Below are 72089 nucleotides of genomic sequence, written 5' to 3'. Positions count from 1 at the left end.
AGCAAAGATGAAAGAACAGTGAAATGAGATAAAGTCTGGGTAGTAGGCAGAGGTATTAGGGCTTCAGCTTAGAGCTGCTGAGGCTCCTTGTCAAATCTTAGAGGCTTTCAACTCCTGCTAAAGTGTTGGTTTGCAGAAAAATCTCAGAATAGGGAAGAGACTACAAAAGACATAGGAAAGGAAGGTCTTCACCTTAGTCTGTGTATTCACAGCATACGAAGTTCATACAAAAAGAGCTCAACCAAAATCTGAGGACCAAAACTGAAGGGAACAGCTGCCTCCATCAGCCTCCCAGCAGAACTTGTACCACATACACTGCTATGTTATCACAAATTTCTGTTCCCTGAGAGAGATATCTTCATTGAAGATTGTTTTTGTTAAGACATCTTCAACATATTCAATAAGTGACTGAATTTGCAACAAATTCCAATCGAAGTGCTACAATATTCAGGCAATTCAGGCATGCACTTGGCAATACATTTCATTAAGATTGATGCAACAGGTTCGAGAAACAGCAGAACCTCAGCTGCCAAGTGTCACTGTGGTAAACTTAAAGGAAGAAAAAGAATTAAGTTATGGTAAGCATATATACTTACCCCCTTCTGCGGCCAAACACTAAAACTAACTTTTCTGGAGGTAGATGGGCAAAACGTTAAAAGCAGAAGTTGAAAAACTCATGGATTTATAAACATAGAAGTGCTTGAAATACATTTGACTTTATTTATAAATTAGTATCTGTATGTATGCCCTTCATAATCTGCATTAATTCTGTTGTTCAAACTACAGTCAGGACTTGGCTCAGGAAAATCTACAACACCATCTATAGTGCCTGAATCTTACTGTATGTACTGATCTTGGGCTTGTATAATGGACCAGCTACTTTAATAGCTTCCGAACAAACTTGTGAATTTTAAAGTGGTAGAGTTTCAGGCACTCAGATGTACTGATGTCTTTGGCTTTCTACAAACAAAATGTTTCCTGGAAGCTCAGATATTTATTCCTTGAAAAGGGAGAATATCTACAACTTAATTATTCTATATGCACTGTACCAGTCCTTGTAACAATTAAAAGCAGCCCTGTTATTGCCAGGGGTTTATAACACAATCATTGGTATCATATTAGAGTAGAGAGTACAGAAAGATGGAAGTCCAAGTCACAAGTCCAGTCTTGAGAGTACTGCCATCCATGGGCATTTGATGTCAAAGGAAATCCTGTATGTAAGTACAATACATGTCAAAGGGACAAAATCAGGCAGTATAGGCCTCTTTTGTTATGCAGAATTTACATTGTTTTAACTAGTAAATCAGATAAATTAGCTGTGGTGAAGTTTCATTCTGGAACGATACCAACTTCTCTAAAAGTTTCAATAAGGCAGGTGCAGAAAAGAGCATGAGCACTCAGATGTTTCAAGACTAGACTAAATTTAGTTCACTTGGGATAATATTTAAAAGGTTCTGCAGAACACACACCTTACTCTGCTACTGCAAAAAACAGTTCTTACTCTCCAACTGAAATAATGATTGACAGGACAAAAGGGAGTGGTAAAATATTATAGAAGAGCACTGAGAATCAATGTACCTGTTGCCAAATCAGCAGAGCTTCTTCCCCAGAGATGGGCACTATCTAGTTTTGCCTTGATCCATTGCAAATTGTTGCCTGGTAACTTAGGCTGCTTCCCTTTTGGGTCAGTTTTTATTAGATGAAAACATTTTAATTACAAGTTTGACTGCTACAATATTTTTGTTGTACAAAAATACAACCCCAAATGCTTACATGAACAGTGTGTAACTCCAGACATTGCTTTCCCACTACTACCTCTGCATCTATTTGCTGTCAGAATTTCCCCTATCTCAGTAGTTCAATCTATTTGTTAGGCTAAAGTAGCAGCTTTGAAACAAATACCCAAATATTCTTGCTTTTCTCTGAGAAGTTTTTCTGACTATCTCCCTGTTCATGGGGTGCTTTCTGTTCTGTGCCAGTCAGGCTTCCACCCTTTGCATTGAATGCATTCTGGAAATTGCCTGGAGAAGACTTCCCTGGGAACAGACTGCAGACAGGACATTCTGGGTTAAAGACTCACCACTGTACATTATTTACTGCCATAAATATAAATGTTGTTTGTTTTTCCTGAAAGTTTTTCTTATATTTCTAGTAATGTTAAAAGGTCAGAAAACTCAACCTACACAAATTAAGAGCTCTGATTACGTCTTTCTGAACAAGCTTTAGTTCAATATTCAAACATGCCATGCTTTTCACACAGTGAAACTCATCCTGTGTTTGAACAGAGCATGGAAAGAGGCTTCCTGCTAGGAAAGGAGATGTGTGTGCCCTACTGAGTCTTGCAATAATCAGGGGAGATTTCCTGATTCCCTAGTGAGGTCAAGTTATTACCACAACAGAGCTTTCCACGAGCACGAGGCAGCTGCTCCTCCACTCCATGTGGCACCGGAAGAGTAAATGTCACGCTACCATATGTGAGCCTGTATATTTCCAAGAGCTTTCTGAACTGGTGCAGCTTGCAGCACAGAGGAAATATATTTTTTTTACTGCACATTAAATATATTAGGACCCAAGGATTGTTTGTGTTGACTTGATGAAGCCCCAGCTGTGTGCCACCGGGTGTTGATGCATAAGCTATCACATCTATCAGTCTACCAGCATATGAGAGTACTGATTCAGGTGATTAATGTTCACAGCATGACAGTGATATAAAATAGCATTCTCTTACCAGCACTGCCATATTTACTTTGCAATCAGTCTGCTTTTCTGGTAGAGCATTAGAAGAGCCAAACATGGAGCAATTTACTACATGAGTTACATTGCAGGCCCACATGTGGAAAGTCTTTATTCTTTTTCCTTTGATCATTATCCAGCTTCAGTCACAGCAAACATGAGTCAATATGTAAAAAACCCGCCTCTAATAGGACTTATAACATACTACAGATTATACAACCAAATTCAGCTCAAATAGTTTAGAAGTTGCCTAGCTACAGGATTGGAAAGGTTGAGGAACTCCCTGCTAAAGTAACAGGAAATTAAAGTGACGAGCACTTGAGGACTGAAGCTTCAAGCTCCACCTAGTGACAAAATTTGACCATTGTCTTTCTAGGTAATCCCAGGGAAAGCATAGGACGTCATGAAATTTTTCTAAAACTCTGCAGCAGTAGTGACAGGGAATGAGAATCCGAGCCAAAAGAAGTGAATTGCTTTAAAATAATAAAAATACAACTAAAAAAACCCACAAACAAACAAACAAAACCCAAAACAAACAACACAAGTGTCACTAACTGGCAATGAACTGCTCAATAAATGTAACCCTCCCACTAATGAAAATTATGTCTCAGGCTAGTGCTACATAGGAGAACAATGTGGCCACAATGATAATAATTAGTGAAATTACTCCCCACCGTGACGTGCAGATTTTTGCATGAATAAAGACAAGAGACAGAGTTCCAGTTTTTATTTTTCTCCATAACAGGAATATCTTGTACTTTACACCACCAGCTGCCTGGTGGGATAGCAGTGAGATTTTGTTCACCAGCTACAACATGAAGTCCAATACTGTTCAACAAAATATTCTTGTAAAATGCTTATTTTATGCATACTCATTTTATCTTCTGAACGTGCCAATATAGGTGTTCCCTCATAGCAAACAAAATAAGATTTTGAAGGTTTATGAACTGCCCAATCTTACATAAGACTGTGTAGGGCAAGCATGATTTGTCAGAAAATTTACTAGTAGCTTTAGAAAAGGAAGTTACATTTTGGTGTATTCTTTATATTTATTTTACCTGCATAAGATGACACTTCAGGCTGTCTTGATGATCTGAAAATGAAAATTATACTAGATTACCTTGATAGTTTTAATTGTACTCTATATTATATCAGTATCAATGCTCTAATGCTTCCTCAGTTAATTTAGTTATATAAAAATAACAAATATGGAAACAAATATGGATTTATTTTTTTTCCCCTAAGAATAAGATTTAGTAAGCATCTAGTATTTTGATCTTTATCTTCTGTTGAATATCTGAATATTTGTGGTCTTTAAAAGTAGGCAAAAAATTTTCTTGAAGAAGAAAACCTCATGATCAAGGGGAGTCTGAGGATGTGGATTGAATTGCTTTTCACAGACCCCTATGTCATCTTAGGTCCAATGGCAAGAATAGTAATACTTTGATGTATCAAAAAGTTAATAAGGATTATTTGATTCAAAACGTGCTTTGACATGGAGACAGTTCTCTGGAATATATTATTTTTTTCTGGAAGTTCCATTTCTGGTTTTGATTGCAATCAGAAAATCTAGTGTAAAAGGAAACACTTAAGTTAATAAGGCTTCTCCAAAGCAGAACCTGTTTGGATTTAGATGTGGAAAGGAATTAATCATTTTTTATTCTGACTAACCTCACCAGAGTTTTGCAGTAGTAGATTACAATAAACTGACATGGTGGAGCTTGAGACACACTGATATTAGAAAAAACAATATTAAACTGTGTTTGGAAAACATGTAATTCAAAAGAAATGCTGACAAAATTTCCTGTATATGTTATATCTTGAAGCGATTGTATACAGTGAATATTGTCACATTCCTGTGTCCCGATTAAGGAAAAGGCTGTATGAGCGATGTATTTACATGACAGAATAGAAGCACTTACTGGAATAGTGTTTACTGTTAAATTCTGCCAAAGATTCTTTTAATTTGCGGTATTTAAATTCTATTTAGGGTGGCGCCTGCTAGTGGAATCTGGCACTGAGCTGCTGTACTTATGCTGTTCATTAAGGAACATGCTGTGTTAAGGATTGTGATGTAAAGTATGGATAATTGGGAACTGATCTGTTACCATGCTGGAAAAATATGCTGTACTGTTTTCAGCAACAGACTTGTACTGATACGCTAGCCTAAACTGTTTACTAGCCTGATTCTATATATAGAAAAGGTTATATTATGTTAGAAGCCTTAGTGGCACTTAGGCTACTCTCTAAGTTGCCTGTATCTGTGTGGATGAAGCTACTGCAATAATTCCTCTTTGTGCAGATATAGTTTATTTCAACAAAATATGATATTTGCAGATTTGTATTGCCAAGCAGGGTGAAACGAGTTATGATGATGGCAAAAAAACACATTAGTGTTGTACAACCGTAATTACACTAGGAATTTTTCTTGAATAAAAGTCTTGCCAAGAAATCACAAATGAATCGGCACTGCTAGAACACACCGAAAAATTTTAGTTATACAAATACTGATCAGATCTAGCTTTAGGGTAAATAGCCAGGCTATGTACTTAGGCAGAAACAGGTTAAATTAAACAGAACGTCTATTCATTCAGATCACAACAGGAAGAGAAAAGGGCTAACACAGGGGGATCTGCCAAATGTCCCCAGTGCATCACACGTCAGCTCTGCCTCCTCCACAGCCAAGCTGCAGAGGGATGTGCTGAATCCTAATGGATTCTCCCTGGACCCGCTTTAACACCCATACAGTCCTCTTGCAGAGCTGTGTTTCCTCTCCTGGAAGTCCACTATTATCTCAGAGGCCAAAGAGGCTCACACAGTGCTGGGTCTTTTATGTTCAGGAGGATTTTTTCTTTTAGTTTTTGCAAAACCCAAACACAGAGCCCAGGTTCTGCAGCACAGTGCTGTAAACTGCAGAGCCCTGACTTTTAATGTACATTTTTCTTTTTACCACCTTGTTTGTTGTGTTCCTAGAGCAGTAATCATATGATTTGGGCTCAGCATACAACCTGTCTCAGAGAGAAGTGTGTGCCTAAGTGTTTTGCTGGATCAAAGCCAGAAATAGCATCTCATGACAGTGTTAGGTCAATACACATACACGTCAGTGATGCACTGGTGCCGGCAGGGAATCTTGCAAACTGGAGTGAGCCCAAGGGCAAGCAGGAGGACTCTAAATTAATAACGTTTTTTTCACTGAAGATACAAGAAAAAGGTTAAAGGACCTATTACTAATTCACTAATACAATTGCTGGATGGTCAAGGGGCTGTAGCGGGGCCTTCCCTGGTGCCCCCAAGGAAGGTGTGTCCTGGTCAGTTTGCTGAGATGCAGAACTTTCCTCGGCATGGCCTGGCCTCAGGTGGAACTGTAGCATCACCACATGACGGGAACTTGCGGTGTCCTTGTGCCAGCAGGGCAGGCACTGTGGGTCAAAGGCTGGCCCAAAATCTTTCATCAGAGGCATTTCCTGACAGTGGATGTCATGTGGTGATGTTTAGTAGAACTGCAACTTCTTTAATTGCTGGAAATTTTCTATATGAAAAACTAAACTGAAAAAGAAAGGCAACACTCTTTACATACCAAGGCTAATACATACATGGGAGGAGGTTAAAATCTGAACAGTTAGTAAGAGCACTTCCTTTTTTCAAAATATTAGTTTAGAGTAATATCAAGGCATAAAATATATAAAAAAATATGAACTATGAACTCTTCATAATATATGGAAATTGTATATTCATTTGAAGGGTAAACAAACTTGTAAAAGCCCTCATATACATAGGATTCATTAGCAGCACTGAAGATTAACTTTATAATCTAATGGTTGATGATGAATTTCAGTGATATAACACTGCTTATCCACAAATCTCACAGCACTTTGATAAATACGATTATTTTCATTTCACAGAGGTAGTTTAAGAAGGGAGAGTCTTTGTGACTTATCTAGAAAAATACAGAAGCTCATTTCCTGTTGCCAGGGGCAAGTGTACTAAGAAAAAAATGAAGAAATGCCTTTGGATAGTAGACACATTTATTTTGTACAAACCAGCTGAGTCTGGTCAAGGTTTGTCATGTCAGGTGTGACGCCAGGCTGATGCAGCTGACCCCTAGCTAGGCTGGGCTACTTTGTGCCTTGTATTTCTAGTTTCTTGTGCTGATGACATGAACTCACTCAAGTCTGGCTGTACCTTGCAAAATACACCCGGATCTGACTTCCGTTCCTGACAGAGGTGGCTTTCACTTGTTCACGTGCAAAATGAATCAGCAGAATTACAGAGAATGGCCAAGTATGGGACTCACCCACTTCGACTCAAGGACCCATTGCAGTCACTGTAACTTTGTACAGACTCCAAGCATTGTGGTTCATTTTTAATTTAGGGTTTAAACAAACTCAACATTCAAAGTGAAACACGGCAAAAAACGCTGAATGTCACATGGTTTCATGTGGTTTCAATTAAACTCTCTAAACGGAACCAGGCTCACTCAAAACTTACACTAGGATTTCCTTTAAGGGTTTGCTAACAGCAGCTGACTTTTGTATTTCTGACTAATCTGAGACCAGCCTAGTTTCCAGGTGCTTAGAGTCTGTGAAGAAATTTTCTTACACTGTACTTCCCATAATCGTTAATTTATTATGAGAGAAGTTACAAGGACAAAAATGGTAATGGTGAAGTGCTGGTAAAGTATCAATACAGAGAAGAGGTTTTGCAGAATGTGCTGTTGGTTCAAAGCATCAAAAGTGCATTCTCAGTCCGATTTTTCAACTTCGCATGTGTTTTCTTTCTCTCCTGTCCTGACTGTCCCTACACAGAAGTATTCAGACACCGATCCGTTGTCTCTACATGCTGAGCTGGACAGATCTGGTTTGCGTTTGGGCAGCCATAGGTGGAGATAGTGCTTTAGCTAATAAGCCAGCTTTCTCATGAGACCAACAGCGAGTTCACTGCTGATCTGCTCTGAGCTCAGGTCAGTCTGTACCAAGATGTGCAAGTGTAGTTTTAGGCTTTGTCTCTGTCTCTGCTTGTCTGTTTCTGTCTGTCTCTCTTGTCTCTCTCATTTAAATGGCAAGTGTAAGACTAATCTGGACATCTAGTAAAAATCTGGTTTTCAAACCCCCAGCGTTGGAGTATGATTTAGACTTGAGATGTTAATTTCATCCATTACAGAGCAATTATGTTTAGCAGTGAGCTGTAGTTAGTTTACTGTTTTAGTAAGGAAGGGCAGAGGACAGTTCAGGACAGACTACAGAGAGAGGCAATTAGAGGCCTAAAGGGATTACTTTTCACTCCTACCTTGAGGAACGAATGATGATAGGAGCTGTAAGTGCCTTGTTTGGTAGTACTGTTTTGTTTTAGTCTTTCAGTTATAGCTATTCCCCTTCCCTCCCTTTCTCCTTCCCCCTTGCAAACCTACTACAAACTGCCCATCAAGGAATTAACATCTGTAGAAAGCTTTTCTTTCACAGGAGTCAGCCAATATCCTGCTAGGGACATGCATTGTTAGGTACATTCCCTCCAGCCCCCTAAGGAGTCATCCTATGCTGCTTGACACTGGGCTCTTTGTGCAAACAGAAGTGAAGGTGAGCTTGCAGGCATCATCATCATCAGAAGTGACTTGTCTGCCAGAGAGCCACTGTAGAAGCCCATGTCTGCCATTAAGCTGTTCTTAAAATAGAGATTTTATTGTTGTTCCTTACTAGTTTTGCTTTAATCATGACTGGATGCTATGAGCATCATGTTATCTCTTGCCCTAAGCTTATATTTCAAAATACTAAATCGACAAAACAACTTTTTTTACTGCTGCTTGCTCCTGCTTTGGGAAAAAAAAAATGTTACTGCCTGACGGAGAACAAGAACCCTGAACGTTTTTCACAGAGGATTTAAAGCTGCTTAAATAAGAAGCAAAGCCAGTTTTAATTTCTTTTTGAGTTTTCTTACGCTATATCTGATTTTCCCTAAATTTCTCAAGAACATAATGATCTTACTGGAATACTTTTAACTTTTTGAGCTTGAATAGTTTAAACAGTTTGAAACTGTTTTTACTGTTTACCATTTATAGCATGAACACATAAATTTTTTTTAAAGTTATAAGATAGATTTATTAGGCAGCCACATTTTGTGGATTGCTTTCCATTTAGAAAACTTTATCACATTTTGGGAAAGGATTACAGATTTGGAAGAAAATTGAAATAATAACAAAACATTTTTTCGTACATATGCCGTGTGTTTAATTCTGACCTATGAGTGTAAGTCAGGAATATATGGCTTTTCCTGATTTTTTCCAGTCGTTTGCTAACACTGGGATTTGGATGTTGCTGGCAGGCATACCTGAAGAGTGTATTTTATTCTCAGTGCCACTGGTGAGCATGGAAATATGGGAGGAACACTAAACCCAGCGTTGCCCAGCACGGAGACTCGAAGATTTGTTCCCTAAAAGAGCAGTTAAAAGTCACAGATCACTGAAAAATCAAGACAGAGATTCACAGACAGCTTGAGATTAACCTAATTATTATGACACTCAGAAGCAGATAAATAAAAAAATGCCAGATTTTTCTCATTTAGCTTCTATGGTTATTTGGTTTTGAAGTTTTCTTCATAGCCTTGCAGGCTCAGAACTCCTTGTTGTCTAAAGGAAAGAGAGATTCTCGCTTACCAGATTTAAATCCAGAAGGTATAGTTTTAGTATAAATATCAGATATTATGTAACTTTACAGTAAAGTGATGAATCAGTGATATAATTCACATGTGTTTTAAAAACAGAAACCAAAGCATAGAAAATGAGCTACTGAAGGCTATAATCACTTAGTAGTAAATCACAGTGAAAAATTCTTGCCATCTTCTTATGGTTTTGAAAGTCCATATTTTTTACACCTTGTGCTCCTTTAACTTACTACAGCAAGAAAAACAGTATTTGATATATCTTTGTAGGGATTGCAAGACTGGGCAGCGATTATATCTCCTTACGGTTAGTAGGCAGGATAAGTGAAGAGGTGAACTACACTTTGGGTGCGTGTAGAACTGTAACTGAAATATTTTTCAATTCTGATGATGCAAGTAGCCAAAGCAGGCTTCTAAAATACTGTAGGCCACAAATCATGTCAAGTAGCTACTTTGGAAGTGCATTTAACTGCCCTCATTATAAAACTACTATTTTCCTTCAGTGCTTCTGCCATTTTCAGTTAATCTAGAAATCTTTTTTGCTTGATAAAGCAGCATTGTGATAGGTTTTGTGGTAAGCAGAATGATGGACATGAGATGACTGAGAATTTACATAATTTTCTGTTGAAAATTCAAGTGTTTATGGTACTCCTGCTTACATGGAAGGAAGTAGATTTGAGATAAGAATTCAAAAAAGGAAAATGGGACATTTAAAGTAAGGTAGAAGATCTCTTTGCAGAAGTGGTTAGAAGGCAATCACTATGAGTTTCACAATACGCTGGGATGAGCAGGAAGCTTATGTAGGAGACAGGATAAATTACCTCATGTGGGCAGGAATGCCTGAGGAGAACCAATAAAAACTGACCAAGTTTACTATCCTTCAGGTTTGAATTACTATGTCATTTTAATCTACTGAAAGTGGTTAAGAGCTACACTCCTTTCAGTTATTTAAGTAAGTAGCTCTTATTTAGCTATTCATATGTTGTGGAAAGTATGTTCTGAAATCAAACTTGAATTTGTTCTTAAGAAATATCCAAAGCCTCACCACTTTGACAGAAGGGACTGCACTGACACCTTCTAAATCCATGTTTGCTGGCAAGCTTTGTTTGTTTAGAATCATAGAATAATTTCAGTTGGAAGAGGCCCTGAGGAGCACTGAGTCCAATCATAACCTAACTCCAGCACTAAACTGTGTCCTTAAGAACCTCATCTAAACACTTTTTAAATATCTCCAGGGATGGTGACTCCACCACTACCCTGGGCAGCCTGTTCCATTGCCTGACAACCCTTTCTGTGAAGAAATTTTTTCCTAATGTCCTATCTAAACCTCTCCTGGCGCAACTTGAGGCCATTTCCTCTTGTCTTATCACTTGTTACTTGGGAGAAGAGACCAACACCCTCCATGCTGCAACCTCCTTTCAGGTAGTTGTAGACAGCAATAAGGTCTCCCCTCAGCCTCCTTTTCTCAAGGCTAAACAGCCCCTGTTCCCTCAACCGCTCCTTGTAAGACTTGTGCTCCAGGCCCCTCACCAGCCTCATCGCCTTCCTCTGAACTCTCTCTAGTACCTCCATGTCTTTCTTACGATGAAGAGCCCAAAACTGAACACAGTATTCAAGGTGCATCCTCAGCAGTGTCGAGTATAGTGGCACAATCACTTCTCTAGCCCTGCTGGCCACACTATTCCTGATACAAGCCAGGATGGTGTTGGCCTTTTTGGCCACCTGGGCACACTGATGCCTTATATTCAGACAACTGTCGATCAACACCCCCAGATCCCTCTTTGCCAGGCAGCTTTTCAGCCACTCTTCCCTGAGCCTGTAGCGCTGTCTGGGGTTGTTGTGACTCAAGTGCAGGACCCAGCACTTGGCCTTATTGAACCTCATACAATTGGCCTCAGCCCAATGATCCAGCTGGTCCAGATCTCTCTGTATGGCCTTCCTACCCTCTAGCAGATCAACATTCCCAGCCAACTTGGTGCCATCTGAAAACTCACTGGGGTTGCACTCAACCCCCTCATCCAGATCAATGATAAAGAGATTAAACAGAACTGGCCCCAACACTGAGCCCTGGAGAACACCACTCATGAACGACAGCCAACTGCATTTGGCTCCGTTCACCACAACTCTTTGAGCCCAGCCACCTACTCAGTTCTTTATCCATCGCAGAATACACCCATCCAGGCCATGAGCTGCCAGATTCTCCAGGAGAATGCTGTAGGATATGGTGTCAGATGCTTTACTGAAGTCTAAGTACACAACATCCATAGCCTTTCCCTCATCTACTAGGTGGATCACCTTGTACAGATGGCCCATAGTGAACTTTTCAAAACCACTTATATATCAAAGATTAATGCTGCAACCAGGGCACTTTTCTCCAAAGAGGGAATGTAAGTACAAAATATTGAATAGTTCTCAATTAAGTACTCCACACAGTACTCAATTAAGTCCCCAGGAGCCTGCAGTCTTCACTAAGATGCAATGGCCTAGTTGTAAGCTGATAATACAAAATAAAAAAAATAAATAAATCTTTTAAGGCAAATGTTAACCAGAGCCTCTGTAAGCGGGCAGGAAGTCCAGGACTCAGGTTTCACTCCAGCCTTGTCACTCAGAGTTTCATTACTTATTTTCTGCCTAGAATCCTCCAAACCAAATGGCAGTTCACTGCTGACAGGATACTGAGAAAATACCAGTGGAAAGAAACCACAAAAAGGTTGCATCCTAAAAATAAAGCATTGGTAAACAGAGCTTAAGAACTGTAGAGGGTTAGTGGTTGGTGACACCACGTGAATCTTTTCAGAATGCAAAGTTCATATTACACTGAGTATTTTCATCCTGAATGTTTTGAATAACAGGTCAGTGGGATTTTAGAAGGGGAAAAAAAAAACCCAACAAACTATGAATGGGGATCTTTCTCATTCCTTACTAATCTGAGCGTTTTACTATTTTGTTAGCGGTCAAGACCTGTTAGGTGAGGTTTTCTGAGCAAAGTGGATGCTACATGGCCCTGGAAGCAGAGGAATACTTTATTCAGTCCCCTTCCTCATTCAGTCCTTACCTGGGACTTACATATCCTATATATGTGGCAACTTAAAAGGAGTGCTGATTGACAGAGAAAGGGAAATAGAGCATGACCAACCTTTGGTTCCTTTTCCTCTCATCTCTAGAATAGTAAAACCACATGAGTAATGCTGAGGATCTCCAATGGCGACAGAAAGAGCCAAAGCAGAAGTAGAGCTGGGTGCAGAGTAGATTCAGCATGAGGACAATGGCATAGGGCAGTGTACAAATTGAGTGCTGGGGCTAAGTCCATTAATAACATCAGCAGTATTGACCTCTAATGTGATGTGGCATAACGCATTTTCAGCATCACAGAACAGAATGTTTTATGGGTATGCAATCCATCCCTGTGCTTGGCCCAAGGGTGGCTATTGCAGTTGTATAGGGACCCATCAGTAGCCAAACACTGCACTACAGTGGGTGAGTATACTTAAACTGGGTGAAAACTCAAGGAGCTTTATGTTCATGGTGCCATTCAGGACCAGATAGCAACTCAGAAATCCAGCCTGGTAAGTGTTCTAGCTTTCTGAAATCAAAACCTTTATAACCAAAAATGTAAATACAGTTATAAAGCATATTTTGAAAGGCTTTTGTCCAGTACTGACATAAGCTTTGCATTTATCAAATTGAACACATGGTTCAGAGGCCCAAAATAATAGAGCCTTTGATTAACAGGCTTGCCTTACTCTCTTAGTCATCATGTTAATTCTTCCATCAGTAGTTGTTTTTATTCTTGAAAACACTGATTTACAGTTGCTGCTATCCATTTTGCATTTGTTATTATTTGCCTTTTAAAGTATACAGTGTGAAAATGGAACCTCAGCTAACACCAAAATTCATGTTCATCTGCATGCTCCAGAAAAGATGATAAATGCAGAACTCTGTAAAGTCAGAAATTCTGTCATAATGAGTTAAAAGTATGAATAAGAGACATTCATAATTATCAGTTTAGGACTCTACAACAGGAATAAAGAACATCACATTTAAAAATATTGTTTAAAAATAAAAATAATTATTCTTAAAAACATATTTTCATCTGCCTTTATTAACTTGCATCCTTAGAGCCGTGGGCCATGTGTATATAGAAACTCTGCAGTAATTTTTCTCATACATAAATGTATGCACTTCCTCAAAAAATGGAGAAACGACTACAGGACAAAATCAGCCAAACTTTAAAATGAAGAAATATTTTCAGGTCCAGAGCTAGCTTATGGTCATATGGTTAATAAATGAGAATCCTGCATTTTCTTTAAACTGTTGGCATTAGCAGGTGCAGAGGCAGTGAAAAGAAATGGTAATTTTTTTAGAATCAGGGACAATCTAGAAAATAAATACTATTTGAAATGTTCTAATCCAGTCATATTGTTTTAATTCTGCAACATGGCATTGTGATAACAGATGGCAACTCCATTTGAACAGATTCAGCCAGACTGATCGCATTCTGCCCCTGCTTCTCTGAATAAAAAGCTATGTGCTTCCAGTTTATATTGCAATAGCTTCATTCAGATTTCACACTTGGACAGACACTGTGCCATTATGAAAGCAAATACCATTTAAGGCTCTGTGCACCAGTGTATGGAGATTTCATGGTAGTTTCCATTACTAAAGTGTCAAATTAGTTGGAGCTGTAATAGCTGAGCTGCTTCAGAGTTAAGACATGACTGCTGGTAGCTGTCTACACCACCCTCAGCCAAAGGTTACTGTTCCTGGATCAAAGCTAGCAGAAATAACATGCCTGTATCTAAACTACTCCATCTAGATGGTGCCAGCTGACATCTATGTTCCACAGTGGTTTATCCAAGAATATCGGGCTTTTTCAGCCCAAGTGCTACACATGTTCCCCTCCACTGACTCTGTGGTTACAGCTGGCAGAGGAATGGGATGGACAGCTGGAGGCAGAAACATCTTTAATTTCAGAAGAAAGTTTCCCAGAATTTGCTTCTCAAAATTCTAAATGTTGATAGCTTCCTTCTACAGAGATAAAAGCCGTTTCTAAGACAGTGGATAGCTATGTAACATTGACACTTTGGAGAGGGAAACATGTTTCTGGGGCATTTGGCAAAACATAGAGGAACATTGGCTACTATATTCTTCATAACCCTCTTTGTATCTGTGTACTTCATAAAACAGCAAAGTTTGGGAGGGGTGGAACACAAGTTGGTCATATTAACCTACCCCAAGGGCTACACACTCCCTGGGATACAAGGCTCAGACATTTGCTTCCTCCTAACAGTAATGATTCGGGAGAGGGGGAACTAAAAACAACCTGCCCAAAAAATAAGAAACATCCCCCCCCCCCCCCCCAACAAACAAACAAACAAATACACACAGCCCCTCCTCCCATCAAACCAACCCCCCAACCAACAACAACAAAAAAAATCACAACAAACCACACAAAAACAGATTGTGAACAAACTCTGGCTGCCTCCTGTGCTCTGTGTGCTTTCTCACTCCCTTACTGACCCTCTCAAGAACAATTGTAATCCAGCTGAAGTTTTTCCTGGCTCTTGCCCGATTTAACAGATGTTTAATAATGATTCTGGATCACTACTTACATGCTGAACAGCATTCTGTTAATCTTGAAATTTTCTAGAGAGAAAAGACTATGTAGGGGATTGGTGAGGGAAAACAAACAAGCAAACAACAACCAAGCAAAACCCCTGAAATGCTAAAAATATTTTAGTTCTTGGGGTGTAGATATCTTGTCAGCAACAATTTAGCTGCTTCCGGAGTGACTTTCTTAATGTCTCAGTACTTGAAATGCTCCTGTAGTACACTTGGCAGGCATCGCTGTGCAGAAGACCATGATGTACAAAACCACATAATTCCAAACAGCAGGCTTTATCTATCTCAGCTGGCCCTTATATGGCCCTCCACACTATAGCAGCTAAGCTCCTAACAGTCTTTTGTGTATTTGTGCTTTAGTGAAGTATAGAAGTGCTATACTTCGCACTGTTCTATCAGAATGGTCTCAAGCACAGCTATGAACGAGGCACTCTGCCTTTACTCATGTCTTCATAGCTGTCTTGTAAGGCTATGAAGCTTCAGGTAGCTGTAGACATACTGCCTGACCATAACAAGCCACAGAATTAAAGCAGTGACGTGACACACTGTGTACTTTAATGGCAACTGTCCAGATGTTCCAGGGGTCACACTTTCAGACTTGCTGCCCAAAGCTTCTCATCCAGCTAAAGGTTCCTATAAAGAAGACTGAGGTTCCTTACTAGCCAATAGAGAGTAACAGACAATTTTAGGGCATGAATCATCTGCTTAAAGAACAGATGAATCACTCTCTCCAATGCCTATTTCTCTTAATTGAGTGTAGAAAGTCTAGACATGTATTTAGATAGAGAACTCCACATCTGTCGTACAATCTCATGCCCTGGTCTGGTTATGAAAACTGCTATCAAAAGACAGTATAGGCATACCTGTAAAAGCAAGATCCACAGAGGCTGTCAGTCAGCTGAAACAAACTACGGTCAGTAGGTACTCCTTGGTATCTGAAGATATCTGTGTCAAAGTTATTTGTTTGAGGTCTCACACAGTACAGACACAAAGTCTACATCTCACAAGACTCAGGTCAAAATGTTGTCTATTATCTGTCTTCCCTACCAGTCTGGTGGAAATTAATAAACATAATTGCCACAAATTCAGAAGCTGAATGTGGAGGTCTTTTTGTTAAATAAAACAATGGCCTAATCATTAGTTACTGGAAGGAAGCGAAATCATACAAACCTGTGCCCTATGAAACAAACAAGAGGGTTTGAAGCTATTTTGTTGAAAACATCTTTAAAGCTTTATTAAACATTACTCTCATGATGAGAGGAGGCTGTATGTAGTCTACTGGACACAAAAATGTAGATTTTATTCTGCTTCTCATTTTGTAGATATTACACTGTGTTTGAAATTGGGATTTTATTGGGTTGCTATGTGACTTCCCAGCTGTCTTCCCAATTCAACACAGAGTCTTTCCACTTGGAGCTGCTAAACTACATTGCCTCCCTTTTTACTTGCAAAGGTCTAAAGAAAGGCACACGCCTGAGAAACAAAGGACAAAATATTTGTATGAGACTAGGAAAAAACTCCACTGTTTTAACTGTTATTTAGACACTCAGCTTTCACTTAGAGAAGAAAAGAACCCTCCAAAATTTATATACTTAATGGAGATAATGAAAATATGAAGGGAGTATAACAGATGCAGAAATGTCTGAGTTTGCTTAAAGCCTGGAACTACAGCTCTAAGAGATTAACTGTCCCATTAGCTGTCACTTCATACTGAAGATAATGATTTTTAAAGGATAACACATTGTTATTTCACCATGTATCAAAGTAACAAACGGAAGGGAATAATTTATTATTGTGGTGACTTGTCAGAAATATTCCTGGACAACAAGGATGAGAAAGAGGAAGAGGTGGAACAGAGAGCAAAGAAAGATTTCCAGAAGTGGATATGTGAATGTTCCTAGTTAGGAGAGACTAATGTATTGCTGATTAAAATGCCACCAAAGAATCAAAAGAAAACCAGTTTAGTCCTATTTCATAATCTGTAATTTGTGTTCAGCTGTCATAATTTTCAGTTGTGTTCCACTACACAGATTTTCCACCACCTCGTCTCACAAGATAAGTCTTCCTCTGGGCTTTTTGGCACTTGCAGTTTTGGCACGGCCTTTGGCACAAGCAGGGAGGGCCAGGTAGGTGCAGTTGGGTATGAATTCTTAGGCACCACTGTATATGTTATATGGAAGTGGCAACCGGTCTGTTCTCAATCAGCTCTAACAGCCCAGCCAAGTTAAAACAAACAAATAAAAAAAGCCAGTACCAAAACATGCCGGTGTTGGGAAGATAACTTTTTCATCCTTCATAAAAGATGGGCTCTAAAAACTTAGATATCGCAGCTACCAGCTTGTAGAGAACAGATAAATGTTTGACTTGCATTAAGCATGAGAAGTAGCCATACCCAAATACTTGAAGCCATCTCAAGTCCCACAGATGGGAGCCTGGCGTTTAGAATACCAGGTGCCATGAGCACACATTTTGTGTTTGGACTGTTCCTAGAAGATGTCATTTTTGTAATGGGAAAAAGGAAATGCACTTTCCTACATACCACATCCAGTTGTAGTTCATATCAATTATGTTTGTAGGAAAAAGATGCTAACTTTTCCTCCTTTCATTGACAAGGTAGATATATAATAAAATGCAGATACTTTGTAAGCAGTTGTTGGCATTGTTATTCAGTTGGTAAAATTTCCCTTAGACGAAACAAGACTATCTTGTCTTTCTGTGCTGGTTAGTAGAAAATGAAATATTAATGAATTTTACCTGAGATCTATGCCAGTGAAAGCAGAATCGAGGCACCTAATACCCAATGAGATCACATAAAACTGACTGGAAACTAATTTTATGTTGTTTTAATTCCACTGACTGGAGAAGATATTTATGCAGGTAGAAGAGAACCGAATTTGTCTCCTACTCAAAATGTGAGAATATAACAGTGCTTGAATTATAGTTTACACTATTTGGAATTAACCATAAACAATTATATATTTTTCTAAAAGATTTGAGAAAGTTTAGCTTCTCTGTTGTAAAAAATGACATTCAGTTCATTTTCTATCCTCCTCTTTTGACAGAAAATATTAAAGGTCTATGGAAAAAATGAAGAGGCATTTGGCAATATTTGACTTCTGACAAACTGACAGCAGTTATGCATTACTGAAACACTTTCATAAATGCTGGCTGCTTCTTCCTTGGAGGAAGGACAGTAAAGTACTCACCCTGGTGTCTCCCTTTCCAGAAACATCAATTCCACATGCTTAGGTCTTGCTGACATACGTCAAAATTCATACTAAAGTAGGCATTTTGTGCCATCCGGACTAACTCCAAATCAAGGCAAATTAAGGATCACCTCAGTCCGTCACAGATGTATCTGTGGCTTGAGATATCAGACAGGTATATTCTGATTGTCAGCTATGTTTACAGGACACATAAAAAAGGGTAGAGCAGTAAAAACTAGCATATCCCTGATGCCTATCATCTGAGGAGATCAGAAGATGTTTATAATCAGAAAAAACAACCTCTGTTCCTTAACCTGTTACTTTTATTTCAGTGCATTCATATTATTCCAATAATATTCTTATGTAAATGAGAGCAAATCTAAAGCTTTTAGTAAAGACAGGCACTAATGTGAATTTCCATAAGTCTTATTCTAACCTTCTTTAATACTAAAATGTATCAGTAAACACAGACAGCTGTTGATACATATAGACTCATTCCACCCACGCTCTGAGCGAGTCAGATGTTTAGCAGCTCCCATTTGGGAATTCAAGCTAATAGGCACAATGCCAAAGTTAACAGACTTTCCTTCCCCTTCTGGCATATGTGCACTCCCAGCCACCACATTCTGAGGCACACACGCCCTCGCCCTGAGGTGTGCAAACAGGACAAGCAGGAGACTATGCAGTATAAGATCTTCATGAGGATTTGCAGCCTTACCAAAGATTCTTTCTGCTGGACAGGATGATCGTTAATGTTATTGTTATTTTGGTATGTGTTTGTTTCTTTATTAGTTATTAGTAGTGACATCTGTTCAGTGGACTCATTAAGAATCATGGCTATGATGGCATACGCACTGTGGTTGCACAAAGCTCTGACACAGTAATACTTGGGCTTCATCTTCTAAAGTAACCAGGGTATGTGTACTAGAATTCTTAGGATGCATTGACATCTAGTGGACAAGAAAAAATATAACACGAGCACCTGCTGACGCTATACATTATGGCAATACACAGTATTTGAGGACATACATAAGCTAAGTTCAAACTACCTAGCTTGATGCTGAGAAGATTGTACTCAGAGTAGCATGGGTGGATATTTGAATATTTATCTAGTTCGTTTGGATACTTTTGCTGCCTGCAATGATTTGTGTGCTGTTGCAGCTAGACTTCTATTGGTCCCTGAGATACTGTGGGTAAACTAAGTTGGACACTACTATACAAGATGGTTCCAGCATGGACAGCAATCCACAGGTGCTCAGTGTGTAGGAGCCTAAAAAATGCACAGTTGTGACTTCTTCATGATAGAACAGGCAGCTGAGGCAAAGACCTCAGTTCATTCATTGTGGAAGGGCAGACTAGTATTGTTCTTTGCAAAAAAAGTCATTTTACTTACAGAAAATAGTTTGTTTCCTCATCACTATTATTTCCTTCCTCTCATGCATTCATTCCTCCACTCTTTGTGGAAGGTATCTCCAGGAAATAAAAGAGAACAGAACAAAGAAGATTCCAGTTGCTCCAGACTGGCTCTATTTTCAGGCCTTCACTTTAAACAACCACTTTTAAAGGGCTCTTTTGCACCAGCATGACTTATCTAATCTCACAACAAACAAACCAGCCTTGAGCTACCATATGGAGACAGTGGAGCTTCCGGATCTTCTGCCATGACAGAACATAGAGTAAGATTTACTTTTTTTTTTGCAAAATGAGTGTTTGACAAGCTATGGCCCTGGGAGACACTGATCAGCAGCCTGCTGGCTTTTAGATTTTGTTTCTCATTGCATCTCTATATTAACAGAATCTTAAATTAAGTTAATTAAGTTTAATACTTTTGAAACAAAACCTGTCTATGGGATCAATTGCTGGAGATGTGATAAAGAATTGGTGGGAAAAGTAGGTTGCTAACTCTCCAGAGAATCACAGCAGAAACAATTTTATCATAAGGTGGACACCGAGATTGGATGTACTGAATGGTTTGTATGATGAGCAATAGGAAAACCCACGTCTTGCATACTGCTTTCATTGGCAAAAAAAAATCTATCAGAAAGCATTTTTATCCACAGCATTTTATCAGGGTTATTACTGAGGCCATCCTTGTTTTACAGATATCAAGACTAAACGTGGAGACATGGTGATCATACAAAACACTACTGTCAAAGAGAAGTAGAATCCATAGCACCTCATTTCTCTAAAGTGCTCTTTTATGCTCACCGTACTCCCTTTCAATGCCGTGTCTTGCACAGAAAGCAGATATTCCTTCTTTTGGCGCCCCACTGGATGCTTCACAACCATCGCACCTGTATCTCACATATTTGCAGTGTGTCTCGATGTTAGTCTGAGTTGTCATAGGCCAAGCACAAATAACCAGCAGATCCATGATTCTGAGTAGGAGAGTGGTATGGCACGTGGGGAACATACTAAATGGTGTTTCCTAGCAACTCAGTTAAGCTTTCACTTATTATATGACATGAAATTCCAGAACCATATGTATTCAAGATGATAACCTCCCCTCTGTCCAGTGACCTGATGCTGTCACACCTTACAGTCAAGATGCCACTATCACAATGAGCTTGTGTTCAGGCACTTTCTGAACTGTTTATGTTGTTGGAAACTTGCATGACTTGTGCTGAGAAACCATTTTTAGTGCTGTTCTCTTTGAGCTACTGAGTTCAATCAGACACTAAAATCAAAGGAAAGCTTGAAAGCACAGTACAGTGTGGAAGTCAAGTTTCAAAGGATGGCTCAGTCATGCAAGCTACACAGTTTTCCTTCAAATCAAAATTTCAGAATTTCCAACTCTGTAGTAGAAAACCTGGGGGGAAAGGAAACTAAAAGAAACTAAACCCCAAACAAACTAGCTTTTTAGAGTTCAAAGTAGAAATCATGTTTCTCAGTCACTGCTAGTTACCATCACTGTGTCCTTACAATCCAAATCAACTGAAATACTTTAATAAAAGAGGTTGCAGTTAATATTGTGCCCAGAAAGAGGAATTAGAAAATATTAGGGTTGCTTTATTGTTAAGTTTATTATTAATATTATTAAGGCTAATTAATCTAGGTATAATACTAAACTGATAAACTTAAATTACTTTCAGGACCTGAAATTATATCTTCATGGTGCTATACTGTACCAGATGGCCACAGCAGATTCCCACTGGGATGTTCTCTATTGTGTGGAACTGACACATTTTAGAGATATAATAGTAACTAGCTGGTATCTGAGTAGTTTCCACACAAAACCAGTTATCAGCTTGCTAAAATTCTGAGTTTACTCCTGGAATATGGCACTGCCTCGGCCACATATTTTTGATTTGTAAAGGCTTTTAAGTTTTTTATTCATGGTAGTTTGGATTTGAAATTTTTGGCAGGAGAGTTCAATGTTGGTAAAACACCTGTAATGCCAATTTGCAAATGCTTTGGGAGAGTAAAATCAGTTGTTTTATGTATTTTTAATTTAAACAAATATATTTATTGAAACCACCTCATTTAGTTTCTGTTTCATTGTCTTTTGCATCTTTCACCGTTTTTTTTTTTCTTTTGACTCTTCTTTTGGTGGAAAAGTTTAACAGCTGGCAATATCAACATTTTCCTTGGTGTGTGGTAGTTGTCCTGGGAAAAATAGCTAAGGTAGGACAAATGTCTTTTAGTAATGATAGCATAAGAGGACAGTTGGTCACCTTAAAAACACTGTCTGATGTTCACACCTAGTGGGACTGGGTCAGCACCCTCCATGACTATGACTGCACCCAAAGCTGTTAGTGTTGGTAAGTAGCTTAGCATTCTGAAGATGTGACAGCACACTGCATCTGTCTGCAAGGTTTCCTTCTTTTCCCAGCAACTTTGTAAAGGCGTAATGACACAAGTCAAAATAAATAGAACAGTAAGGAGAGACCTAAAACTGTGCTCCCATTGAAAGAAAGGCAGACAGACAGGCAGAATTCAGCCCACTGTAGTCATTTGCAGCGGCAATAGCTAAACATCTACACACTTACAGAGAGCGTTGAATCAACCTTGAGATGTGGACATCAGAGTCTGTCAGAAGGAACTGTAAGAGCTGGGGAGGGGACAAAGAATTGCCATGGAAAGTGGAAGGAGCTGAGATGGGGATGGTTTGTATATGGGTGCTACAGATGGAAAGGAAGCTTCTTTAGCTCCTCTAATCACTGAAAAACTCCCTGGTTTTGCTCCTGGACCATATAAATGGTGTGAAGTTTTGTGGTGTGTGCTAGTGCAGGAGGTCAGAGTTCATGATGGTTCTCTCTGCTGTTAAAAAGCCTAGGAATTGTGGCTGTTTGGTCTTTTGCAGTTGCATGGAAGATGTAAGGAAGCAAAACAAGGTGATTTTCGACTAATCTTTGCTCTTACTTCTACAGCAGTGAGGGATGTTAGGTCAGAGCAAGCGTTTTAGTGTTATTGCTTTTTTGGTTGCTCTAGAAGTTCTCACTAGTGTACCTTAGTGACAACGTTCTTTGTAAAGACAAGGCTAACATCATGACGTTAGCCTTGCTAGGGATGACAGGCATGCCAGTTAGCAGCATATGTGATTTTGTGAGGAAGGCAGCTATTATCACTGGGAAGTGTACTGAGATTACTAAACTCTCCACCAAACAGCCATCAGCCAGTAAAGACTACTGGCAGTCAAGCTCAGGTGGACAATTCAGTCTTTATTTGATATAGCAAGACAGATATAATAAGGAATAATTAATCCTTAATTTCAAGTACCATACAGACTACTTTTTCTCACTTTCAAATTTCCAGCTTTTTGTCTCACAAGCAATAATGATAACGATTAAAAAATGAAGTGATATTTTAAACAAAACTTCCCAGAACTATTAGCTGGTAGGCAATCTCAGGCACTGTTAATGGCTGCAAGACTGCCTATGTCCAGTCTGTGTCAAATGTAAATAGTTTCTCAGCTGATCCAAGCTGCAAATGTGAACATACAGACTCTGACATCAAAGGACAAATATATAGAAACTCAGTGTCTAGGAGTCAAGGATCATGCTTCTATACCTTTTAGAAAGCCCGTGCCATGGGTAGTTGGATGTAGCTTCTCTGTCCACTACCTTGCCATGTATCTGCAAATAGGAGATCCCCAAAAGGTAACTCAGCTGTTCAGCAAATAAGTAAGATTATAACCCCGCATCGTGTTTTGTAATGCAGGAAGTTTAGGCTGGGAAAGTTCATTGTCTCCCTAAATTTCTGGGCCGGCCTCAAGTCTCTGGAAGGAAAACTGGGCTGCTATTGGGGAAAAATGCAAACCAGTTCAGAATTAGGGTTTATTCCTGGAATTAACACAAACTCTGTGTCTAACAAATCAGGTATTTGTTTCTTTGTGCCTTCAATTCCCTGACTATGGAAATGAAGCTAATAACTCCTCACCCATTCTTGAAGTACTTAGAGAATTAATTTACACCTAAAGGGCTTTGAGCTCCTATGACGGGAATCATTACAGAAATATGAAATATTCTTGTTATATTTTCCAGGGAAATAAAATTATCCAGTCACTCAGCCAACTGGCGAGGCACTTCAGACACTTTTGACTGTGGATATCTCTGTTTTCCAGGCTTCAGAAAGGCACGTCCAGCACCTGATAGCTAGGTTTGGTTTCCCTTCTCTAAAATGAATGATAGCTGTGTTTTCAGACAGAGATAAGGGGAAAGGGGACACTGAAGGATAATGGCAGCAGTTTGGGGTGTCTCTTTTGGCTTGGCCTCAGCCCTCTTATCTCACCTAATGGCAGAGTGAGTGCCAATGTTTATTTGGCCATTCTCATTCACCAGCTGCTCCTGTACCATGCTGTTTTTCTTCCCAGATGGCAGCACGATGTTCCATGATAAAACTGACACAAAAAACAATGCAAAATTTGTCTAAGAGAGGTTCAGCAAGCATGAGAAAAACAGCTGATATCTTTCAGAGCTAGCCAAGTTGCCTGACCTTGATGCCAGAGTAATTATGGTCTGATTCGAATGGAGGGTAACAAAAGAAAAGCCACTGCCAGATTTATCAGGTATGTTTCTGGAAGAGGGAAAAAAAACCCTCCTCTCCACTTTTTGGCTCTGTGACAAAATCAATTGCTGCAATCTGAAAAAGCTCCCAGAAGTCCCATATATTAGCAGGTCTTGTGAACTATTACATGCTGGCTAATTAATGCCCTTCTAGATACATATTTTATTCAATTAAAGCATGATCTCATTCAAAGGAACACTGGGATGTTATGAACAGCTGTATTTTCCTGATTTTCATCTTTCGTTTCCAAGCTTTAGAAAAATTGAAGAGATTTAATACTTATATAATATTTTAAAAAATAAATATTCTCTCCAAACTCCTAGTTAAATTATTACAGAAGAGATGCAATTAAATTGTTTTATTGATCTAATCTCTCTGAAAGCAAGATATTTTTCCCTACCAGACAGTACACACATGTATACAATGCTTCGTCCTGCCGTAAGATCTAATGATTTTGAAATCTAATTACTTTAGAATTATACCTTTTTAATGATCCTTAAAAAATAAACAACAAAACTAGTTCACTTAAACGATGAACACTTCCAAAAACCTCCCTTTTACATCCATCAATGACAATACGCTCAAATAGATATATATATATATTTTTTTTTCTGCTGTATTTCCAGTTTTTTTGTGTCCTATGTTCTGATCATAAAGCTGAGTTAAAAAAAAATAATGACAAATTCTGAACATCTATTGAAATACACGTGAGGATCCAGCTGCAAGACTGGGATCTTGGATTATAGGTTCTTTGGGTAAGAGACAGCTTCTTCAGCCTGGATGCTGAGCCCTGTTGCCCACTCCTCAGATCTCCTACTCACTGGTTAGTCAGATTGATGCTCACTAGCAAACAGAAGTGTGCACTCACTTGTCCATCTGACAGGCACCCCACACTGGTGGGTCATCCCAAATGCCAGAACTGATACCCCTGCCCAAACCTTGGGCCCTCTACTCACCCAGTAGTCCTCTGTCAAATCTGCAAATTTTACAAATGCTTCTACCTGCCCTGATGGCAAAAGGCACACAGGCTGTGATTCCAGTCACCAGTGCGGGGTCCCTGCCCCTACTCATTTCACTCATATTGGTCCCCCCAGAAGCTGGCACTTGGGACACGTTGTTCCCATCCTGCTATCTGGCACTGAGGTCCCCACTTTCTCCAGTTGCTGGCATCACAGGCAAGGGTCACCTACACCCCTGGTCTCACTTACAGCACCAAATCTGCTGTAAGCAACTTCCACGAGTAGCTGCCACTTCGCCCTGACAGTATTAACATGCACATGGGGTACAGAGTGAGATTACACAGAGGCATAGTTAAGAAAATATTTAATAATAAGAGAAGGCAGACAACAGTGATCAGGTGCAGGGCTCAGTCAGACAAGAAACGAGTTAAATGTGGCAGGACCCTTTTGGTCTGTTCCACACTTTGTTCCTCTGCAGTCTCCTTCCTCTAAATGTTCTTGTATGAATTTTGCATAGTCCAACAGGACCTCCTCTAATATCCAAAATCCTCATGTTCTTCTTGTTTCCTCCTCCTCACTTACAAAGTCTACTTTGGTATCTTCAAATGTGGTGCCCGGTAGGTTCTTCATGGTCCATTGATTAGTGACTGGAGACTTCTGGTCTTTGGTGTTGCCTTGTTATCCCTTGTTTACAAAGCCCATGTCTCCATAAGTTCTTGTTATACCTTTTCCACTGAAAGGTCCTTGACTGAATAACCTTAATGAAGCAGATGTTGTCACCTTCCAAATACTCTTACAACCGCGACTCACTTTTTTAAAAAGACAGATAGAGTTTACCTCATGCTGCTTTTAATCTTCTTGAAACGGAGCCACGAATAGCTGCTCTGCTTTGTTTGTAAGGAAACAGTGAGAATCAAATAAATCGGAAGTACTAAATCTGAAAAGTAAAATTAATGTTTCTCTTAAAATACTGTGCAATAAAAGTCAATTATTCTAATGATAATTCAAAGATCCCCACCCAATTTTTTGCATTTTATATTTTAATCCAAACCCCTAAAATTCATACTGTGAACCTCTTCCACTTCATCTACGAGTTGATACCAAGGAATGCTGAAGAGGTCTGAAGAATCAGGGAGCATGCAGGAGGAGACCGAGCCCGTGCTCTGCCAGTCGCTCTGTGGGAGCTTGTCAGACAGCAGTGGAACAGTTCAGTGTTTCAGTTTCTGCTCATGACAGATGGTGGTTTGATGGCTACAGACACCACAGCTAAATGTCACAGTGTTCATGTTTGGTTCACATGTGGTGCCTGAGCTAGGCATCTCTGAATGAGAAAAAAAAAAAACAACATGACTTTTTTTCATTTGAGTTATAGACCCAGAATATTTTGTTGTGGAAATGATAGCAGTTACACAACTTTACACGTAGTCTAGCCTTTATGAGCATGACAGAGAAACTTGGGAACAACGGGTGCATGTTTCTCTTCTAGCTCCATCTCTGCCAGACAAAGAAATGGCAGTTCCCACCTGGTTATCACCACCCTCCCCTGATTACCCCCGTCTTCCTCAGATCAGCCAACTGAGCACACCTATATTAGAGCACTTCCCATTCCCCTTAGAACAAGTGAACTGATGGAGTCCTCACTCCAGTAATTTAAGCAATAGATCTGAGGGACAGGTAACATGCAATAAAAGATAATAATGAAGAGACTATAGAAATAATGCTCTTTGGCTGATGCTGGGAAAAGATTTATTGTGTCAGTGTAGATTACAGGAAGAGTTCATTTACCGTGATGGCAAAGAAGATGACGTTATCTCAGTTGTGCTAAGGCTTTCAGCATTTTATTGCCCAGAGCTAGGTAGTGAAGGTATTGAAGCATTAGCATAAGTTTCCAAAAGGTGCTAGGATAACAGTTCCTGGTTTTCCAAATGACTGAATGTTCCCCAGGCTAAAAGGAATTATGTGGGAAAAATTCACTCTTTCAGTTTTCTCCAGTCACTTCATTTGTAGCAAATGCCAGTCAAAACACGAAAATTACCACATGAGCCTATTTAACATCCCAAAACGGAGCTTTTGTGAAGAGAACTGGCACAGATAGGTCATTGCGGAAATCATCATTCCTGGAGCATGACTTATCTAGCAGTAAAAAGAAATGGTCATTTCCCCTTAAAAAAATGGATTCGCTTTGCAGATACTTTCCTTACAACATCTGTATCATTAACTTTTACTCATAAGATTTCTGGTAAGAATCTGCAAAGCCATCTATGTGGGACCTGACCGGAACAGTACTGGCCTCAATCAGGTGTGTTTGAGCCCTGCCACAAAGTTATGTACCATAATTATGTACCACTTCAATCACTAATACCTAAGTAAAATGATAATGGATAAAAAACACTGTATATATTTGCAGAAGTCTGTGCTTCAAGTATGGAGATATTAAAAAATTAAAATAAAATCTGTTAAATCCTTGGATTAGCATGTAAATCTGTGTGCTGCTTTATATAATAGAGAGAGATGCACCAGTAAGCAAAAAAGCTTAATTCATGAAGTAGATTATGTATTATTTGTTCCATTCTGTTTGACAGATTCTTATGTTTTACTGACATATAAGATATCAGATGCTTGACATAAAAATTCTCCTTTATACATTCTCTAGATGTATATTTCAATTTAATTGTGATATAAGCCAATATGAACTTTTTGCCACCTCTTGTTGTTGACTAGGCTTGGGACTGAATATATTTAGCCAAACATCGTAAGCTTTTCATCTTGCACATCTTTATCAATGGAACAAAATAAAACAGTAAAAAGTCAGTAGGGTAACTGAAGTGCAGTTTCAGATTGTTTCATGTACAACAGCCTTTCCTGGCTTGCTAGCCTCCATGTGGTCTTTTAACACATGATAAAATGTGCATCAGCTCCCTCTCTAAAAGCACATTCTTCTTTGGAGGGCTGACAAAGGCCTCTTATCTTGTGCTATAATTCTGTCTGTGCCAGATTCATAAATGAAGTGGTATTTCACCCCAGACTAAGTGAGTGAGTTAGATGTACTTTCCTGGAGGAAAAATCAAATATCCTAAGGCAATGAAGGAGTTAAGAAGGTCATAGAATTTGCCAAGCATCATGATGTAATTCTTTGAGTCTACTCATCTCAGAATGACTTAAGACACTGGATAATGTCCTTTTTCTTGAGATTCCAATAGGATCAGAGGACTGTCTCTATCAACAAGATTAAGCAGTAGCTGCCTTAATGAAAACTTGGTGCTAATTCAGGAAATCTTTCTCAGTTACTGGGGATTTCCTAGATTCTCAATTTATTCCAATACAATAAAAAATCTTTTAACTAATATTATGGTTCAGATCACATTTATGCTTAAAAGCAAACAAACAAACAAACAAAACCACCCACACTGTAGAAACAACTTCTTACTCAATTGATGTATTCACTGGAGTGCCAAAAATATAGTTTTTTTTTTTCTGCTTTTCAAGCCCCTTTTCAAAACTGCTTGGCAAAGAAAAGGAATCACAGAAGCTATTGTGGCTCATATATCATCAGAATTGTCAAGCAGAAACTAAATGTAACTGGTGTGTTAAAAGCCATCTAGTGAAATAACCTTTAAAACTGCATATAAAGCAAAGACTTCAGTTTCTTGAATGATAAGAGGTTTGTTTCCCATTAACATCAACAAATGTTGTGGGGTTTTTTTTATTTAGACCTCAAATTAGTAATTGTTCTATTAAGTTCAGATATGTAACAATGGAGATTCCCTTCTAAACAAGATTTTGTTTTCCCTTTTCCTAGAACACCCTTCCTGACTAGTATTGCATTGGCACTATGTTATCGGATGTGCTGGGGAACGGAGTTTATATATGGAGATATTTATTTCTTATGCTTTTAATCTTCTATATTCATCCATGAAGGCCCACTGTAAACTTGGTATCCGATCTCATATTTTGAAAATAAAATTGATTATGCAAGCAAAAATTTTTTATAAAGACAGTTACAGATCCAGAGCTATATTTGGTAATCTATCTTATTACCACGTGAATGTTTTCTTTTTCCTAATTTTTACATCATCTCCACGTTGCTTCTATGCAAAATGGCTTTCTTACCTTCTTTTTGTTTCACACGAAGCACTTAACTGGTCAGAGTTGCAAGTACTCTTTGACCCTTGTAGAAATCTCAAACATCTTGAAAGGTTCCCTTAGGCCAGCTCCTAAATGTGTAACTTTCTACTTCTGGGCATGTCATAGCACACAGTATATGCTCACAGAAACTTAATTCAGTTGTCAGAGATCAGGGTTTCCAAGTTTTGGTAGTAATTACCTTTCTGAGCCTATATAGCAAAATGAATGAGACATAACATCTGTTTTCTAGTTTCTTAAGTAAACTTATATCGAGTGAATTCAGTCATCGATTAGCTGTTCAAACCAATGAGACATCACATTTTTCAAAGTCAGAAATTATTATGATTTCCATTGAGCCTATGATCTAATTAGAACTGAGTGGAAAACAATTTTCTCAGTCTGTTAAAATGTTTGAGATTTGAAGATTCTTTCCCTAACCAAGCAACCCTGTAACAGCCTTCCCCAGTGGCTGGATGCCCCAATCTACTGTATGGAAGTTCAAAACCCTCCTTCCACTAGTTCAAATAAAAGAATTTGGGTTTCCCACATCTTATTGTTAGCCAAACCACTAGGAGGTTAGCTAGAACTCTGCTGTTTTTCATCTGAAATGGAATTATAGTGATGAGGCTGTGTCATGAATCATGTGGGGTCTGGGAACCAGGATTGATTTCTATATTTGGGGATGGAGCAATACTGATTATTGGACAAGGGAACTCACTGTACTAATTTACTACAGAGATATGAGAAGGGACTAGAGCAGATTAAATCTTTGCTGAAAAGAAGGGTTCATAACAAACCCATAATTTGTGAGCTATTACTGCCACATATCTGTATTTTCTAGGAATTGTTCTTTCCTAGCTCCCACAAAGTTTTCTGGAGATGAATTTCCGGCTTTATGAAACTCCTGCAAAAAAACGTTCTGTTTCCACAGGATGATGCTACACCTCCTTGTAGACGAATTTTGATCAGTATAGATTAGAGATGTAGAGTTGGGAGAATGCATAAGGCTTACGGAACAGATTGGAGACTCAGAAATCCATAGATAGGAAAGAATATGAGTATAATGTGGAAAGACGAAGGATTAAGAAAGATGTGGGATGTATAAGATATTGTGAAGGATGTAGGATAGGCTGGTAAAGGGATGGGAGCACTTTAACATCAGAAAAACTTTGTAATCATTACTTTATTTGAGCATGTAAGTTCTAAATTGGTGGTGTTGAGATGGTATTGGGAAGTACTAGGGATCTTTGGAGCTCTGATGCAGGATGGTCAGAGCTACAAAGAAATCCTATTGCATTTGAATACCATCAGCCCTGATTTGAGATGAGGGGATGCATCTGTATGAATGATGCCTTCTCACTTCCATCATTCTCCTTTTTAGCCTGTATGGCACTGCCCCTTTCTCGACTTCATAAAATACGAAGTACAAATTTATTATCTCATCCATTATGAGACCAAAAGAACAAACCTGTAGTGTTGAGTCCTTCTATCTCCTCTTAAGCGCCCCCTCTTCCTTGTAATCATATTCTTTATAATCACTGCTGCAGACAACAGCAGTCTCCTTATTAGGATGCCTAAGCCTGTAGTCCCCCTTTGATGAACCCTGTGGGGAAGTCAGGTATTTAGGTACACCATTCTCTTGCTCAGCTACAAATCTTTCTTTATACAAGGTGACAATATCTTGCCATGCTAATGCTAAATAGTGAGTACATATTCACTCTCTAAACCACATTCACCTCTAGGTGTATTTATTGCTCTTTTTAGAGTTTAACCTGGGTTTGAATTCTGGACTCTGCTAGTAATCCACTGAAATACATTACCGAACCCCACAACCCCCATGCTTCAGTGCAGACAACCAAGTCATAGAAACTGCAGAGAACAACTAATTCCTGCCTTTAACCCTGAACATTTATCTTCAGACAGTTTTGCTAGCTTTGTAAATTCCTCACAATTCTGATAGGTTTATGGGTGATCTTTGCCAGTGAGTCATTAGTGCCAAAATCCTCATGGACTTCACCAAAATCAATATTTCACAATATTGTTTTGTTAAAATGTCAGATCCTGGAAAATGTGACTTAAATGAGATCATTTGCTTTCATTCACTCCAACAAAACATTGTTAAACTTTGAAGCTGACAAAAGAGATTGAGAATATGAACTCCCAACATTTAAACAAATAACCTTCCAAATGCAGTATTTTTATAAATGTAATTCCAAAGACAGTATCGATACTTTTGGGTGGCTGATCGAGATTTTTGAATGGTTGGAGAAGTCAACACTGACAAATCATCAATTTCAGAGGGCAAGAAGTAGCTGTGAGTAGCTGTGATGCAGTCAAGCACTCAGGAGTAACGAAGACTTTGTTTTTTAAGAACATCAACCACTGTAGATGAAACTAATGCTGCTTCCGAAAAATGTGAATGAATGTTTTGCTAGTCTCTGCAAAATCCAGCAAATCTGACCCCCAAACCCTCTCATTCTTACAGACACTCAGGAGAATTCACAATCTGCTTCCATCTACATGATCAAATGATTCAGGTCTCTGAGAACTGACCTGTAAACAATCAAGAATTTTGTTGTCTTCTGAAATACAAAGGGAAGTATGTTTAGTCCGCCTAACTTCAACTTGTCATTTCTAGATTATTCTTCGTGCCAGTGAAACAATTTTTAGACAAATACAGATTTCTCTGAACAACTTCCTTCTCATCCTCACAGGAACACAGCCCTTTGAACAAAGCTAATGAGAAATGGGATTATAATCCTGACTGACTGAATAAAAAACCTCTCAATTTAAGGCATGTATGCATGTATGTTTAATATTATTCCAATTTAGTTGTGGGTTGTTTGTCTTTTCTTTTCTTTTCTTTTCTTTTCTTTTCTTTTCTTTTCTTTTCTTTTCTTTTCTTTTCTTTTCTTTTCTTTTCTTTTCTTTTCTTTTCTTTTCTTTTCTTTTCTTTTCTTTTCTTTTCTTTTCTTTCCTTTCCTTTCCTTTCCTTTCCTTTCCTTTCCTTTCCTTTCCTTTCCTTTCCTTTCCTTTTCCTTTTCCTTTTCCTTTTCCTTTTCCTTTTCCTTTTCCTTTTCCTTTTCCTTTTCCTTTTCCTTTTCCTTTTCCTTTTCCTTTTCCTTTTCCTTTTCCTTTTCCTTTTCCTTTTCCTTTTCCTTTTCCTTTTCCTTTTCCTTTTCCTTTTCCTTTTCCTTTTCCTTTTCCTTTTCCTTTTCCTTTTCCTTTTCCTTTTCCTTTTCCTTTTCCTTTTCTTCTTTTCTTTTCGGCTTCAGAGTCAGTTGCTGAAACACACTGCTCAGTCTGAAAAGCTAACACTTGTTAGTCCCAGCTTCAGGGGCTGAACTGTTTGTTCCACTTTTCTAGACTGCTCTTAGGTCCCGAATAACAGTATGGTTTAAATGCTAGTGTGCTCATAATCAAATCTCTAGTTTGGCAGCAGTAAATTCTCCTTATCAGAACTACCTCTCTGACAGCATCATTATTCCTCTGCCCAACTCTTGTCCATACTATGCAATGGTCATATTTAATGTTTTCTGGTTTTACCTAACAGTAGATAACTTTGCGATGGAATAGTCCTCTCATTCTCTGCTTCATTAACATGCAAAGCCAAGAAATATTTCAAAGATTGCCACAATACTAGCTAATGGGAAACAGTATGGGAAAGATCTTATAAATATCTAAAAAAAAAAGGAACAGGAATATCAGAAAAGGTATTCAAATTGCTTAATATAAAATTATATATTATAAGATAATATATAATAAATATAATAAATCTAACAAACATGATATGATATGATATGATATGATATGATATGATATGATATGATATGATATGATATATAATACCATATATTATAATATGTAATATAATGTAATAAAATATAATTCTTGCCTAGCCAACAGTGATTTTTGACTATAACAAGTTACTTCTCTGTCTCCTACATCCTGACAAAAGTCTGACATTTTTGCTCCATACTACCTGGCTCTTCATCACATTATGAATAATGTATTGCATCCCACATTATAGGAAATGTATTTACAAATAGAGTCTAGCTGCATCATCAGATGCGCAGTTTGTAACTTTGCATTTTAGAATGAGCTGAATGACTGAGAGTACTTGAAAGCGACTTCCATTATTTATGTTAAAGTCAGCCTGAATTTGACTATCCTCTAAATCTGTCGATTTGAGCCAAGTACTGGGATTTACTGTACTACTGACTTTTAAACAGTACTGTCCATTGATTTAATTGGAGAATCCTGATTAAAAATTGATGTGACAATGTGCACTATTGCCCTCAGTCTGCACATAAAGCTAGTACTGATGTTATGTCTGCAAAGTTATAGTCATTCACATCCAACTGCTGTTCAGCTAGTTGTAGTTAAAATTGCAGCTCAGGCTTTTAGAGATACCAACAGCACTGAGCAGCTACAAAGACCATTCCTTTTATGAGGAAGAGCTGGAAACAGATGTTGTGAGCCATATTCACTTCCTACTATAATCTTCATGCCTTTACCTGTTTGTAATGTGGTTTTGAATAAAACATCCTTCACAGGAGCAGAAATTGGAACTCAATAGAACTATCTGCTAAGGAAGAGCTGAATAATTTATCTCTTGGTCAGTGCTGATACGATCAAAGAAACAGAGGCTGACTTTGTAAAAGGATGTGGAAACATCTGTGAAGAATATCTAAGGTCCAGTACAAAACTCGTAAAGAAACTTGGAGTTTCTTGCTGCATTTCTTGAGCATGTGCTTTCAGTACACCTCTTCTTTCATACAGTGAAAATGTTCCTTTAACTGAAAGGTAAAATCTGGAGAAAAAAACAAAAAGCCCTGTGCTACTGATGCCCTCTAAAAAGAAAATAAAATAAAAATATACTGTTTTTCTTAATGTGCTTGGCAGAAAACATTACTTAAAACTGACATTAACTACTTCATTAATTATATCTGATATTCACACTCACATAGCACAAATTTGGAGTTAACTACTAGCAATAAGTCTGAATATATTTCAGAATATCATAATAACAAGTGTTAGTGAGGAATAAAAAATGAGATGATAGATTAATTTGTCTTTATAAGACAGCTTAAGAACCCAAACTAAAACCAGAAATGGAACCAGTAGAAAGGAACGTTAGACAGATTAGAGTCTTGCTGGTGTAGACAGCCAAGAACGTGAATATATAAGTATACTACATGTAGTCAGATGGCCCAACACAGAGATATTAGCTAAACTTGCACAGTCTCCACACTTGTGCCTGTATATTCTTAAAAGAAATTACTCTGACTTTTTACAGACATTGGCACTAGAACTTAGCTGGTGTTGATAAGGGAGTCCACATGCTACAGAAAGCCATAGAGAGAGCATAACAATTCAGCAGAGAATATTCTGTGAATTATAATCCTGTACATACACATTCCAAGTATATTGCCTTTAAACATAAATACTACTTGAAGTATCAGTCAAAACCCAGCACTTTGAGAATTTAATGGCAAAGCATTAACTGATTGTATATGTAGTAGTAATACTGAAAGACACCATATAATAGGACTTCAGGTGAAATACAGCGCTTTTTCTGTGGGCAAGTTCCATTTGTGTAACATTCACCACAGGAGTTTCAGAATTTGGAGATTTGTGCTTTCCAAAAAGGTTGTTTTTAAAAAAACAAAGCCAGCTTGCAATTCCTGATGTACACCGAAAGAGGGCACCTAAAGCTTTCAGTATAAAGCCCAAGGAAATCTGCTAGAATTTCGATTACTTTCCAACAATGTTTTAGAAATCTTCTCCTACTTTACAGCATACTAAGAAGAAATATAAAGTCTGTCACTAGACAACGAGATATAACATGTAAAATATATATAGTTACTTTTAAGGGAAAATAACATTTCAAGATATTCACATATCCACATTATTTATATATTATGCAGCCAGGAAGGAAAACTGTCATCACCTAGTTCGCCTTCCAATACAATGTCCTGTGTTAATTCCTTTTTGAATTAGATCATTTGTTTTAGAAGAATTTCCTAACTTGACATGGGAATTTCCAGTGTTTACATACTCTAAACAGTGCATTTAAATAATTTCAGTGACTTTGCCTTCATTATTGAAAAGATATCTAAAATTCCTAACTCGTTTTAGTTGTCAATTTCTTACTGTTGGTTAGCTCCATTAACTTTCAAAAATTAACTCATGCTATTCACTGTCAATAACTAAATCAAAATCAAGGCTGCAGTAAGGTGCGTAATTTAGGACATCTGGAATACTTCTTTAAATCAGTGAGTAACAGCTGAATTGGCCTGGTGTATCTAGTAGCTGAAAGGGACAAAAAGTCTGTCTTCTGTTTGCAGATTGACTATTGGCCTGTAGTTGAACCTTAGGCAGTTTATTGCACTATGCAGTGCTTCAATTTCCTTGTCTGCAAAATGGATCTAGTTTTAGAAATTCTTTGGAATCCCTAAAAAGAAAGCCTGTATGAGAGAGGCACCAATCATACAAAGTTCTTTGTTGCGTTGCACCTCCCAAATTTCTGTCCTTAGCAGAACTAAGTCCCCACAGGAAATTCGTGCTACCACTCAGGTATTCTTGGAAGGATTAAAAACGGTATTTTCCTCTTCCAGGAGGGAAAACATCACTACTAAAACAAGCAGAAGAACCTGTTCATATATTCAACACAACCCTGGAATTTATCTAAGAGTCTACACTTACACTTCTGAACTGCAGAAATGGCTCAACCGTTCTTAAATCTCAAGTCCACTTAGAATTTGAGCTTCAGGCCTTGGATTCCAGCCTTCTAGGACATTTGACAAGCAAGCTAAAGCAGAGGCTTACCCACTTCCATGTTGTGCCATAAAGATGCAAAACGTTGCCAGGAGTCAAATCCCAAACAGGAGTGTTTCCTAGTCCATCTCTGTCTATGCATGAGCAGCTCCAGGATACAAACTTCAATTCAGTTATTTCACTGGCTGCCTCATGCACAAATGCCCCCATCTTATACACATGGTCCATGCTCCTGTCTTCACTTTGCAGACATCTACCAGTGATTGACTGATAACTTCTGGTTTTCTTACAAACTAATTTCTTACAACTAATTTAATACTTCTTTCTTTTTTGCTTATTCAAAGCCAAATACAAATAATGAAATGGGCTTTTATGAACAGATTCTTAAAGATGCTGGTGGCAGGCAACAGTTCACTGTTTATTCTCCCATCCTGGCACATAACTCAGAAAAACTAACTACTTCCTGCCCTTATGAACACCCTGGGGTGTCTATTTAGGAACATCAGTATCCCTACCTCGCAATATCTATGTGAATACAACATGGAAAATAATGTAAACCGTGGAACAAGAAGTAGGAGCAGATATACAGTTTATGAAAATTGCAATAAAATTCATCAGAAGTAATTGGTGGCAGGAGACAGAGAAAATGACTGAACACCGTGGCTGGGCAGTTTTCTTCCTGGCAGGGAAGAGCGGACACATACTCGCTGTGTAACTGCAGTTCGCGCTGCGGTGGAGTCAGGCTTCAACACGACAGACTGCCTGATTCGCCCACAAGTTTTAGCTTGCTTGCAAGCAGAAAGTAAATTCTAGAGCTGTATATCTTGTCCTTGCACAGAGATAGTAAAAGGATCGCTTGAGAGGAGGAATTAGGCACAGGCACTTGAAAACAGATCTTTTGTGAGTCAGACAACAAACTTTGATAAGATTCAAAGTGAAAGTCATTGTGAAAGTCATACCTTTGATGAGTTTCAGCAATTATTTTGTTACTTGCCTGTCTACACTAGATATCTTCCTATTGTGTAAAAATGAGAACACTTGAATAATAAATTGCTTTAAGCCATAAAGAAAATTTGTTTGAAGTGCAGTAGGGTTTTTTTTTGCAGCAATGTATGTTATAATAGAAAATACTACCAACATACGAGAGTACATTATACTTTTCGTATTGATATAGCCATTGACTACAATAATTTGCATTTAGCAGAAATCCTTAATTATAAGTAGCTTTTCACTAACTCTGGTCTATCTGTAGACTGGAAAGATATTTCATGTGGTTATCTTTTCTAGACATATTCATTTCAGGTGTGAAAATGTAAGTAATCTAATTCCCAGGTTAAAAAACCAACCAAACAAACAAACATAACAAAAAAAACCCCGAACTTGATTTTCCGCTTGCCTTTAATATATATATGTATGTATCTGTATGTCAGAAAACAGGTGCAAAGTAAATATTCAACTATAGCTTTAGTGTAGATTTTTAAATCTCTCACCATTTGCTTCTCAAATTGGCTTCTTATGCTTGCCTTATGAGTAAGAGAAAATAGACTTTGAACTGTAAAGATGTGAAATCTAATCCCCTACTAAATGACTGTGTATTTTTTCTGTTCTTTAGAATGTGATTAGTGCTAATGTGCTTCATGAATGCAAGAAAGAAAATATTTTTGGCACTCCTAAATAATAGCCTTTATTGAACCAGAGTTATTGCACCCTAAAATACCAAGCAAGAACTGCAAAAAGGACGTAAAGATGAGCTGTCTGGAAAATATGTGATTAGAAAAGAGTGCAATTGCTTTTGACATCTATAATTTAACATTTCTTGGGCATTTTTACTGTTATTCTTTTCCTGTATCTGAAGGGTTTGTCTTCTGGACACTGCTGCATGGGCTTTGATTTCTTTTTTTTAAAAGTCATTTAAGAACGTATGAAGGTATTTCCTAAAATTGCAATGATAGTTTTGCTTTGTTACCTGTATAGAACAGGTGGATTCTACACTTGCATTCAGTAAAAGAAGATCTGAGCGCAGGAAAATGTGGGAACAGGTACATTAAAAATAATATATCTTCTTATTACTGCTTATACACATCCTGTTTTACAAGCCTTCATTTTTGCATTTCCTTTCAGTGTCAGTGCCCCTTGCAGGTAACTGACCATGGCGTGCACAGGGGATTCACATGCTGAAAGGTGGGCTACTGCATAGGCTCTGGGCTTGAGCATCTCAATTTTCAGGTACTGGAATAAAAAGAACTTTTTCATTTGGGTTACCTGAAATCTAGATTATGTGCACAGACCTAAATGGAGCAGAACAGAGGGAGGAGCGTAGGAGGGTTGCAGGGAATGTATGCCTTTCAACAGTGCCAAGGAGTGCATATATAGTGGTACAACATGCTCAAACATATGGGCCTACATTTGGATGCATCTGTTTTGGGTGCCCAAGCTGAGAGACCTAGAGAGCTGAAACTTCAGCAGACCTTGGGAACTAGCCTCTGAAAATCAGGACTTTTTATGCTGTTTCAACTTTTCCTTATAAAAGTAGACACCAACTATTACCAGTCAAGTTCGAAAATATAGACTGGAGAATACTCTCCACTCTGGACTTATAAAAATGAACAAGGGGAAAATCAGAGGTTAGAATTCCAGATTTTGTTTGAATCTGACCCAAAACCTGAAAAGAAATCCTGACTAACTGGAACAGCTGAATTTCAAAGGTTTAACCTAGCTTTGGTTTGTACACTGCAGAGGATTGTCCTTACATGGCAAGGGACAGACCTAGAGGAATCTTTGATGTTTTCCTTTGTTAGTTTTGATTATGCCTAACAAAATACTCAAAATGAAAACTTTCTCCCTTGCAAGCCATTGCATATGTTAATCAAACTAGCGTATAAATCACAATAAAATTAACTAGAATACAATTCTAGAAAAAGATATGTATGATCCTAAGAGTAGCTGTCTGAATACCCTACTAATACAGCCACATACAACAGTTCAAGTAAAAGAAAAGTGTTCTAGATTTTTCCTCAGTGATGTGTGTTCAATATAAATTAGTTTGCTATGAAACATCAAATGACAACTTTAGCTAGATTCAGGATTTCTTTTCCACAGATTCGGTTCTTTGATCAAAACCTACAGTAGATTGAAGTTTTGCTATTGTCAACATATTATACATACACAGCGTGTTTATTTTTGTGCACTTTTAATGTATTTAACCTTAATGTCTGCTTCTTTAAAGTAGAGAAACTGTGGCTCAGCATCTTGAATTGTCAAAGCAACCTATTGCAGATTTCTTTTTATAGATGAAAAGAAGCGTCCAGATGATGAATGCTATTCACAAAGTGATTGCTGTAGCAGTCAGATCATGTCTCAAAGTACACATGGCTGTGTAAATAGAAACTACTGAAACTTGTACTGACATGTAAAACTTTTTCCATGGCGTATGAACCTTTGTGTCACCTAAGGAGATTCAGCTGGAGCTCTTACTCAAAATACAAGTGTTTTTATTTGCCTTTTTTACTGGTTTTTACTACCATTTTATCAAATGGGCCAAAAGTGAGATATTCCTCTCCCCCATGAGACCTCAAGTTTAACATTAGAAGAAGTTTTGTGACAGTCTAGTAAACCTTTAATGAGATTTCTTTTTGTGACAGACAGATGTAAATGTATCCCTCTAATCCTATCCTTTCAGGTCTTTGTCTGCAGATGAATGTTAATAATTAGAAGTTGCGTTCTTCACCCCTTTCCTTCATAAAATTGTATTCTTCATATATTCATCATCATCTTTTTTTTTTGTTGTTTTCTCAAAGTACTAGCAGCCCTGACAGCCTCCCTTTGTTCTTATGTTTATAAATAATTTATAGTGTAGAAATATCTCTTCTTAGTCTTAAAAAATAAACTAATGGTTGAACATAACACACTGCCAGGAGCAGATCTACCACTAGCTTTAGAAAGAAAAAAAAAAAAACAAAACAAAACACAAAAAAGAAAGAAAGAAAGAAAAAGAAAAAAGCGTCATGCTTAACAAAGAGAGAAGGAAGGAACTTCACATGGAAATCCATTTATCTGAGTGAAGGCTGATTTTTGTTTGCAGACGCTAAATGCATCTGAACTACTCTCATCTTATGCTCTGTTTATGCTTCTTTAGCAGACTACGCACCTCAATTTACTCCATAAAAATGTAGCTTCTTTTAAATGTTCTGAACACACAAAGGGCTACAGCATGGACTAAGGTATCAGCATAAATGTGTTTATATTGGTGTAGGTGATTCCCTTGAGGAGTGTACCAGGCCTCATACTGACACTTCATTGACGATTGCTATACTTGTAGACGCACTGCTGAAGAAAATCATGCATCTAGCCAAGACGTTCCGTCTATCGTAAACTGTGTATGGACCAGCTGTTCGCGTTGGGATTCTTTCATAAGAATTCTGAATGCTGTACTGCAGAGGCAGATACTTTTTCATGAACAGTCACACACACAACCTCAAACTATGCAGAAAAAACTCTCATATTAGAATTGAGTACACTGAATTTCAACACCTACTGAACACTGAGGAGTGATCCTGTTTCCAAATGTTTGTGTGGCTATTTTTTTTTTTTATGCAGTCACAGCAGTAGCATTGTGCACAAAAGTGACCGTAATTATTTTTAAGGTAAATATAACTGAACTTGATCTTATGCTAAGTTCTAGCTAAGTGCTAAGCTGAAAATATATTTAAGTCTTCTTAAATAGCAGTCATAGCATGTGATTTAAATAGGGATCTTGGCATTACCTCACATCAGCTGCCAGGATTTCTAACCGAAAACAAGGTACCATATCTCCTGTCTTAGAATGCTCCCTGTAGCAGTGACATTAGTGAGTCAATGGCTTACTACCAAACTGCCACATGGCAGCATCCCTGTATGCAGCATAACTCCCAATGCAGACTCTGTAATTATAGACAAGCAAGTAATTTGGGTGCGACTTTGTTTTACAGGAAGTGAGTGTAGCTCTATTTTAACATACTCTATTTTCAATTCCCCACCAGGTGCTAATCCGAGTGTCCCCTGCAACAACAACATTCACCCACTCTTCAAGCATATTATCAGGAGTAACTATGATTGAATCAACAGTACTACGTAATGTAGGGATAGGAAGTGAGTGGAAAAAGAATACCTTACCCAATGTCCACATGCAGTAGATGGGGAATTCAGGCAGATATGTGATACAGATGTAAGAATAGATTTACCTTGCAGGGCTCAGCTTTGGATCTAGTAACTTAAAGGACGTTTGGAGCCAAAATTTTAGTGTGATTTTTCAAGAACCAGACCAGATGCCCTTTGTAAATTATTCATTTTTGCTTTTGGCTGGTTTCTGGCTTTAGAGGGTGGAATGAGATTTGGCCAAAAAGAACACTCATGCAAAATATTTTGAAAAACAATTGTTAAGGAGCTTTCTGAATAAAAGAGGATGCCACTCCTAGCAGCTCAGAGATGAATCTGCTTGCCCAAAAACAGCTTGGAAGGAGTGAGTTTAAATCTCTGTCAGGTGTCCAAAATCAATCTGAACCCAGTTTTTAGGAGTTTGATTTTCTAATCCTCTACCTTTTCTCATTCCTTGCCTTTAACACCACACAACAGGATTCTGAGTTTCCCTTAAATACCACTTTGTGATAGTCTGTAAGTCTCTGCTGAGATTGCTGCTGCCTTCAGATCTTACAGGGTGTGATATGAGGATCCAATGTTTTTCAGGAACTGTACGTTCAGAAGAGAACCCTGCTTGAAAATCCCTGGGTGCACACGTTGTAAAGAAAGCAGGAATACAGATCTAAAATAGACCATGAATCAAGACCAGAATTTCATCGAAAGGTAGCAAGCTTGTGAGGAGACATTTGAAAGCTCAGTGCAATATTTTACAGGAAACCTTTCAGCTTCCTGAGGGCTGCTCAGGATCAAGAGAGAAACTAGTGTCATGGAAAGGCAGGATGAGGCTGAAGGGAATGAAACGTGATTGGAAAGAAGAGGAAAACAGAGAAGCAGGGAGGAGTATGAGACAGGTATAAAAACATCTCCGACAAGCATTTGACAATGGTACCTTCATATTTTCAATGCTGTGATGCTAGAGCAGAAGTTAACCCTTAAATACTTCTGCATTTATCTGAAGGGGATTTTCAACGTATCACATCTTCACAGTGAAAAGTCTGTCTAATTACAATGACACATTACTTCTCAAATTTTCACTAAACTTCTTTCATGACTATATAAAATGTTGGTGCTGCAACATTACTTTCTCTTTCTTAAATTATTCCCCTGTTCTGCTCTGTTACACAGTTAAAAACATTTCCAAATGCATTAATAACCTCTGTTCTGTTCCACTCCAAACTTTAGCTTGAATAAACACCCCGGAACCCTAATGCCTGGAAAAGAGATCATGACCCAAACATGCACCCAGTTTTAGTTAGGTTTTGTTCTTGTTTAATGTTCAGATTATAAAACGGACTAATCAAAACTTTAGCTGCAACACACCTGATTTTTGTTGGTTTCAATACCTTGATCAAAAATGTTTCCACTGAGACTCTTTGCTGACTATAACAATGTATCTTTATAGCACAGAAACTGTCTGGCTCCCTGGTGTTATTAAGAAAATACAGTATACACAAGCTTTAAGCTTTAAACTATACAGCATGATTATTATGATAGCAGGAGGTGTCAGGTGAAGAAAAAGACACATGGATAGAATTGATTTGAGGCGCGTCATCAGAAAATAAGGGTGATGTGATCACAGTAGTTATAGCATATGCAGCAGCTGTACAATTATACATGGCAGCTTCCATCATACCCTTCACATGAAAAAAAAAAGAAAATATTCTGAGTAAATGATGGTTGAATACAGAATAAATTGTAGTATATGACAAGACACTTTCTTTTTTTTGTTTAATACAAAAATCAGGAACGCTTATGAATTGATATTAATTAAAATAATGTATTTGCTTTCTTTCGACAGTTATGTCAGCCTCATTAAAAACTGAGTGTTAAATGTTCATTAGATTTTTCAATATTAAAATACTTCCATGAAATATAAATTAACATTTAACTTGTTGCTGGTCACAGTAAGAAAAAGGAGGGGGAAAAACCATTGGAATGAAAGCATGACCCAGTTAAATCAATGAGACTTTTGTTTCAGTGGGGCCAAATAATTCTCTCCCTGTTGGCAATGAGAAGCAATTGCTTTAAATCTGATGCAGAAGCAGATCTTGGGAAGTAGTGTCCTTCTGTCCATATTCGTGACTCACATGATGATGGTTAAAATTTTAAAAACACCCCTGGCAAAATAGGGGGAACCTTATGTCCCAATGAGAGTAAAAATCTTGTATTCCTCAGCAGCTTTAGTGTTTTGGGAAACCTTACGGTGTGCCTTGAATTCAAACAATTCCACCTTATGAAAAGACATAGGAACACTCTCTCTAGAACGATGCAAAAGCTACTTTTCAGTAGACAAAATCTGCAAAGCAAGCAAGCAGCTCAGATGTGAACACTGTAATTCATATCAGACAGCAGGCTGTCACTGCTGCGCATCTGGAGAGACACACTCTATCTAATGAACAGGGAGAGGGGGTGTTCCAGAGCCCCATGTCGAGAAACTTCCCAGGTCTCAGCTCACTACGAAGCTCGTGCAAGACTTCCCAGCAGACACGAACTTCAGGAAGACGGATCCATCAGGAAGGGAGAGAAGCTGAGCAGCTACAATCCAGTTGAAGGGAACTACCATAACGTGCATATTCGGTCATAGCTGGGAGCAGTGACCCCCTTACTTTGGCAATAGCTGCAGTCTTGCATTGGAGCAAACCTACCCGGAACAGCTGGTAAACTACCCGAGAATCCTCGGAAATGGCCTAGCTGCCTTTCAGCTGTGCGGTGATCGCTGAGGGAGCTTGTAAACTGCTCGCGTTTCGGAAAGAGAGGAGATCTTGTAATTACGCTTTTATCTGGCGGTATCTCGCTCGGGAGCGGAAAGCGCGGCCGCGCTCCTGCCGGGCTCGTGCCCGGCCACGCCACAAGGTGGTGGTATGGCGTCACGGTTCCTTCCACAACAACAAAAAGAGGTTTTGTTTAATGAGCTTGAACTCACAAGCCTGCTCATCTAGTGAACTGTGACTTTTCAAATACCAACCTATTAATGTCAAAGGCAATACTGAAGGGAACAGTTCTGTTTGATTTAAAAAATACAGACAATGTGAAGTCCACTATGCTCTAATATCTACCACCTATGGGGCTTCATTCATGCCTAATGCTTTATTCAAGCTAAGACCTAGTTTTTATATATCAGATTAATACATATCTACAGCTTTGCACCTTTCTATTTTGATTTTTTTATTATCAGGGCTCGCCGGGGCCATTTTCATTCCCTTACTATAGCATCTGCAAGCAGGTGGATTAGAGATAACTCTCATTGTGCTTTGTTTTCTCCTGACACTGTCATTAATCATTCCTTAAGCCACACTTCAACTTATAGTAATCAGGACTGGCTGTTCCCGAGCTGCACAAGAATTGCCTTTCACAATGTAATGTGAAATTGGAAGCGAATGGCTGAAGCCAGACGCTTCTTCTGCATTCCCCATCTATCTCATCATTTAGGTATTTATCCATCTCAGGCTTGTACAGGGAGCATCTCTCTCCTTCCCATGAGGACACAGATTGCAGCAGAGGATCAGATTTGTTACCCAGGCTTTGGGCTTTGATTGTCCTCTTATAAGTTCAGGATTAAAGTGAAATTTCCCACAGGGCTATGCAGGATTTGCTAGCATTTAACTGTTTAACCTGGCTGTTTGTGAATGAGAATCCTGTGGTCAACTATTCCATAGAGAATATTATGGTAAGCCAGCTCTGAATGGCAGACATTTCGGTAAATTCCTGTAAAGACTGCTGCAGTTGATTCCAATTAAGTTCATACCTGATAACAATTGTTTTCTTGTACATGATGAACGGTAATCTTATGATAAAAAACAATTGTCTAGTCTCTTGTGAAATACTCATGTCAGCTACAGAATAAATGCAGACCTTCAAAAAGTTGCAGTCGTTTGTTTATGCTTTTAGAATCACCGTGCATTAACTTGTCTTGAGCTGGGTCATATCTCTCACTACATAGAAGAGCCATATTCCTTTATACCTTACCCAATTTTAGTAACAAGTATAAGCTAATAATATCTGTAGTAGCATGGCAGTGGAATGGACAAATACTTTAAACAAACCACACTTGATGTATTAATAAAGACAAATTGATGATTCTGGAAAGCATGCTGTTTAATATGTAGCAAAACTAGACATGTATTTCCTGGCATCTGATGTGATTCTTGCACAAAGGAAAGTACCTATAATGTGTTATTCTCTTCAAATCTGAAAGCAAGGAGGAAAATTTTCAGTCCACATTATCTATCTTTTAGTCTTAGCTTTAGAGCCATTTAAGAAAAAAGATTTTAAAACAAGTCAAAATCATTTTGTTTGCTAGTTTAAAAAGGCTGTATGCTCAACCACTGTATATATATTCTATTTAATGTGAATGTGTTTTTAAAATGCCTAGGAGGATAGTGCTCATTTCATGTGCTTCTCCAAGAGAGACATAACACCCAAGCAACCGAAGTACATAATTTAACAAAACATTTTAGCTTGCAGTGAAATCAGTTCCCTTGGAGGGAATGGACTGAATCATTAAACTCAATTTTAACCCCACTCCCTGAAAAAATTTTATGTCTTATTCAAAAGTTTGCTTTTCATTTTCTTCTTTGTTGGCTAAAAATGGGATGAATTTCCAAAATAAGCTTTCATAGGATTTAGTTGGGGGGGGCAAATCAGAAAGGTTTTTATTTTCCTTTTAAAAATTAAGAAACCCAGAAACCTCAAGAGAAAGGCTCACAGATATTATCAATTATAGATACATAAATTCTAATGCAGATTGGAATTAAAAATATAAAACACAAATGTATTCCTATTTTTTTTGTTCACTGTTCAGCTATTCTGTATTACAAACCTGCAGTTATGACATTCATCCTGTATTAACCAGTGTCTCGGTGGAAAGGAACCATGTTTGGTTGTATAACAGTACCTGTGAAAGTCTCACTGGCTGAGTGCAAATTACTGAAGATCTTTACCATCATTTAGTGCTTCTCTCATAGCATTAAATGATTACTGAAAAGACATAAGCAATTCTTTCTATTTATTTGAAATATCCTCTAGATTCACATGAGTAATTTTCAGCTGTGTATAATGCTCCCAAAGTAACCTCTTCATTTCCATTGTTTTAGTGTGAAATCATTTCCTCAGGAGATAATTAGAGTTGCTCCATTTATTACATTAAATCATTAGCATGCACTTGAAATGATTCAGTATATTTTCCTTTATTGCTGATGACTCTTAAATATGTGCCTACATCTTTAATGGATAAATTAAGATTATCTTGACATTTTGTGGCTGCCTCAGCAGCTAAACAAGAGAGACTTTCTTATCCAAATACACACACAGGTGTTTGTTGAACAATGTATGTTAGCTGAAGGCTTTCTATTCACCTGAATATCCCACCTGGTTCAGTTTAAAGACCAGTAATGATGTTTGAAGGTAAAACAGGGGTCGAGATGTACCAAAACTGCTGTTGCTTTTGTTGTGTGCATTGTTGGTAACTATTCCTTAGTGTTATGGGATCAGAACCACGGCATCTCAGCTGAAGCATCTACTTTCTCTGAACAACCAGCATCTTCTTCCAAATGTATATAAAATTATTTCTTACGGTGACAGACTTGCACTTTGATCATATTATATGAGTTAATCTAAATGAAGAACGGAAGAGTTCTTCTGTATGCTAACTAGTGAGTTATCATCCACTAGTTTATGAAAATGAATTACCCTTGCATTGGTGAAAACATGACCCAATTAATACTCCATATTAAAACTGAGTAAGATTTAACATTAAGCTAGAGCCACAGCTTCAGTCCTTTCTTTTAAGAATGGAAGAACCTGTAGAGAAAAGCAGATCGGCTGTAGGCTGGAACTGTGATCAGGTATTTGTGTAACTAATGTCGTGACAAGGGCTCCCACAGCAGAGGCCAAGACTGACCTGGAAGTGGTGGATACTGACTGTGATGGAAATCAGCAGAATTAAAAGAGCTCCGTTTTCCCAAGATCATGCCACGACATTCCCAAAAGAACACCAAGGAGATCTTTAACTGGATTTGAAAGCTTGGTCTATTGGAGTTAAATAACCTACAGAACTCGAACTACATTAGTGGATGTGAAACTGATGTCATTATTAAAGGATACATGCACTTGTGATGTGAAATATTCACCTATCTCCTATTTCCCAAGTTTCACTATGGCCCTAGGTCTCCTTATGCATCCAGCCAATTTAAATTCAAATGTCTTTTTGTATTTGGTACCTTTAAAAATATAATTTTTTAGAGATTTTAATGGTAATGTATCTTCTCATTCTCTTAGTGAGCTTTTATTGGGGTATTTACTTTTTGCAGAGGACACCTAGCAGTTATGTGAACCCATAGAATGCATCTCATGTTTTATATGGAAATCCAGTTTGTTTGTGGTTTCAGTGAGGAAATTTATACATAGTTGAAAAAATATACAAACCAGAACTGTATAGAATACAAAAGAGAAGGCATAACACAAAAGTTTTAAAAACACAGTATGAAAAAACACTTTAATAAGTGCATAATGCAATATTAAAAAATACTTTCACAACACTGTATGTTAGATGAGAAAATAATATTCTAAATGAAGTGCCCATTACTAGAAAGAGGCAAAGTATATTTTTGCCTTACTCACTAATAAACTATACAAAACAACTCTTTCTAATGGCTTATTTTCCATCCAAAATCACTTCAGATATTTCTGGCATTTAGAACAAGTGACTTAAAATAGAAGAAATATTTCTTGGTCAATTCATAAGCATTGTTCACTTTGCATGAACACGAAGCAAACACGTATTTGGGATACTAGATCTCGCCAAATTCAACAAACCGCAGCTTAATATCCAATATTACTGTAATTTCATGTAGTGCTGCTGCAGGGAAACAGCAACAGGATGTACGGTTTTGTAACAACACTGCATATGTCTAGAAAAAAACCTTATTTCCTCATTTTGTTTCTTGGCTGGTCCTCACTTCAGCCAGATTCTTACCTGTGTCTAAGCAGTGCCCTTGATCACAATGTGCTCATACAGAACAGATTTCCTAAATTTAACTTTAAAAATCTAAGGGAAAAACTTAATTTAGTTGTTCCTTGGATAAAAGCAGGAGGAATGGGGATAGCAGCTAGAATCATGCCCAAAGAAAGAACAGACAATTGAGCAAACCCAGCCCCATTCAGCTGAACTCTTACAGCACAAGTGTGTCCCACCAGTAAAAAGCTCCAGATGTAACCAGGAGTTTTGATGAACTGATACTCAGAGATTGCTTGTGCTCTTATCAAAGTCATAAATGTGACACTTCATTCTACTTCAGTGATACTGCATCAGGACCAACAGAACTAGGGAAAAAAGCCTGCTCACCTTATGAACAGCAAGTAATCTCTAATTTGCTAACCCTAGGACTAGTATATGATGTAGGCACATTTATCCTTAAAAACTTACCTAAGCAATATAAAAGCATACCATTAAATAATAGCACCACTATAGGTATATTATACAAAAAGTGCCATAATGTTGTTTGTATATGACAGGCATTTTCAGTATAAGAATGCTGAAATTCTACATTGATGTCATTAAAGCATAAATGACACACTACCAAGAGATGCAGATATTAATGTATGGTGGTTAAAACTACACTTCTTTCTAAGTTTTAGAGTACTTTTAATAGCTTCAAAGCATACTTTTAATATATGAAGTTATATCAATACTAACAGTAGTGGCGTGAAAGGTTACAGTGGCTGAACACCGTCTCTCTCAAACATTTATTCCATTTAAGTAAAAATACCTGATAGAGAGCATTTCTATTATTCACAAGAAATCATGCAACATAATGGTTCCCAGCACTCCTTTTGTAATAGCTTATTTAAATACTTGGGGCTGCAATTCAGATTCTCACTTTGTTCAGACTTCATAGAAATACTTCTTACAATTGATCACATTTTTATTTTTTATTGTATTTTAAATAGCCTCAGATTTTTCAGAACCCAAGACTGCAAATTAGGTTTGCAGAAGTGAAAAGTGCAGTCTTGAAGAAAACCCTATACACTTTTCACAACTGAGGAACAGCAACGAAAAAATTGAACAAAAAAACTATGCTATGAATCATTTTGTTTACAGAACTGCTTTAAAGAATTGTTCCTGAAGTCTAAATGGGTCTTGATGAGGTTTTCTAAACCCCTAAAATCCAAAATGACCTGAAGGTATAAAGAACCCTTGACTTCGGATTTCTTTTATTCATAACACTTTCTTTAGTGCTTCCAGCTCAGGCTACAGTAGCTTACACAAATTTTAGAAACCTAGTCTGATAGGGAGTTATTGAAATTCTATTGATCATCTGAAGTTTATTTATTATCCAAAAAGGAATTTAAATGACAAAGTAGGAGTAGATATTTATTTATCATGAGATTTGGTATCAATGGCTTATAGATGCTATGTTTCCAACTTCTTTCAAATTATTTAAGAACTTTTTATTTATTTATTATGAGTCCAGGGTAATCCAACAGTTGATTTACAACAGTACAAAGACAACAGAGCTGTTAACTTACATCAATTGAGGATAAAGTCCCTTTTTTATAAAGAACAAAATTGTGATAGTTATTTTCACTTCAGAACTGAACTTTAAAGAGCAAATAGAAATGCAAATGTATAAACAAAGAAGCAGAAGTATATTTAAATCAAATCCCTGTAAATTTACTTTTAAACAGTAAGACAGTGGAAGATATGACAGGACTTAATTTGGATATGCTATCTTTTCTCCACCACATTTTGCCAAAATAAAATGATGTGCTTAGGTAAAATTACCTACTTATTTTAAGAGAAAACCTAAAATAGCTAAAATAAACAGCACTATGTTACAATGATGGACTATTGATAAATTAAATACGGCAATAAACCACTGAATTATATAAATTCACACTCAGGTATTTTTTTTGTTATATACCTTAGTAGAAGGACCTTTGGAGCATTATAATGTGCAAATGAAGGCACACACAATTTCTAAAGTATGTATTAACTAAATGATAAACAGAAGCAGCTCTCTCAGGGGCATATATGCTCTCTAATCTGAAAAAAATACCACATCTCCTAATTTTCAGCTCATTCCAAAATGATTTAGTATGATAAACTTCATATGGCAGAAGTATTATCAGACTACAGCATGGGACTCAGAGCACTCAACAGTGCTCTTTTTAAGATCATTCTCATTTGCATTTTAAATAACCAAATGGTTTTCAGGCATTTAATAGAAAAACATTTTTTTAAATGAACACCAAGAGACATTTGTAAATAGCAGCACAAATTGCTCCTGGGCTATAAACTTGAGTGCCAAGTTTCACTCCAGTATGAATAAAGACAAATATTAAAAGTCTGAAAAATGGATTCCTTAATGGATATACTGGCAGACCTGTAAGTGTAACAGAGCTAGCATGTGCCACTTTAATAAAGATATCATATTTCATCTCCTAGATTACACATAGCTTTTCTATTCTAAATAAAAAGATTAGAAGTAGAAATATTTTCCCTGCATATCATATTTAAAAATGTACAAGGGAATGTCATCCAACAATTTGTAAGCATTGAAATGATTTCCTTGAAAACAACAAAAAGTAATCCCTAAAGAGATGGTAAATATACAGTTCCTTTATTGAACAGACAAAAATAGATTATGCATTGCTTTTTCAAAATCAAATACATCTGCTTTGACTGAGGCAAGGAGACGCATCTGTGGGCTTGAGTCTTACCACAGTCTCTGTGACTCTCTATACTGTCAGTGCATCAGTAACCTTGTATTTAACCAGATTATTTACAGTCAGACCCTTACAAGATCACACCCATTCCTGCTGATGTGAGGGAGGGAAGAAGACCTCTGAAATCGAATACAAATGTGATATTTATTGTTACATTTATTAGGCTATAACTATATATCAAATGTGCTAAATTCACAGAGATAAAATAATAACAATCACATCAAGACTGAAAATTTATACTAAACAGGGACCTACAAGTTCTCTTCCATCCCAGCTTGCTTTGTTGCTTGTCTGAACAAACACTCTGCCCTGGAAGTCACTGGACATTTCCTGTATTCTTGTTATTAAATGTAAAGGCTATTTCCTTCTGAAAGTTCTGTGAAGTGCATTTAAATGTACTTGTGCACTTAATTTGTAAAACAAAACATCTGTTATAGGACTTTCCTTGCTTTTGACAGAAAAAAAAAAATAGAAGCTCTCCATAGATATATGAGTTTCACAGTAAGAGGGAGGCAGGTCTAAGCATTGTTATTAATATGAAAATGCAAATTGGTCTTTGGAAGAATTTTGATGGTGGGGTAAATTAGTTTAGATTTCACCTGGCTATACTATTTCCAGGTGCTATGCTAAAAATGCAGCTAGAATGTAGTGCGTGTTGACAGCGTCAGATGTGAGATCCTGACACTGGTGTGGTGTGGATGTTTAGGCTTTTCTTTTCACAAACGCTGCTTTCAGCATGAGAGAAAGGATTCAGGAAGTCACTGAATCCATAGATCCATTTTAGTAGAAAACAGGACAATGTGTTTGGGAGGTGGAGCACGAGTTCTCTAGATTACACCATATTTCCTTTTGGTTAACCAAATCACAGCAAGCTCCAACTTGAAAAGCAGCCTTTAGCTTGTGCCTTGCTTTCTTAGACTGAAAAAAAAATATCCACCTGAATCCACCTGAATGTGTATGTTTTCTAATATACTTTAACTACTTCTTCTCTATACTGTATATACCCATATAACATGATTGTGTTTCTTTCAAGACCTAAGTGGTGTGGATCGACAGCTATAGTAACCCAGTAGAACAAAACTAACTAAGCTAAATTCGCCCCCGTGTCACTCATTGATGCCAGCAGGTGAAACACGCCCTTGTGACTGACACATACACCAGTTATATTCCACACTTGATTGAAAATAACAAATAAAGATTAAGGTGGATAGGAGAAAAAAAAAAGACTTAACTTGTTTTTGAATGCCTTTCTTACCTTCCCTGAGGAAGATCTTAAAAACATAAAGTTGGATGCAGGAGAAGTATTTGTTAATATATTGGAACGATTTTCAAATGCTCGGGGAAAGGTCTGGTGCTTCCTTCTTTCAAATAGATGTAAATTTGAATGGCTTCCTTCTGTGGCAGTGGAATTGCAGCAACTATACACTCATGTAATAGGCAGCAAAATTTAACACTTGATGTACAGGACTGGCTTTTATCCTAAATGGAAGGTAATGGGAAAGTAAGGTGGTTGCTCTTTCTAATAGCACAACTCAATTTAATTAATAGCAGCTTAAAAAAAAAAACAACAAAAAAACCCAAAAAAAGGTGGCAGTAGCTGAGTTTTGAGCTGTAAGGGTAAATCAACTATGGGGCAAAAACGTAAGCAACAACAGCACAGAACCAAATAACTCCTCTTAGACAAGAGAGATTGTGGTTGCTTTATCTGACAGCTGTGATTGAAGAATCTGCAAAATAATTTTGATATAGATTTTAGGAAACTTTCCCCCAATTATCTTTATAAAGAACATTTTCATAATACTTAAAAGTGGTATCCTTTATTATAACTCTTATTACAGTAAAATCGATGGAAGCCTGAGTGGTGGGTGTATTGTTGTGACACTTAAAACTATTTGTAAATATTGCTCAGAGCTTTCTTAGCATATTTTAGCAAGGCAGCATTACAGAAAAGTATAATTTATCACAAATGATATATGCTGTATGCTTCAAAGACAATCACACTGCAAAACAGACTCATGAAAAAGAAGCCGTGAGTGTGTCTCGCTTTCCAGTAGCAGCATTTTGTCAACCTCTGTGTTTGGAGGGTTATTCTGTGATCGTGAAACCCACAGTGATGGGCAGGAGGACATTTTTGCTTTTCTTTCAGTGCCCAGTACCAAACAGCCAGTGCCTTGGTTGATGAGATTTCTCTTGGTTCTGCAGTTTACCTTTCCTCCTTCTTATGCTTTGTACTCAAGCAAGCTTCTTAGATTGTAAGATTGAAGCCAAAACACCAGCATGCCTTCATTACCTTCTCATCCCAGATATTAAAAGAATGCATTGTTTTACAGTAATATTATATTCAGCAAGGGCTTTGTTTAGACTCATTTAAAACTATTCTAAGAGACCATGTAAGAGCAGCTTTAAAAATGCAAGGAAATACTCAGTGAACAACCTACCAGTCTGTATCAACTAACTTGTAAAAAAGAATGTAACCCCCCTACACTTTCTGAAAAATAAAATGTTCTAGATGTCAGCCTTGATGCTAGTAAACCACAGCAACGTTATTTATACTGCCTTTGTTCTCTTTGATAATAATCTTCAATTTATAGTTTATGAAAGATGTTTTACATGCTTTACATTTAACAGCATGATTGTAGAATGATCTGTATTTAATAACCAACAGGGAGTTTGACCACTAGCTGACTCTTCAGTAAAGCCTTAACTGCTATAGCAAGTAATCTCCAGAGACTGATCATACATCATGTATAATTAAGTCTTTATATTCTTATTATAGTAATAAAGGATGATTTTGCAAAGTTGACTGCCAAAGTAGGTTGACTACACCACAGGTAAATGTTACATGTTTCCATTGACATCATGCTGGTGAGGAATATACATTGTGACTCTAGTTCTGAAACCCCATATATTTTTAGGATGTTCCAAAAATTGATCCAATCTGTATTTCCTTAATTACTCATTACTTATACCAAGGAATGCATCTAAACATCTAAGTTTTTATCTATCTATAAAAACATATTTAAAGTCTATTCATGTGTAATTTTTGTCTTTTAGTTTCTGGGTTTCAATTTATATTTACTTCAGCAAAAATTCTTCTATGGCCTATGCCATCAGTTTTGAGTGGATGTCAGTTTTTGGGCTATTTGTTTCAAGCAAAGTATCTGACTGGGATTATAGAGATTTTCACCAAAAGCTGGATTGGAAGATAAGACTCACTGTCAATAGGCCTCGTATTCTTGTCTCCTACTTTTGTAAATCTGTGCCTCGCTTTCTTTTTTTACCAAACACTTTGGTTAACAGGGAATAGAATATTTTAGAAATAATAATGTGACTCTGCAGAAACGTTTAGATTAGTGATTCTCGTGGGAAAAAAACAGAAGCATCTGAGATCAGCACAGAGATGTAGATAAGAAGAATTTAGATCAGCACATTATGATGTTAAATTAAGGCCATACCTTGCTCCCCCTGAAGTCAATTAAGTTGTAATCTCCCATCATTGTGTCATTTTACAATCACAGAACAGTTTGGATTTCTTCCTACCTTAAAAAAAATATCTTGGATCATTGAAATTATATGGACACACTGCACAAGGTATTGCAATCCTTTTTCCAAATAAAACCTTCCACTTTGACAATGCTCCACGTTCTGACAGGCACCTCGCAAATACAAAATAAAACCTGTGTGCAGAAGCTTGCATTTGCCTAGTACAGCACGGGTGTCAAATCAGGTGACAGTATAGAAGAGGATAACTGAAGCAAGCACTCTAGACAGGACTCCTATCCATATTCATTTTGGAGCAGTCAGTCCAGGGTGTCCTGATAGGCTGCTACACTACATTTCAAAGTAGTGATCAATAAACGTACTATAAATAAATAAACTGCATATTTTTATTCTCATTGAATATTCTAGCTGATTACAGCATATTAGTTACAGTGTGTGAAAACTCCCACCAGGAAAAGATGTTTAACTGTTTCGGGTTTGGTTTTTTTTTTTTAATTACAGTCTGCTAAATCCAGACACATTTCTCACACTGATGATTTACCAGAAATTTGATTTACCTCTGAATTTTATAAATGCAAACCAAAAGGGAAAGCAGAGTTCTACTTTTAGAATTTTAACACCATTAAATATCAACTAAAATTACCACACTTGCAGAAAAGGAGGATAAAAACATAGCAAACTCCTACTCTTAAATATTGCTATACTGACAGAAAAGTAAATAAACACACTTTAGCATGCTGAAGTGTTTCCAATTAAAAAATAATATTTACACTAGGAATGTAATCACATTTTCTCTCCAGTGAAATAAGGAAACTTGAAGAGAGATCAGATATAGAACAAGCATGCTTACAAAACCCACCTACCACAGATAACAGAAATTTCTATAAAACAAGTTCATATGTTTTCCACACCTTAATATTTATGATTTTGAGTGAGAAAGCTGTAAGTCAATAAATGAGAAACTCTGAAGATTTTATTTTCTAAATTTGATTATTGTTTATGAATTTTAGTTTTATTCTGAAATGCATGAAAATAATGCTATGAATACGGGACACATATTTTTATAAAGTGCAAATGAAAACTCTGTGCTATCTTAATTTCCAGCTTAAATTTGCAGACATACTACATGGCAACAGTATGAAAGCAAAAGGCGGGATACATTTTCCTATTCAATAAAAAGCCATGGAAGTTGCATGGGGTAGAGTCTCTAGGAAATCCACTCTCTCTTTGAAAAAATGTCATTGGTGAGATAGGAGATTGGCACCACAATGAGCAAAATATAGTGAGGGCTGATACGGACTGTCAGCTAGAATTTGGGTTAAGACACTGACTTTTGTCTGCATGGTGTCTACCTTCCAAAGAACATGGAAGATGCAAAACTGCAAGTTTCCTCTCTCTGGTTAATGTAGTCTACACAAGTGAATAATGTATAAGAAGATGTTCCCTTGATAATGTCACAATTATTCATTGTACAGCCATAAACTCAAATATTCACATTAACAGCTAGGTATTATTTTTCTTCTCTGAAATTAAGTGAGTGGCATCAGTGGTCATAAATGAGAGCATTCATCAAAGGCATAGGCCATGGCAGAGGATTAAGTGAATGCTGATGAAGTGTCCAGATTCCCATAACTTGGAATGGGCTGCATTCAGCATTCCTTTATTATCCATCTGCCACATAACAAAAAGTCTCATATATTTAATGCAGGTTTGCCCTCGGCCACGTAATAGGATTAGGAATAATTTCTACAAATTTACAAAAACAAATCACATGGGAAGGCTTAGAATTTGCTAATAATTTCTCCATAGCTGGGAGATCAAAGGGATGTAAGAGTCCAGAGCCAGGCGGTAGTTTGACCCTGGCCAAGCTTTTTTAATGAAAGGGTTAATCTTCTCAGAGGTGACCATAGAGAAGCAAATAGTGTGACCAAAGGCAGATCCAGGCCCCCAAAAATAGGAAGAAAATCGTCTGCAAAGTATGACAGCAAGAAAACATTTACAGAGTAACAGTACATTTTCTGGCTGGAAAAATAAAATAAAACAGCAATCCACAATGAATCATTTTTAAGCAAAGTGTGACTGATGGGGGGAGGGAGGAGTGCTGTGCTGAAGAGAAAAAGCTTGCAGGGTGGACCAGGAATATTACTGTTTCTTTCTGAATAGCATAAAATAGGCTGAATGCTTTCAATCTCAAAATACTCTGTTGTCCTCAAGTGAAAACTGACTTCTCCAAATGTGTGTCAAAGCTTGGTCTGGTTGGTTGTTTTTGTGGTATGTTTCTCTCTTTTTTCCCAGGGGAAATGCATTGCAGGTACCTTCTGCTTCACAGGTGAACTTTTGGAGGACCTGAGCAAGTTGCCCAGGGAAAATTTCTCAGAAACGTCCCTGTCTTCCTGCAATTCAAAAACTTTGGCTTCTTTATAGTCTGAAAGCAATTCCATCTCTCAAATCAAATTAAGCAGTAATATAGGAAAAGAAAGGGGGGGAAATTTAAAAAAGGCAATGAAAGTATTGGGGTATGTGGGTGAATATGTGTGTATTCTTTATTTTTTCTCTGTTAGCAATCATTAAGCCTGTCTAAAAATTTTCACCTTCCTGGATTTCCTTTCCCACTCAGTAAACTGCAAAAGAAGTGAGTTAACAGCAGTTAGATGTAGGTTACAGCTATTTTAATTTTGCATCCTAAGTGATTTTAATGACATTTGGGAAACATAGCATAATGGAGTGCTAGCTTTTTCATCCTGTGATCATCCTCATTTTTGGTCCTTGACCTGTTGTAAGAAGTTTGACTGCAATACTCCAACTCTGTGGTTTTCTTTACCTACTTGGTCACCCATCAAACAGCAGATCAAGTAGTCTGCTTACAAGTAAATTAGTGAATAATTTATCACAGCTGCACAAAAGCCCATGCAGGCATCTGAGCCTAAGTGAAGATATTATTTCTTGTGTTTCTCTTCTTGGAAGAGAATTTCAGGACAAAAGTTTACTTCAGACTCAAGATTAACTTCACATCAACATATATGTCCTACCACACTCTTTCATTAAATAAGAGAAGTAGTAATGACAGGGAAATAATGAAAAAATAATTCCAGGTAAAGAAGGAAACATTTCCAGCCAGAACACCTATGTTTGAATGCAGGGCCTCACACGTACTCAGCGTACAAGAAAAAACTGAAAGCTGAGTAGCTTTGAAAAGGGATAGATTAGAATCCCCAGGGAAAGAAAACTTATGTGTTGTGTTGTTTGCATCTTCATACACAGAGACTCATATCAAAATTGCTAGAAATGGAGGAAGCACTTTCAAGTATTATTAGACAGCACAGATCTTTCCAGTCCTGTGCCACAAGGAGATTTCCAAGAAGGCTGCCAGTGAGTACCTAAAATTGGTATGAATTCCATGAAAAAAGGAGCATTTATTTGGCAGGATAAACTGGATGGAGGTCAGCAGATTTATTCCACAAGTCTTACCAGGAAGCCAAGAGTCTGTAGTAACTTGGTATTGCTACCAGTATGGACAGAACTTAAGCATCCTCTTGAGATAAGAGACCTTAAATTCTCTTCTCCAATTATCCTCATATTCTTTGTTTATTTTATGGAGATGATGGTTCTTTCTGCCTCTCACACATTTTTAGTAGTTCTATTTAGAGGCTGATATCCAAATATTTTTTCTTTCATATACAGAAGTGCAACTCAGTCTTCTGATACAAAATTGTTTTTTTAAACTTCCCCAGTGCGTAGAGATGTATCTTGTAAATAACTTTCATGCAGGGCTTGAGGTTAATACTTTGTGCACTGCAGTCTCAAGCTGTGATGGTCATAACAAAAAAATAGCAACCACTATCGTTCATCACAGGCCAGAAACAGCAAACGCTCAACAATTCCGGTTTCATTACTGACAACACAGACCTATGGGCTCACATGTGCATCAGAGAGGCAACAGTTTTAACTCACGACACATAGCTCTAGGGGGAATTTAGTCCACCTTTAGACTAAAACCTCTAGCAGTTAAACAAACTTTAGGCATCTTGCTTAGCAGGCTACTGGCTGGCTATAATCATACTGTATTGTTACTGGAAAGAGATCGGTTCTTGCTCTGACACTCCCTTGGAAATTGCAATCCACGTACTCCTAACTGACTCTCACTTGTTGGTTGAGGTTGTTAGCTACCTAAACAAGATAGTTGGGTTAACTACCTAAATTGGGGCTGTGTGAGAGGAGTCAGATTTTGGACCACTGCTAAGAATTAGATTACTAGTAAGACCTCTCCCACCTTGACCCACCTCAGCTTACCAAGTGATGATGTTATGACAGCGCTCTTTGCTGATGAAAAGCTTAAATGTAAGAATGCCCCTATTCTACTCCACAAACATGTTACCTCTGAATATTCTGGTAATTTGGGACACAAATTTAGTTTTACTGTGGTTTTATAAAAACAACAACTAGAAATTGAACAATTTTATATTTTTGTTGCATTTTCCTATTATAGCAAATAAAGCCATAAGACAAACTTGAATTTGATACAATTTTTAGAATCCAATCTCTTTTACAACCACTTTAACATAAAACTGCATTTTAAATACCATGCAGTATCAACCTGATAGAATGTTTGAAGCAGAAATGCAGACATACAAAGTGTAGCTCAAACCACACTGTTGGGATTCAGCATCTGATTAAGACCCTGTGTTTCCTACACATCAGGAGTGTTCAGAGTTCTTAGTTTCAGCCTTCTCCCAGCTGCATCTGGAAACCAGTTTTGCCTTTCACCGTCTTAAATAGTTGCTCATTTAATGGTCACTAAGGTTGACCTTTATGTGTCACAGTGCCATTCAGTGGGATAAAGAATGAGATGCCTTCTTAGGAAATCATACTGTGTGTTTACAAGCAGCTTCTTGACCTTAACCAAATGAGTTCGGGAACAGCAGATAGCAAACTATTGTGCAAAATCTACTGGTTTTCATGCCAAACATTTGAGAACTATACTGCCCTCAGATGTAAGGTCATACTTCTGCCCTACACCTAAGCAACAACTGACATTTTCAGGGAGGTTCTGAAATATATGGTGCCCCTGTTACAAATCAGGACTGTATCCTACCCTGCTATGCAGACCAGACAAACCCAAGTGAGAAAACTTCATTCATATCAGAAGTGCATGTGTCAATGGGTGAAAAAAATTCCTCCAAATTTTATTTTTCCTGAAGAATCTTCTAGAAGCACAGGAAAAAATTAATATGCCCTCCCGTGAAATGAGAAGAAATGTATTTGTTAAGTTCCTTCTCATGAGTTCATGTACTAACTGGTAATACTTTCTTCTTATTCCTTTGAATTAAAAAATTGCTTTACCAGCATTTCTTATTAACTATTTTAAGGAAGGGAAAAGGGTCCCAACACCGTGTGGTAACTAATGGTGGTCAGTTGAGAATTCTGCATTTTCATTGCACGTTGGAAACAAACATGAGGAATGTGGTCTATCTTGATTGCAGTAAAGCATTTGACACAGTCACCCGCAGCATCCTTGCTGCTAAACTGAGGAAGTGTGGACTGGATGATCAGGTAGTGAGGTGGACTGGGAACTGGCTGAAGGAAAGAAGCCAGAGAGTTGTGGTCAGTGGGGCAGAGTCTAGTTGGAGGCCTGTATCTAGTGGAGTGCCTCAAGGGTCGGTACTGGAACCAGTACTATTCAGTGTATTCAACAATGACTTGGATGAGGGAATAGAGTGCACTGTCAGCAAGTTTGCTGATGACACCAAGATGGGAGGAGTGGCTGACATGCCAGAAGGCTGTGCTGCCATCCAGTGAGACCTGGACAGGCTGGAGAGTTGGGTGGGGAAAAATTCAATGAAATGTAGCAAGGGCAAGTGTAGAGTATTGCATCTGGGCAAGAACAACCCCAGGTACCAGTGTAAGTTGGGGAACAACCTGTTAGAGAGCAGGGTAGGGGAAAGGGACTTGGGGATCCTGGTGGACAGCAGGATGACCATGAGCCAGCACTGTGCCCTTGTGGCCACGAAGACCAATGGCATCCTGGGGTGTATTAGATGAAGGGTGGTTAGTAGATGGAGAGAGGTTCTCCTTCCCCTCTACTCTGCCTTGGTGAGACCACATCTGGAATATTGTGTCCAGTTCTGGGCCCCTCAGTTCCAGAAGGACAGGGAACTGCTGGAGAGAGTCCAGCGCAGGGCAACGAAGAGGATTAAGGGAGTGGAGCACCTCTCTTATGAGGAAATGCTGAGGGAGCTGGGTGTCTTTAACTTGGAAAAGAGGAGACTGAGGGATGATCTGAGTGTTACGAGGATGGAGCCAGGTAAAGGGCAATGGGTACAAACTGAAATACAGGATGTTCCACTTAAATTTGAGATGAAACTTCTTCTCAGTGAGGGTATCAGAACACTGGAACAGGCTGCCCAGGGGGGTTGTGGAGTCTTCTTCTCTGGGGATATTTATAACCCGTCTGGATGCCTTCCTGTGTAACCTCATCTAGGTGTTCCTGCTCTGGTGGGGGGATTGGACTAGATGATCTTTTGAGGTCCCTTCCAATCCCTAACATTCTGTGATTCTGTGATTCTGTGAATAATGCCGTCTTCCTCAATGCAATTTGGTTGCACAGCTAAGCGAATTGGAGATGGGAATACCAAGAAGTGCCCTTCAGCATCAGTATCCAAAAGCACGGCAGAACAGTCCTTCTGTACCTCAGTATTTTTCTCCATGTATTTCCGTGTGAAACTTACTGAGATATCTATTAAATAACTTTAGAACAAACATCACCATCTGCCATATCATCACCAAATTCTAAGACATTTTTACTTAACTCTTGGACAGATGCATAGGAAATAAATGAGGGTAAAGAGAATCAATTTGGAAAAAATGTTTAGAAACATCTTTCAGGAAAAGTCATGTGAGCACCAGCCAAAGTTATAAGTGATAGGTAGACAGTTTTGAGACATGTAATTTGCATAATGAAGATGAAAACAAGGGAGGGGATTTAAACATAATTTCATTACCATTTTATCACAATGACATTCCCAGAGCCTCAGTACTGTTTACAACAGCAACAGGTTTAAAACACAGAAAATCTAGATTTAATAGAGAACCACTGACGGGAGGAACAAACGTTTCGTCTTTAGATTACTAATTCTAAACCAGACTCAGGTTTCTTAGAAGTCAGTAAAATCTGGCAGTTTTCTCAGCCTATGGGCTACAGCACAATAATTTACATAACAAAAAAACCCTGCTGTAGTTTAAAGAAAAACTGAATAGTCCCTCTCTTCTCAAGGTATTCTCTGAACAGAGAACTAAAGCTACTTCATACTTCAATCATGAGTCAAGATCACACTTCCAGAATTAAAAATAAAGAAAAAATAGTTTCAAAGATAAACCTTGTCCAAGACCTAATGTTCAATTATGGACACTTAACTCTAAATCTTAATGAGGCTTCTAATACTATCTCATACTATCCATTGATTTAAGAAATAATGCTACATTTCTCTACTCTGCCTCTCTTACAATCTAAGATAGATCACACTTCTTTAGGCTACAAGTAGAAATGAAGATGCATAACTAGTAAAGGTTAATAGAACAAGTAACCAGGACTGGTAACTACTAATCAATGACATCACCTCCAGGTGATGTCATTGATGTCATTTTTGGCAAGGGAGCAGAATTCCCCTCGTCCCAATGTTAGTGTACCAGTGCTTTTCATACAGCCACTAACTCTGCAATCAGGCCAAATAGCAATAAAATTCACGTGGCAGTGTGTGCAGCTTCTTGCTCATAATTCCCTTTTGTTAGCTTTACCCAATAAAGTGTTGAAAGCATTTTTTCCTGTTAGCAATGGTTCACATTTTCAGCATGTCCAGTTTTGAATTCTCAATTTAATCCTACTAGTCCAATCTAATTTGCTCAAAATCAACTCCTTTTTAACACTTTTCAGACTGAATAATAAAAACAGAGCTATCCAAAGCAGTATTTTTTAACATCTTGGCTTATGGTAGTTAGACAATAAAGAACTACTAAATGGAAGTTTTTTCTCTATTGAAGAGGTTTAACAGTGGAGCAATCACTGTCTAATACTGTTGTGAGCTTTACTACTGTTATTTTGCCATGATATTTTATATTTTTCATAAAGTGAAAACCATCTCCGTCTCACAAATATCGTGCAATATACCACTTCATTAACTGCAGAAACTACAGCCCTGTAGTGTTTCACCACACAAGGCTATGCTCTCTGGTCATCCGCTTGTGAAGGCTGAGAGCTGCAAAAAGCATGTCAGATGGAAAAATACAAACAATGCATAAAATGCTGCCTATCCAGCAATGGTAGGTCATCTTCTGTGAACCTGGATGCCTTAAATTAAAATAGCCAGTGGGCATGTCTTAAATGAATATGGGTAGCTCCCACAGAGTCCAGTCTCCATTTTACTGGTTAATGGAGCGACTGTATTATATGCTCATGCATTGTTCTAATTGTTAATGAGTCAACTAAAGCTACTATAAACTAACTCTCTACTGTGTTGTGCTTTAGCTTGGTTCCAAGAGGGGAAGGATTTACTTGTTTTATCACTGTGTGGTACAAGAACAGCCAGGTCACTTCTAGTGACAAGCGTGTCCTGGAAGTAATACAGAATTTTCCACATAGTATCACACCTGATCTAATAAACTCTTGCAAACTACATTGCGTCTGCAATTCTAACACTATCTGCAAGGCAGATAATCACACTACTGTTAATTAAATGTTAGTAATACTGAATGCCTTTAGGAGGCTGATTACACTTATGGTGGATTTTAAAACCGCCAAAAATACCTTAGGAGCATAAGCCTCTCCAATCATTCAGCTCCCTCTTTCTGTAGCAGTTTTTGACTGATACGTGAGGGCGTATCAGATCAAACCCCCACTGTTATGTCAGAATAGAAAGCACAAACTGACATCAGTGGAGGCACGCGTAGAGAATATCACGAGAGAGGGGACTGTACTGCTTCTCCTCTTGCATCAAACACTACCTTCACACTGACTACACTGAAGTTCTTCCAGTCGCACTTCAATATGAGTAATATGATGATCTGTAATTCCACCAATGATGTAAATTAAGGGAAAAAATCCCATTTGAAGACAACACTCTACCCTGCATTTTTATCTCACAAATGGCTTAAGTATGGCTGGTTATCTATTTCTTTGATAGCTAGTTACTTAGGTCCTCTCATTACAGGCAGCTGCACTGCAACTTTTGCACAGACTCTGGAACCTTTGTGATATTTCAGCCATTTTAGCAAATTCACACTTTCAGTAATAAATAATGTACCCCTATAAAGTCACCTGAACACCCTGAGAGAATTATAGCCTTTATTATGTACAATTGAGGGTATATTAATACTTACATTGAAAGATTTTTTTAGTGACCTGTCAGAAAGTTAGATAAATTATCAGAAATAGCAAAGTAAAATTACACTAAATGTCCTCTAGTGGAACCACTGAAATGGCCTCTGCAAAATGTGGGATTGTTTAGTTAGAGGAAGAGAATCCAGGGACAGACATGATCATTTTTTGTGGCATAGCTCTGAGGCTGATTACTTGAGTCAAGTGACCAATCTGGGAACTGTGAACCTCTGGATAGTCATTTTCTTGCTATTACTAGTGGCTGTTTTAACCTACTCACCTATTAATCTACCATGTATTTTCACTTGATTTATGGAACTTTCCTTATAAGTAACATTTGGTAGAATGGTACCTTTACTCATCCAAAACAAGTCCTTTACCTAAAATCTGTCTGAACACATGGAAAATGGCTTCTAAGCAACAGAAATAGAAGGGGAGGAGGGGAGGAAGCTCGTTTAACACAAATATTGCAATATAATTGAAATAATATTAAAAAATTAGATGACTTTTTTGTGAACTTGTTTAAAAGGGTCAGAAATGTGTTTGAGCTGTACAAGATTAACCTTTACTCATTTTGGAAAATGCAGACTTCAACAGCAATCCTCTGCAGTGGTTGCACTTGCTAAAAGTTTAAAACAGTAATTTTTTCCCAAGAAAGGTCATCTTGAGCTAAAATGTCAAATAAATTATTTAGATTACTGAATTAGAAAAGTGAAGATCTGACAGGCTGAATTTTTTATGCACATTAGCCACAGTCAGGGCCTCTATATGCTCTTTCTATTAAGTGCACCCCCTCTTCTCTTATTAAAAATCTCTCAATTTATTCCAATATATTCTCCTTAAGATGTATCTTAGCATCTAAATAGCTAGTCTAATTTGCTTCTTACTTGTACAAAACAGGAAGCACTTTATTTAGCTGTTACTCAGCATTTTTTACAGTATAAAACTGATATAAGAAAGAGAATCTTACCAGTAGTTTGTAGGGAAAACTAAATGACAAAATAATATTTTTAAAGCCTACATGTAGCTGTTAAATCCTAGATTTTAACAGAAGAAATATTTTTAAGGAGAAGGAATATTTTCAAGGATGGAAAATTAAAAGGATTGAAACGGAAAGGGAATAACTTTTAAGTAGGTGCTATTTTCATGGTGATGTCCTAGAGTTTCTATAGAGCAAAATATATCTATAAGTAATTACTACAAAATAGAAGAAAGTCATCTTCATATGTAGCAGCTCGCACACAGGTTTTACCCCACAGGTTCACATCTGCATTTCCCATTCTTCCTCATATTCATTAATACTGACAATTATTCCAGACAGCACAAGAGACTCTGTCCAAACATGATGCCATACAATTCAGTCAAACGACAACAGTAATAAAACTTCCCACTTCATTTACCAAACCCAATATTTGCTCAGCACTGGAGAAGTCATTCTATAAAACAATACTGCATCAATTATAAGCCGCTCCTAATTTGATTTCTACTGTGATTTTTTTCCCCACAGACTGTGTACACTGTGGAGCAAATTAAGTTCTCAGCCTGAGTAGCCAGTCCAAATGCTGGAGGTGGAGGGCATGCCAAATGGGAGATACTTTCAATTTAGCAGCAAAACTTACCTTCCTCCACCCCTTCAATGTCCAGCATGCAAGGTACCTAACCTTAGCCCCTGTTTTTCTGTTATCAAATACTCCTCAGTACTGTAGTGTCATAGCAGGTTTCCTTGTAAGCCTTATGGTGCATTCAAGTATGTGATTGTGTGTAAATGCAGAGGTGTTGCAGCTGCATGGGAGCCCATGAGGCAATGGGCCTCGGCACTGATCTACTACATGGTCTCATTCATTTCCTATGACCCAGGCCCACCTCGCACCACTGCGTAGTGAAGAACACTAGCAGATCACAGCTGTGCATCCTGGAAAGAAGTGAAAGAACAACGTTCATGCTAACATACATTGGAAGTACAGGTAATACAAGAGTGTGTGTTTGAGTAACTTTGTTGTGTACAATTGCCTGTAGTCAAATGCCCTTGAATGAGATGATGGCAGGAAGAACTACCCTAACACACCTATTCTTTACATGCTGTATTTTTAAAAAATACAGTTTTTTGCGTATCTTTCACATATAAAACATCTGGTATGTGCTGGACAAACCTGCTGTCACCCTAACCTGAGACTAACCTGGTTTAACTTTCTGTCTTGCAGAGGCAACAGAAGTACTTAGTCATTTGTGCATCACTGAGAAGAGGGATTTAGTGTATAAGACAACCATAGACCTTACTGCTTGGTGTTTCCTTCTTTGACAAGGTAAATCCCACAGAAAAAGAGCATTAATAGAGCATGACAATTTGAAGAATAGGGCCCTAACTGTTGACATTTCTGTTGTCAAGTCAGGTATTATGCTATGATAAAGAAAAAGAAATATTAAAAGAATTGTGGAACACTCTCTGGAATTAAGTTTGATGTTGCATTACTGTAAAGGCCATTAGTAGTTGTCCCACTCAGGGGTCTTTTATCTTTCACGTTATGAATTCTTCTTTTCTGGTCCTGATCGTAATTTATCTTTGCCAGGTCAACAAAGTAGAAGTTGTGATTTATTATATAGTGTAAAATACTCAAGGGTCCTTTTAAGGTTGAAATTTAGGCAGAAGCAGTTTCTTTCTGAAAATGTTTTTATACCCTGCTCCCCTTTGATTGCAGTATTTGCAATGTGAGGTATTTGCAATGCTGGGGAAAAGTGGTGTCTTGGTTTAACCCGAACTAGCAATACAACCACAATAGCCTCTTACTCGCCCCACTCCCTCCCCACCACAATAGTGGAGAGAATCGAAAAGGAACGGAGAAAACTGGATTGAGACAAACACAGGTTAATAAAATAACAAAATACCAATACACTACTAGTAGATACATATATATAAAATAGAAATTGAATATGAAATAAAAGATTCTCCAGGCAATTCTTCACAAACTCTGTCCACACCGAGCAGCCAGTCCCAGGAAGCAGCACTTCATTCCAAACAGCTGATCTTGAAGAGAGAAAAAAGTAAAAAAGGCAGAAAGGCACAGAGGCTTTTGCAAAACAGCAAAAGGCCGAACTAAACGTCCCTATCTGAACTCCCTTGGCTCCGACAAAAAGAGTGAAGAAGAACGCAAGAGAGAGAGAGCGTGCCTGAGAGACCAGAGGATCCAGACTCTGCTTAAATAGGAAACATGACACTAATGGGGTGGAATATTCTTATTGACCAGTCTGGATGTCAGTCAAGGTCTGCGCTATCTATACCCCCTTCCTTGATGCCTCACACTTGTGGGCAGAATGTTCAGAATGTCCTTGGCTCTCAGACCAGCGCAATCAAAAACACGAGCTCTGTGCTGGGGTGTTATCTCTTGTTCTCAACCTAAGTCCAAATAATTACCATGCTAGCTATGAAAAATGAAGGTTGCTAGCCACATGAGGAAAACGAACTCATTTTCAGTCCAACCAACGCAATTGGAAAGCATATTTTGGCACTTCAATTTGTGAGTTAGCAAACAGAAGAAATCCCACGTCTAAGTTCTTAAAAAGGTAGAGCAAGTTGGAAAATTGGATCTTGAAAACTTGAGAGAGGCCAATAAATAATCTTCTCAATGGTTTTCACAAGCAGCTTGGACAGATCTTGACATCATAACTTTTGATCATCTCTTTGTGTGAAACACTTATGACTTGCACAGTTTAATTTCTTGGCTGTTTTGTAAAGTAAAATGCTTCAATGGCCAAGTGTTCATTATATATGACACAAATGCTTTTGAACCATTACCGTAAGCCAAATCAAAACAAAGATATTGACTTTTTACTGCTTTTTTCTTCTTCTTCATAATGTGATTGTGGATATGCACTGATCTACAATATTTGAGAAAATTTCTTCCCTTCCTCCTTTCAGTGATTTATGTGCTTTTTTTATTATAATGTTGTTGAACTAAATTTATTTTCCAACTTTGAGAGGTCATACTGGTAGAAGCCCTGTGATGGAAATGTATTTTTCCCTCTGTTTAGAGATACCAGCCTAGTGACTAGAGTACCCTGGGAGAATTGTAAAAGTCTGATTCATGAAAACCAAAACTGCTTTTCTTAGTCTCAGTATGGAAGTGCCTTTCCAGATCAGAAGAACCTACCAGTAGAAAAATCCTATTAAATTATTTGGATCTTCAGTATACCAGGTAGTGTTCTTATCCTCTAGCTGGGCCTTCTGTTTCTTACTTGCCTTCTATTCTTGTCTAATTTTTTTCCTCGTCTAAAAAACTTTTCACCAGAACACAAAACAGAATTCCTACATATTTAACTTTGATATTTAATCATGGACTACGGTTATCAAATACAATAAATCTTGAACTCACAATGACAGCTATAAGTGTCTAAGCACGACTGCAATAAATTTATCATATGCTCCAGTGTTTTCCTATAAAACTATGACATTTCAATGAAAAAGCGGTAGTGAATTGGTGATCATATTGCAATTCAGAATATTTTCTTCCTTTCAACACTTGTACTCTGTTGTATTTTCAAAATGAATGTTTTTTTGATTGATGAAATTGGTTTTTGATTACCCAAACACCTGTAGATCAGTAAGGAAAGTCAATGCCTGTTCGGTTTTGGTGTCAACATTTTAGTGTCTTAAAACATGTGTAATTTAGCCAAAGAAAAATACATTTTTAGGGATAGTTGCTTGGTGTCCTCATAGACTAATAGCAAAAAATAAAATACATTAAAGTATCTGATGTTCATTTCCCAGAATCTGGCATGGTATATCAGTGAACAACTTGTTTTGTGAGTTCTATTTTTCAGCAGAGAATGGACCTTATTCTAAGAACATCATAACCATATTTTAGTAAAATGCTCACATGTATTGATACAGGCATATTTAACACATGATGCAGACTCATGCTTTTTATCTCTGAAAAAATCCCTACAGTCCTTTTGAACTTTGCTCTGGAAATAAGAATTTGGCTTCTGTTTTTGTCTGTTTCTTGCTTACAATTATGATAATAATTAAATCACTACCTAGATAGACACTCTGTAAGTGAACATGTCTCTTATGTTTTTCTGTCAAACGGTTTGTACATTTCTGAACACAGACATGAGTCCCTAATGTCCACTTAGCTGTATAAACCTCTTACACAGCTTGGCTGGCATATGACTTGAACAATGGATTTTGAATTCTAGATAATTCTTTTTTTTTTTTTTTTTTTTTCCCAAAGGCTAATTAAAATCAATTTCATGGCATTTCTCTTCTGTTAGAAAAGATGCTGTGGGCTGATGTTTCAATCATTAACAATATGGTACTACTGGATTAAAAACAAATTTCCAAATAACATAGCAATAACAGTTATTCTATGATAATCCATGCAACTGTTAATGAACAAAACCTGTTCTGCCTCTATACCTGAGTATTTGTCGGTGTCATCTGAAAATGGAGATGTCAAAAAACGATGTTAATTTATTTTAGCTCTGAAAATGTAATAATTTTCTGAATTTCATAGAGGATTCAGACCTTTTAAATATGGGCTTTTATAGTCATTATAAATCTAAAATATTTCAGAATTTAATTCTATAGGTAAAATACTCTAATTTACTCTGATTACATTTAGAGTCACTCCACTTCTTTATAGAACTAGATCCCATGTTTAGTCCTTCAGTCCAGAAGTGGGCTACTAAGTTGATGAAGGGTTTGGAGAGGAAACTGTATGACGAGCGGCTAAAGTAATTTAGTTTGTTCAATCTGGAGAAGAGGAGACTGCGGGGAGACTTCATCATGGTCTACAGCTTCCTCACAAGGGGAGGAGGAGGGGCAGGTGTCGAACTCTTCTCTTTAGCAACCAATGACAGAACCCGAGGGAATGTCAGGAAGATGTGCCAGGGGAGGTTTGGGTTGGACATCTGGAAAAGATTCTTCACCCAGAGGGTGGTGGAGCACTGGAACAGGCTCCCCAAGGAGGTGTCACGGCCCCGAGCGTGGCAGTGTTCGAAACTGGACAACACCTTCAAACACATGGTATGAACTGTAGGGTTGTCCTCTGCAGGGTCAGGAGTGGGAATCGATGATCCTTGTGGGTCCCTTCCAGCTCAGGACATTCTATGATTCTATGATTCTTAGGTGTTTTAAGTTAGGCTGACTGATTCACATTCCACTCTACAAAGCGTAAGCCTACTCTGAGATCAGGATCAAAACATTCCTGAAAGCTTATATGGTCCAATATAAAATCATTGTACCCAATGGAGCTGAAATGCTTTCTTCATAGAAGGTCAATGAGTTTTCTCATGGATACAGCTGAAGTCAGAATTTTACTTCAAGAGTTGGAGAAATGGTGAGGCAAATGAAAAGAGAGCAAGAAAGATTTTAATAAGTATTTTGGAGAGAAAAAGCGTGAGCAGTAGAAATGAGTATTTGTACTTGAATAAGAGTCAGTGCAGCATAGACATCACAGTCTAAACTCTTTTTCCTTTTGTGTCTTTTTTTCACAGGGGGGTTGCTATTTGCATAGCCTTTCAAGAAGGGGCTACCATTACCTTTCATGTGAAATTGTTGTAGTTAGAAGCACACAGCTGAAAAAAAAATCTTATTATTTCTGAATTAAACAACTGTAAACATAATTGATATACACCACAAAGAAGTTTTTTTTTCCTGACTGATTTGGCACAAGAACTTGCACCTAAGTCACTTCTCAGATTACTGGATTATTGGTTATTCTAGGGTTGTTGCATCTTATCCTCATTTGTTGGACACAAGAAGCCTTCCCAACTAAATCATAATTAAATCAAATGCATTCCCATCAGCTCTACTTTAGATACAACAATATTTATCATTATAAAGAAAAATACTATCAGGTGATTAATAACTAGTTCTTGACAAAACCAAAGATATCTACTCTTATTGCCCCCAGCCTTTTCTGGCTATCAAATTTGGTAGCATCTGTGTTCATGAATAGCATGAAAAGACCACAGCTTTTCATTTAAAAATATAAAGAAAAGGAAAATTTTTAGAAAAATTTATCAAATTATGTACGTACATGTAATATGTCAATGATGGTATCTCTGAGACAAACTCATGGATTTTACTGTTTTCCTTCCTTAAACGATTGCTACCACTTCCTTCTCTGATAGATGTGGTCCTTGTACACTGGGGTCCATTTCATGATGTAATTTCCTAAATGAGTTATGGGAGAAAGTCAAATGTGTTGCTAAAATGAAGTCAGATGACAACCACCATTCTGCCACTGAACAAGTTCTTTCAATTTACTCAGACAGCAATCAGTTGGTCAAGCATTCACCACTGATAAATCCATGTTGGCTCTTCCAGATGACCTCATTGTCTTTCATGTTCACAGCAACAGCTTCCTTGAGGGCTCATTTCGTATTGTGTTCAGGGACTGACTTGAAGCTGATGGACCTGTTGTTTCCCAGACCTTCTCTTTGGGACATGGGTATATATTTGTGCTTTTCCAGTCATTCAGGATTTGCCTTGATCTCCATGACCTTTCAAAGATGAAACAGCATGACTTTGCAGTGCTGTCAGTCAACTTGGCACCCTCAGACCCATCTCACTAGGTCCCATAGACTTGAGTATGTCCAAAATACACAGATGTTTCTTGACTCTCCTCTTTACTCAGTGATTCACTCTTTGCTTTGTTGTTGCTTCTTGGCACTGAGACTTGGGGGCTAACTTTACCCTTGAACACCAAGGCACATAAAGAACTTAGCATTCAGCACTCAGCTTTTCTGTATCATATTTCATTAACCTGTCAGCTTGTACCATCTTGCTCAGCAGTGGACCTGCACCTTGTACTTCTGCTTGCTGCTCACATACTTATGCCTTTCTTGTTATTCCTGGCATCTTCTGCCAGTTCGAGCTCCAGTTGAGCTTTTGCCTTCTCTGCACCTCCGAATAATATTTCTAAGTTCCTCTCTGGGAGTTTGTCCCAGAGTCACTGCTCAATACCTTATATTCATATCTGGAATTGATACCTGTCTTGGATTACTCATATTTTCCAAAATGTTAATAATAAGTAAAATTCACAGTAACAGTTTCAGTGAGCAAAATTTAAAACAGCAACAAGTGAGTTATCATTGTGTCACCTGATCTGATAGGTTCTTTCCTGAGCATTCGCAGAACTGTTTCTGAGGTATTTTGACACTTAGCAAAATTAAAAGGGAATACCTTGTATGATTATAGAGGTGTGTTTCAAAGTTTTACATAGAAAATTTTACCAT

Source organism: Columba livia, chromosome 5, assembly GCF_036013475.1.
Source record: "Columba livia isolate bColLiv1 breed racing homer chromosome 5, bColLiv1.pat.W.v2, whole genome shotgun sequence".
Taxonomy (NCBI): Eukaryota; Metazoa; Chordata; class Aves; order Columbiformes; family Columbidae; genus Columba; species Columba livia.
This window is presented reverse-complemented; position numbering follows the sequence as displayed.